This window comes from Borostomias antarcticus (genome assembly GCF_949987555.1).
Source record: "Borostomias antarcticus genome assembly, chromosome: 13".
Taxonomy (NCBI): Eukaryota; Metazoa; Chordata; class Actinopteri; order Stomiiformes; family Stomiidae; genus Borostomias; species Borostomias antarcticus.
In genome coordinates, this window is record NC_140246.1 from 26148698 (window position 1) to 26220786 (window position 72089).

A 72089-nucleotide genomic window follows, 5' to 3' on the forward strand; every position below is an offset into this window, starting at 1 on the left:
AGGGGAGAGAGAGAGAGAGAGAGAGAGTGGGTGGGTGACCCTCTCGTTGGCTGACATGCACACTCCACAGGACCACGTGATTTCTGACACGTTTAGAGGAACAGGGCAACATGTCTACCACCCTTCACCCTCAGTAATTAAATAGATTTTGCAAGACACTACAGTATATTAGTAGTCCACATCATGATTACCTATTATGCAAAATTTGGATTTGTATGTGAGGGAAAACGTATTTCTTTACCGGTTTGACGGCATGAGCAACCATTTCAACAGTTAAGAGTAACATGAAATCACATCCCAAAACCACCAAGATGGCTGCTGTAACCAAAAAAGCCAAGATGGCTGCTATGACAAATCTTGCTAGCTAGCCTAGCTCAGTTGTTGGGGCTTCTAGTATTCTGTTAGCGTTAACTTCGGAAAAATGAATGCCTAAAAACGAATACCTACTAACGGTGTCGTGGGTTAATGCGAAATAAATGAGTAAGCTAATTATCCCATATTATTCCAAGCGATGAAACAGTACGAACGTGCAGGAGCTTGCGCGAGTCTGCTAGACTCGAGAAGAGTCTCCACCATTGCCCGTAATTAGGAAACAATGGCCCACGACAACACTTCACAAAAGTTATAGTGTCCACAACTGAAATATTCTCAAGTTGCCAAGCCAACATTACAATTTAATCTACAATTTACAACAAAAGCGAAAGTTATAACAATCATTGCGACAGAGTAATTTATGTAGGCTACTTAGCTAGCCATGTACAGAAAAAAGCCTGATCACGTTAGCTGGCTAGCTAGTTAGCTAACATTGGAAAGAGAGCATCTGCAGATAGAGAATCATTTACAAAAGGGTAGCTTGCACATAACGTTGGTGTCATTTATCTGGGGCGATACCAAAATACATAGCTAGCTATTGAGATAGAAATTGAGATACTTACAGGATCTGTGTTGTCGCGGGGATAAAGACTGGCGTGTTGGTCTTTCTCAACAGTTTCTGTTTCAAACAAAACGGAAGGATACCCCGTCGTCGTCTTCTTCTTCTTCGCTGGGTTTAGTGGCGGATCGCAAACAACTTTAATGTGCATACAGCCACCTACTGTACCAGCGTGTGTAACTTGTTTGTCTCGTTCTTCAATTGTGTCACCTAAGAAAGTAGCCCAATGCCTTGCATTCTACGTTCACTGCTCAGCGTTCATTGCTCACATTTAGGTTGCAAAATTAGGACTTTATTCATAGGCATATTTTTTATCATTATTTTTATTAGGCCTAGACTGCAAATCTTTAGTGTTTATATTAACTGTAAATTAGAAATTACACACAAAACAGACATGCAGGATTTCTCCTCATTATTACAATTCTGTAACTGTATGACTTAAAAATGTATTTTAAAACCTAAGTAATTTACAAATGTTCTGACCCACTGTGACAAATGTACATTTCCAATAAAGTCAGGGTGGGACTGTAATGTAACAGCATTGTCACGTCATTTAATTACATCGTAGTTACGGATTTAAGCAGCAGTGACGGCTACGTTGCCGTACAGTCTCCTTGAGATCGGTTATTTTGCGACTGTAAAGGCACGTGTCAGCTAGGTGTCAGCTAGGTCCGTCCTTTTGGTACCGTCGCAAATTTACCAAACTACGACAAATGTGTCCCGTCAGCTTTACGTACTGTGTTAGTAGGGAAATACTGTCCAAACCTTTTTGATGACTTTGCTGAACTGCTGTCTATTATCTGTACTGACTTTGACTGTGTGATTATTGTTGGCGATTTTAACATCCATGTTGACAACCCTCAGGACAGAGGGGCTAAAGAACTGTGTTGTGTCCTTGATAACTATGGACTGACTCAGCATGTGACAGAGCCCACACACAAGGGGCACACTCTGGACTTGATCATCACCAAAGTTCTGAATTGAGGTTGAGGTGTCTGATGTTGCGCTCTGATAATTCCTGTGTTTTCGTTGAGAGTACTATCTCCATGCACACAAATGTTCAACTGGAGCTCAGGAACTCAGAGGTAATCACAAAACGTTACATCACTGAAAACACCAATGAAATATTTTCTCAGGCTTTCTCGTCCACACCTGCCCTCTTGGGTCTCAGTCAATGAGCTTGTAGATAACTTCAATTCTAAAATTACAAATATTTTTGATGCCATTGCGCCCACTAAGCTGAAGATCTCTGGTAAGAAACGATCTCCATGGAGAAACGCCACGCTGGTCAGAATAGAAAAAAGACAGTGTCGAAAAGCTGAACGCAGGTGACGAAAAACATATAGACAGAGCTGGGGAGGAATTCTCTGCTCTCACAGCAGGTGGTAAGGTACAGCTCTATTGATCTAGTGCCCCTCCATCACTACCAAGACATCATCTCCCTCTTGCCAGACCCATGAGAGGTCTTTCGCTGATACAGTAACGTAAGACACTAAGAGAGACCCAGTATCAGATGAGGGTCTGGGTTTAGAGTAGTATCAGATGAGGGTCTGGGTTTAGAGTAGTATCAGATGAGGGTCTGGGTTTAGAGTAATATCAGATGAGGGTCTGGGTTTAGAGTAGTATCAGATGAGGGTCTGGGTTTAGAGTAGTATCAGATGAGGGTCTGGGTTTAGAGTAGTATCAGATGAGGGTCTGGGTTTAGAGTAGACTGGCTCAACTAAGGTTTTTGAGAAAAGCCTCTCATTGGCGCTGCTCAATTCCAGCAGTCAATTGGATTTAATCCCCGACACTACCGAAAGGGCACCGTAAAGCTTAGTGCCACCCAATATGATTGTGATTGGTTTAAAGAAATACTGCATTTTTCCGGCATTTATCTCAGAATGATAACCGGGTGCAGCCAGACCCTTCTCCAGCGCTGGCACAACGCCGAAGAAGTGTGGAGAAAGGTCTGACTATGAGAGACTAGATCTAGAGAGACCCAGTAGGAGAGGAGCTTCTGGGTTTCTTGAGGAGATTCACGTCATCTCACCCCTCAAGGTGAATTAAGGCCCAATCCCCTTGGCCCTACTACTGCATTTTCGGCGTTCATGCGTAGGGTAGCTTCTAGGGCTACGGGGCATGTCAAGGGCTAGTGGACAATCAAACAGCCCTCCAAAACCAGGGTTTTCAGATGCTGACTTAAAATTGAGGGGTAGATGAAAACTCACACAATGCTTTGCGAACAGAGGGAGTGATATGAAACATAACTGCCGGTGCCGTGATAACCATGGGAAAGGAGCCCAATATCTTCGCAAATAATCCCAAAAAAAAAATAAAATCTGTGGAAAACCTTAGTTTAATTTAGATGCAAAAGAACATGCCATTTGATCGTCATGACACGCAGAAAAAAGAAAAAAATCACATTCACAATGTCAAAGGCATTTCATTGTTAGCCTAACTTAAAGGAGCAGTAAAGGGAACATGTATGTTTAGCCCTGTTTGAAGGGATAAACATGTTTAACATGTTTTCAAGATGCCCATCCACATCCAAAACGGTGGTAGGTGGAATCAACTTTCTCGAAAATGCTAGCTTTGTCAACGTTTTGATCTGAACCATTGTATATGATCATAAGTAACCTTAAAACAGGGCAAAACATGCATTTTCCCTTTACTACTCCTTTAACAGCATTTTGATGTTCCAGTATGCTACAGTGCAATGTTGAATCTAATTGTTGAAGAGTAGGCTATTCGACCTTTCGATCTCAAAGTGATGGCTTATTTATGTAAATTCCCTGCCACGGCTAATATAACCTTTATTACCAACTCCTTTCTCCCACCGGGTTTTATTGTTATCCGTGGCTCATGAATCTAATATGTTACTGCTTTAAACTACCATCACATGAGTCAAACATTCATAGCCTCTCTTAAAATGCATCTCCCAATTCTCTCTCCCAAATGTGTGTGTGCTCCAATGCGCTCTCTCTGTCAGAGCGGCGCCACTTGATTTAGACCTCTGTTTGTGCTCACAGTTCAAAGGTCAACTCCTCAGTGTCAACTCAGACACACGCATTCCTCTTCAACCTCCCTCTCCGGAGGAAAGGGCCAGGTTAGACCCTCTTTATCCTCTTCAACCTCCCTCTCCGGAGGAAAGGCCCAGGTTAGACCCTCTTCAACCTCCCTCTGCGGAGGAAAGGCCCAGGTTAGACCCTCTTCAGCCTCCCTCTCCGGAGGAAAGGCCCAGGTTAGACCCTCTTCAACCTCCCTCTGCGGAGGAAAGGCCCAGGTTAGACCCTCTTCAACCTCCCTCTCCGGAGGAAAGGCCCAGGTTAGACCCTCTTTATCCTCTTCAACCTCTGTTAATATATTTTCTTAATACTTGGATTAAGAATAAGAGCACGCGAGTGGTCGATTCAAGCTGGTTTAAAAACAATTGACAATACTTTATTCTTCAATACGTTTGCAAGCGGTCTCTCACAACAGGAAGTGAATTCGAGTCAGAGAGCCCCGTCAATGAGAAGGCGGAGCCCTTTTAAAGGGGTAGTGTCGTGACAGGGGGTTGTGCCAGTTGGTCTGGCACAACAGATGGCAGTGAGAATGTAGTTAACGTCTGCTTTCCACAAACATTGTAAAACAATAAACTCAGAGAAAACAGGAACATAAATAGAGTAAGATAACAGAAAAACTATCTTGGAGTGAACACATGGGTGATCAGTTGAAATTCTTTAACAATTCCCCAATCTTGTGGGTAAAACATCCACAACAATAATAATATAATTGAAAGGATCAACCATGTGGAATCAAATTATAAAATATCATAAAAATAGTCAAACAGATTTGGTAAAAACCTAATTCTACACATATGGAAAGGAAGTAATCAATTCTCCACTAGGTGGAGCATAATAAAGATTAATAAACTCAAGGTTATTTAACACACCAAGATTAATTTCTTCCTATATGCAATCACGTACCAAAACTCCTCACTTCAATTTGGCATAAGCAAGGTAAAAAGATAACATGATACTAATCTAATACAGATTTCATATATTCATGGGTGGAAAAAAAAACCTCTTTCTTTTGAGAGGAAAAAAACTTAACTTCAAGTTTCAAAACAATTCAAAATCCTTATTTCCAATGGCACAGACTTGACTAAGTTCTTGAGTTGAATGAAGGTCTAATTCAACTTCTCCTTTGAACATTAATGCAGTAATGGGCATATCTGTAACAGTATTCAAACACTTTCCAATACACTTAAGAACAATGCCAATAATAATAATAATCAAAATAATAATCATAAAAATGATACCTAGAGATCTGAGAATATTTCCAGAACTTGAAAAAGCATTATCGAAAATTCCCCAAGCATTAAACCCATGGACAGTCTTTAAGATCTGAATACCTTTCATGTTTGATTCATGGAACTCTGTTAATGTGGCATTTGGATCTGAGATGAACGAACAGCATTCTGACCCTACAATCGCGCATGTTCCTCCTTTACTAGCAAGAATTATATCTAAGGCAAACCTATTTTGTAGCACAACTTTCTTCATTTCATTCACCTCCTTAGCTAAGGCTGAAATTACTCTGTCCGATGCATTCAAGTGATCTGCCAAGACAGCGGAGAGAGTCATGAGTTCAGTTTGGGTGTTATACATGCCATAGTTAGGGAAAAATACACCAAAAATAAACTGAAAGGGTGATATAGCACGACGATGTCTATAATTTGATTGATGATGAATTACCTTCATTTCAGCGTGATCCACCTTCCTAATCATGGGAATTAAATGAGCAAGATAGCATCTTCCTACACTGTTGCTATTTAGGGTTGAATAAGCTGTATCGCCACAGACTAAAAATACACCTTTTGGAAGGCCTATCGCTGAACCTGGATACAAGAATTCGTAGATAGGAGCAACGCAGGAGCTAGTGCCTAGATCATTAATTTGTGTCCTAATTTGTGTGTTGTATCTGAAAAGATCAATACAGGCTGTAACCTGTTGAAGAGGTACTACTTTGAATTGGTCGACTTGATTTTGATGTTCCATTTCTTGAGGATGCAATTTTGTTTGTGCTTTAATGATGCAATCGATAATTTGACATTTTAATCCAGAAATGGTAATTGAATTTCGCCAATTTACTGTAGTAGATACAGCTGTGCAAGCTAACCTAGTACTCGGTGCATCATTGTCTATTTGGACTAATATAACTTGAATATTGTGAACCAATCCCTGTCCAGCTATTTCAGAAAAGTGTGTAACCTTGAACAGAATAAGGCGGGAGAAATTAGAAGGTCTATGATTCTCATTAACCTCTAGTGTTAATTTGCTTAGAATAACCTCTTCAATCCCTGTATAGGAGTTACCTAGTCTATCTAATCCTACATGAAAATGACAAGCAGAGGATTGTCCAGGAGCAGAGAAAACATGAGTAGCTAAACCCTGCCAGTCATAGTGTGACCATTCTGCTTGGGTTAAAGGAATTGGATAAAATATGGGTGCAGAAGTACTAAGAGGTACATTTTGACAAATCCAACAGTTAGCGTAGTTCATTCTATGTGCAAAGTCTCTGACTATACTAATAGCTTCATTAGGATGCTTCTTTTCCTGTCCAATTGACTTAGCTGATTTGGTTAGGTGCATAGAGCAGTTAAACACAGTACCTTGAGGATAATCTGGAACAGATCTACAAATGTCAACTCCATAATTCTTTGTTCTTGATACTCGCATAACATCTTTAGTTAAAACACACCAATAAGGAGAGTCTTTTTCTACATTAACTTCAGTCACAGTTACAACAGTAGAACCTGGGAATCGTTTGTTACTTTCAAATCTCACATAAGCAGTATGCAGCATCTTCCATCCATCTTCGTCTATCGTATAGATCCAACAGTCAAGTGGAGTGCAACGCTCAACGGGACAAACGAATACTGGAGTGTGTTCTTGTCTTTTCCTTCGTTCAATGGTTTCAGTTTCAGGAGAGAACTGGTCCGAGTTCTCTTTCAAGGGGGGTGCCAGTAGGTGCGTGAGGGGGAGTGTGGTTGGATTATGATTGGGCGTTGCTGGGGCAGTGGTCAAAGTTGTCATCATGACAGCAATGAGGAAAAGATAGGGTGTGTTATCCTTGGTCTGATTCCTCAGATGAGGAGACCAGAGAGTGAGCTTTCGCCCTGGTGGTGACACCGGGTAATGCATCTTGGTTGTTGGAATCTTTTGGCCGGCTGGCCTCGTCTTGGTTTGGAACCAGCCTGCAGTGGGTGGCGTGTACCCAAGACGTCCTCTCAGCTACTTTGATGGCCGTCTGGGTTGTCAGCAAGATCTGGTATGGGCCCAGCCAACGAGCACTATTCCACGCCTTCCGTTTCAGGTCCCGGATCACCACCCATTGGCCTGGCTGGAGGTGATGCAAGAAACCCTCTCTGGCATCCGGGATGGTCGCCTTCACTCTGTTGAAGAGATCTTTTAGAATGTTGTTGAGTGCCAGACAATACTGTACCATGTCTTGTTCACAGGACATCAGAGTCAGCTTGTTCTGGGGAAAAGGTTTGTTAAACATTCTCATAGGTCTACCAGCAATGATTTCATATGGGGAGAGCCCCGTAGTTTGGTGGGGACGGCCCCTCATGAACATCAAAGCTAAAGGTAAAATTTTCATCCATGACAGATTTGTCTCTGCCATCAGTTTGGTGAGCTTAACCTTCAATGTCTGGTTAGCTCTTTCTACAATCCCAGCTGATGCAGCATGGTAACTGCAGTGCGTTCGGAGGTCAATTTGCAAACTCTTACAAATCTCATTAATCACATTATTCACAAAATGGCTTCCTCTATCAGAGGAAAGTTTCAAAGGCAATCCCCATCTGGGGATTATCTCTCGGAGGAGACTCCTGGCCACAGCGATTGCTGAGGCATGCCTGCAAGGGAAAACTTCAGTCCACTTAGAAAAAACATCAGTTAAGACAAGGCAATATGTATACCCTTCGCATGGTGTAAGTTCAATAAAATCCATCATCACATGTTCCCACGGAGACTCTGGTCTCGGGTGAGCTGACATTTTCATTTTAATACCTTTCCCAATATTGTTTTGCATACAGACGATGCATTTGGCACAACTCTGCTCTGCAAACACAGTGAACCCTGGTGCATACCAATACTTGTTCACGTCATCCACAACTCCTATTTTTGAAATATGATCAGGACCATGCGCTAGTTTGAATGCATACTGGAAACAAGAACGAGGTAAGACTGGTTTGTTATTAGGTCCTAGCCATAACCTGCTTTCATCATTGAATGTGCATTTGGTTTTCCACTTCTTCTCATCAGGAGGAGCAGATTCCTGTAGGTCGGCAATGTCGTTCAGAGACATGGGAGGAGAGACCTGTGAATCCACAGATGAGAGAGAGAGCATAGACAACACAGGAGCGCAAGAGGAGAGTGCCGCCGCTTTAGCAGCTGAGTCAGCAGCCGTATTACCTATGGACACAGGATCCGAGTTTTTAGCATGAGCTTTACATTTGCATACTGCTAAACTGGATAGTAACAACATTGCTTGCAATAAATGGTTAATCAAAGTATTATGAGCAATGGGTTTACCACTTGAGGTAAGGAACCCACGATTCCTCCATAGCATCGCAAAATCATGGACTGTGCTAAATGCATATGCACTGTCCGTGTGGATAGTAGCAGACTTACCCTTGGCTAAAATACATGCCCTGGTGAGCGCAAATAATTCGGCAGCCTGTGCAGAGAGATGGTTAGGAAGTCTGGCTGATTCCAGCACTGTATCAGCAGTGGTAACCGCATAGGCAACAACAGGCTCACCAGCTTGTGATCGCTGGGCAGAACCATCCACAAAGAGTTCAAAATCAGGGTTAGACAAAGGAACATCAGTGAGGTCAGGGCGTGGCTTACTGACTAAGTCAATAACAGCCACACAATCATGTGGATCTCCGTCATCTGGTGTTGGCAACAGTGTCGCAGGATTCAGGACAGTACATCTCTGGAGAGTAACATTAGACATGGTTAGTAACACATTCTGATAGTGTAACAGTCTCGCTGGATGTAGGTGTGAGGTCTTTGCCTGTAAAAGTAAAGCAGAGACAGCATGTGGAACATTCACGATTAGTGGTCGCATGGCTACCACGTCGACACATCCCAATACTGCTTCAGTGGCCGTCGCCACTGATCTTAGACATGGGATTAACCCTCTAACTACACTATCAAGCCTTTTAGAGTAGTATTCTACCGGTCTGTACCGGTCCCCATGCTTTTGGGTTAAAACGGCGGACATATAACCGTCCTTTTCATTTGTGAAAAGGTGGAAAGGCTTTTCATAGTCAGGGAGACCTAAACAAGGGGCTGTAGACAGCCTCTGTTTAAGGGCCGTTAGAGTCAGTCGTGCTTCGTCAGTCCAGGTGATTCGGTCAGAGGGAGAAAGGTTGCGTCCGTGGGCCAGATCGGACAAGGGTTGTGTGAGCTCAGCGAAATCCGGGACCCAGGCCCGGCAATAGTTTGCAGTTCCTAACAGAGACATCATTTGTTTTTTGGTTGTAGGCATGGGCAGAGCAAGGATAGCCTCCACACGGCTGCTACCTAAAGATTTTCCATGTTTAGAAATAACGTGACCTAGGTATGTAACCTGTTCACGCACCAGCTGGATTTTGTGTTTGGAAACCTTATGGCCATTCTCTGCTAAATAGAACAACAATGCGTTTGTGTCTTTGATACATGACTCCTTGTCTGAGCTAGCAACAAGCAAATCATCCATATACTGGACAATGATGCTATTCTGTGGTGGAATAAACCCTTCTAGGCTGCGCGCGAGCTCTGCATTGTAGATAGAAGGACTATCAACAAATCCTTGAGGCATAACATTCCACACATATGTTTTGTTCTTGAACTGGAAAGCAAACCAATGTCTGCTATCAGGGTGTACAGGTACAGAAAAAAATGCATTACTGAGATCAATAACACTAAAGAAAGCAGCTGATGAAGGAATGGAGGCAAGGAGGGTTACAGGATTAGGACAAAGAGGAGTCCTAGCAATGACAGCTTCATTAACACAACACAAATCTTGAACAAAACGCCATTCTCCTGAGGCTTTGCGCACAGGGAGGATTGGAGAATTGACAGGAGAGCTGTCAACCTCAGAAATGGCTCCACCCTCTAACAAAGATGCATGTACCTCTGCAATACCTTCTATAGCCTCTAGAGGGAGCGGGTACTGAGCGCGCTTCGGTCGGAATGAACGTTTAGGGGTAACCACAACAGGATTCACGTTTCGAATTTTCCCTATATCAAATTTGTCCTTTGCCCATAATGAATCTGGAAGTCCTCGTAACACAGATAAATCTTGTGTGTCATCAGATTGTGTCTGGAAGAAACATGATCCTTGGATTCCCCTAGTGACTGGAATAGCCCAGGTGTAAGGAAATGCTCTTACCCCCGTCTTGGCGGAATACCTCATTTGATGAGGATTTCCGACCCAGTCCGTTATTGTCATTATGTCCATCAGCCACGCATCAGCATCCCTCCTATTAACAAACTCAGAAACAGCAAGAGACACATGAGGCGCAGAATGACCATCATACAGCTGTTTCTGTGTACCGTTAAGGTCGACAGAAAGAACTGCATGATCCGGTCCAACATACAACACATTACACATCAATGTTTCATCAACTTGAGGCAACATCCAAGTGTCCTCAAACCCATGGTCTTGGCTTAAAAAAGATGTTGATGCGGTACAGAGCAAGTTATCATGAGGGCTGAGCGGAGCATCGTAGCTATAACATGTCCGTACTTTTGAAAACAATTTTTCCAAATGTTGTGATGTATGAGTGTTACAATCAACATACCAATTATAAGACCAATCGGTAGGCGCGTCGTTGTACATGGTTGTCACCTCCGGAGGTGTCATTGTTGATGATCTGAGTATGGTGACACCTTCTGAGGAGCAGGTCATCTGGAAACCTAGCTTACATAACAAGTCACGCCCACAAAGATTCACTGGACAACATTCACTCAAAATGAACTGGTGTGTTAGCTGACAATCATCTACTTCCACTTTCAATGGAACAGTCACTCTTTCAGATTTCACAATGCCTGCAGCACCAACAGTTTTAGCAAGCTCCTCAGTCACTTGAGGACGCTGTGTAACGCTAGCAGTACTAATTACAGAAGAATGAGCACCTGTGTCAGCCAAAAAAAACAATTTTTCCCCATTAACAGTCATAGTTACAGTTGGATTATCAGATGGTTTGGTATGCAGATTAAGGTATTGATGAATATGAATGATTCTCTCCTCACGTACACACTCACTATCCCTAGCTTTCCCTACTGCACTGTCTACCTGTCCTACATCTAGTCAGAAACCACCTCCCTGTGGAGAACTGACAGAGACTCCAGGAGGGGGTGCAGATCCCCATTGGTTAGGAGAAGACCTTTGTACCCTAGCGTATTGTCTACATTCCCTCCGGTAATGCCCTTTTCGGCCACAGTGATGACAGCGCTCATCTGCCTTGTTAAAACTGCTGTTTTGTTGTGAATTACCCTGATTCCCTCTATTCTCCCTTGATTGTTGACGCTGTCCATTTCTCTGCTGTGGCTCTGTGCGAGCATTGGTGTTGAAGTACCTAACCTGTGCAGCCTGCAGCTTAACATAAACAGCTTTAGCAGTGACAGAGTTCTTCCTAGCCTCCCTTTTGTTGCGGGCAGTTTCAGCTCTATCAATTGAGTCATTTGCAGTCGTCTCCCAGGCAAGAAAGTGAGACCAGTTAATGGCATTCTCTGACTTCCTACCTAGCTTAGTTAATTGAAACTCCTTAAGCTGTCCCTTAACTCTTCCTAGCAACTTAACAGACAGAGTACCAGAGACAGGAGGAAAATCACTATTTTTAGCCCATAAAGTAATTTGCTCACACACACTCGGATCATATTTTAATGCCACTATCTTGGCAGCGCCCAGTAAAGGTTCCCGTTTTGGTGTACTAGCAGTAGTTCCCATTTTACAAATACAAACAATGTCAAAAGTACAGTAAAAATCAATAACTGCTGTGTTGAGAGTTTTTTTTTTTTTTTCCTGTTACTTTTTTTTTTTTTTTTTCAAAATGGCAGACTTCAGAAACCAAAATGGTGGATCCTCAAAATGGTTGAGGAAAAACAGGACCTCTCTCTCTTTTTTTTTTTTTTTTTTTCACAAGCAGCAAAACAGGAAGTCAACCACGTGTGCACAAAGTTAGCTAAGCACGTGGGCTAATCAACATGTGGAACCAACACGTGGATGAACTAGCCAGCACAGGGAAGCTTAGCATTGAACCAATAGCACAAAAACCAAAGCTAACAGAAATACAAGATACGTAGCTTGGAGCAGAATTAAAAGAACAAAGGATGAGCACAGAGTGCCGTAGAAATCCCCAAATAACCCCAAACTTAACACAAAACAAAGCCAGCACAACAGACACTTAAATGCAAAACCAAACCGTAGCTAGCATGTACAGAAGTTCAACACTAAACAAAACCCAGAAAACAGGATCTGAAATCCCAAGACAAGACAAACAAAATGAAACAAAACAAGGCCTTCACGACTTACTTAGCAAAAAGCAAATCACCCGGGGTTTAAAAGTTCTCGAAGTGTAACAGCCAACTCCGTGTCATGCCCTTCACAACAGGAGTACAAAACCAAAATAACGAGCCTTAAAACAACAAAAGCCCCGTCGAGTCGCGGCAACCCCCGCAACACGGATCCCAAAACCAAAAATTCAAAAGAGAAGGCTTTTCGAGAGTAATAACGTTGTGTAGCACTCCACCATTTAGTACTGAAACGTTGTAAATGCGTCGCTAACAAAAACCTAACCCTGGTCAAGTTAGAAAGGCTTTTAAGCGGGCATGCGGTTCAACAACCGGCTTTAAGAACAACAACCAGGAAATACATACAACAACCGGTGCGAATAAAACTATGGTCAATGTCTCCAGCTGAAAAACACAACGTACCACTATGAGTAAGATTCACAACGTACCAGTCCTTTAGCGAGCTGCAGAGGTGAAGGGCTTCGAGAAAACTAGCCAACAGTCTACGCTGGCTGCTCGAAGTTGATTCCACAAGAATCAAACTTGCCGCGGATCCACGCTTCGCCTCCGGAGCACGCGAAAAAACTCGTAGTTGTCCCGAAAAAACCCAATTCGGTCTAAAGACACGTCGCCTGTAGTTGCTTAAAAAAGAAAGTATTTGCCAAAGCCTGGGTTCGCTTAAAAAGATGTTCAGTCAGGTTTATTAAGAAACAATACGGTTGCAAACGGACTTCAATAGTAAAAACACAGCGTGATTCTATCAGAGAAGAAGTGAAAGTCAGATCGCCAAACTGCTCCTTATATTGCTTCAAACCAACGAGGTAGTAGGTGTCATTTGATTGGCTGAGTCGGATATCACCCAGTGGGCGGGGGATGAAAACTCACTTTGAATATACTTTGAATATAGACAAAGGTCTGAGTCAGGGCAGGAAGGACAAGGTGTGGCCTTTCTGACTTGAACAAAGAAGGGATGAAGAGCGAGGCAGAGGAGTCTGTTTACAATTACAAAAGGGAGGGTTGGGTGTTTATAATTATAAAGGGAGATTGAAACCTAGGGGTTTTCAGGGGACTTGATGAATAGAAAAGACATGAATCTGAATAGTCTTGAGACTGTGTGTTAAATTCCATGACAACTCCCTCATCTGTGGCTGAAAACAGCCACAAAATATATACATCAGATATAAAATAAGCATAATAAAAAAAATAAAAAAAAATAAAAAATAAACACAAATTTCAAAAACTCTATGCTATACATGTGGAAAAGAAGTAATTTCTCCACTAGGTGGAGCAAGAACAAAAATGCAAATTACGCTTTAAAACTCCTTGTTACAGAAATTTGACAGGAAACAAGGTAAAATAAAAACATGTATAGTCTAAGAGTGGACAACCATTCACCAAAAACCCTTGATTTAAATTTTGAATAAGGCAAAAAGATAAATGGTTAGCAGTGTAAGAAGGGCAAAAAAAACCTCTTGGTCAATTTAGAGGAAAAACCCAAACTTATTTATCAACTCATGTTTCAACCATTGTAACTCTTGTAAACAAATATGATATTTTTCAGATTATTTCAAAGTTCATTCACTCTTGTGAATAATCGCATGTGATGTCCTATGGAACATAGCTTCCATGTGTGCGTCTCTGAATGTTTAATGTAGGTTCCAGTGTGTGCGATCAGAGGTGCAGTCCGATTGCTCATCAGAGGAGAGGAGAGTGTGGCGGTGACTGTCAAGGTCACTCTTGTTCACAGTGTATATCCAACAGTCATTTAGGTGGCACTTCTCTTTTGGGCAATAGAATGTTACTGGGGAATGCAAGGCGTCTTCTCTTCTGGATCGCAACTTCAATGTTGCGTTGTTTGAATCAGTTTTGTTCAATGTTAGTTGCAGTGTGTGCAGGTGTGTGTGCGTGTGTGGTGCATCTTGTGAGGTCAAGGCTGTGGTGTTTCTCCATGTTGCCATCATAACGACCAGTAGAAGGAGGTGACCAGCAAGGTCATTTTTCCTCCGATTTCTCATCAGAGGAGAGGAGAGTGTGGCGGTGACCGTCAAGGTCACTCTCCGATTGCTCATCAGAGGAGAGGACAGTGTGGCGGTGACTGCTTTGCCCTTGAGATCTCTGGTTCGGCTGCATGGACCGTCCTCTCAGCTACTTTTGACAGCTATTCCACACAGGCCAGAATGCCATGGTCCTGATTGTTCCATCTTTGACGGGTAGGTTCACCCCGCTACATCTCTTTGACGGGTAGGTTCACCCCGCTACATCTCTTCTCTTCCATGTTTTCTGGCCTGTTCTCAGGCTGCTCATCTGCTCCTTGGTTTGGGATGCAACGGCGTCGAAGTTCTCTCGTGGGGACGGCCCCAGGTCGCGGATCAGGACCCAACCCCCAGGAGAGATGTGATGCAGGAACCCCTCCTTAGCCTCAGGAAATAGCGGTCCTCACTCTTCATTTCTTTTTCTCCGCAGGTGGAGCAGATGCTTGTAGGTCAGAAATGTAGGCTCTTGAACTGAACCCGGTCCATCCCTGTACTGCTCCACGTAGGGCCGGCCCGGGTCGTGCTGCCGGAGGGCTCACCTCGGCGCTCCCGCTCCCCCAGTACAGGCTGATGAAGTGCTCCATCTGTGGATCCACAGATGAGAGAGACAAACAGAGACAAAACAGAAGAGCAAAAAGAGAGTCCTCTGGTCTGGTCTCCCTGTTCCCTTCTTTGGTCAGGAACGGTTATCAGCAGTCTGTAGGAGATACTCAGAAATATGGTTAAGCGCAAGCTCCTGCTTTGGGGAAAAAATGTTGTTATTCTGTCAGGAAAACTTAAACAGGGTGACTGTTCAAGTGTCATTTAGAGCCAGTCTGCAGTAGCCTACAGTGACATCAAGGGCAGTGTTAGAATGACTTTAACACGCCCAGTCCCCAGTCATGATCAAGGCAATTGGATTTGGCTCTAGCATTTCTCTCGCGATTTTATGAAAATAAAATAACCATATTCTCGTCTCAACAAAACAACACCCCCTAAGGGTGAAAGCAAAAATTTCCTGAAGTCAGGATAAAAATTAGAGATGAGGCAAAGAAAATGATACTAAAATGAACTGGCTTCATTTACAATTAACTAATCAAAAACTCCATCAAAGCTTCATTTGTAGAGCTAAAAATTTGTATATCTAAAACCCTCCCTCTTCTGCATTTGAGGACAGAGTATTTGGGCACTGCTTCGGACAAAATGGTCTCTTCTCCGTTTCATACTTATCTGTCGCTCACAGTGAGTTGGTGACATGGCGTTGGCGTTGCATTTCACGAACCCCAGATCGCCCATCTGTAGGGAAACAGGCCAGTAACCTCCATCTCCACCTCCGGTCTGTGCCCGTCTCCTGGTTCGGCATTCACCCATCACTCCCGGAACGACAGTTGTCTGTAAAAAACCACTCAGAAAAAACACTCAGGCCCGATGAATGTGCCTCAAACTATAAACATGAGATATTTAACATAACCATTTAAAAATATATAATATTGGGTTAGGAGATGCTGTATGCAGATTAAGACACTGACAAATATGAACCTTCTGTTCCTTTTTCACAGCTGTTCTATCTGACGGTCCCTCAGTAAAACTCTCTGTCTGTTCCTGGCCTAGTCATGACTGTTGCTGTGGGTTGTTCAGGGAAATTCCAGCAGGTGGCGCCGAACCCCAGGTTGCAGGATTCTTTCTCTCCTTTCGTCTGCTGTAAATGTGACAGTCTTTGATCCAGTGACCAGTCTTACCACAATGGTAACATGAATCGTCTCTGTCTTCACTTCGATTATACCTTTTTCCTCGCCTAACCCTACCAGAACGCTTCCTATTGTTTCTCTGTCGCCCCTCTGGTCGTTGTTGGTTGGGAGCAGACGGAAAAACAGAGTTGGGAGGCGGGGCGGCAGCTACAACAGCGAGTGAACCAGTCATAGTTTGGGAAAGAGGTGTGAGCTCTGAGTGCCGAGTCGGCGTGATAGAGTTCAAAACGGAATGACTAGGAGGGGGGAGGGACTCTGAATATTCATCTCTCTGATTAACTTCGTCAGCTACGCTTCTTTCTGACTTGAAAAAACACTCGTGTGCGAGTATTTCCCACTTCCTGAATGCATTCCAATCTATCGCATTTCCAGGCTTCCTTCCTAACCTAGTCATTTCAAACGCCTGTAACTGAGCCCTAACAGTTGCTAACTCACTAATATTGAGTGTACCGGACAGGGGGAAATCAGAATGCTTCGCCCAGATCAAATACTGTACACAAGCATCATCCCAAAGCCTTTGCGCAACAATCTTAGCTGGCCCAGACAATTTGAGAATATCAAGTGGCGAGCTAGTAACGCTAGTAACGGCACCCATTTTGCACCAAAAATCGCTTACGGAAAAACAAACCAAAAGACACTCTCCTACACTCCTTCGTAACACGGAGATGAACGTCTCTCAGACTACTCACTAGCAGTTACGATTTACGGCCCTTAAAACCAGTGTCGGCAAAAAAAAATAAACAGTACTGTTACCTGAAAAAAAAAAAATATATATAGCGCTTAAACAACACATACAAGACAGAGCTGAAGTTCAAACAGTAAATACAGCAGACAATCCCGTGCACATACAAGAAAGAAGACAGCAAACTCGCACGGGGACGCAAAAACAAAGACCGACCAAAAGACGACCAAAGATGACGTACATACGACTAACACAAAACAAAGAACGACCAACAGACGACCAAACGACGACTTAACACACGGATCCTACCAAAATACTGTACAGCCCTTGGTCAAAGCTAACGCTCGTTAGGTTTACCAATCTGATCAAAGCTAACTTCTCGTTAGGTTTACCAATGTGATCAAAGCTAACTTCTCGTTAGGTTTACCAATTTGATCAAAGCTAACTTATCGTTAGGTCTACCAAACCACCCGGGATCAAATGGGAAAACGTTTCTCCAAGAAACGCGGATTGGAAACACCAATCACTCCCTGTAGCTACTTTTCTGCGGTTTTAATCTCACCCGCGACCGGCCAAAAAGGAAGCCTGTTCTGTGCCAATTTTGTGGCGTATTTAACTCACGTTTTAACTTGTAACCGATAAACAACCTAAATTGTACATCAAATTACAGGGGAAACAAGCTTCACGAGACCAAAAATCACACTTCTTCTGAACACTGCTTAACCCTCGTAACGAAACAAGGACGAAGTCAAAGGACAATACGATATAAAATATGTATTGCTGTTCACATCTCCTTGGATAGTTACTTACTTATAGTACTAAAATACCCACGCTGGGGTTTTCTGTTTTCAATAATCTAGACCAACAAGCTGAACCGAAACCAAGGCAAATAACAAGCATAAAAGGATTTTTCAACGTACCGTGAGTTTAGCCGAGTGAAACCAACGGCGGGGCTTCTCCAAAAGCAATGCGCATAGACGCAACGAGAGAAGCTTCCCAAAGCGGCTACCGCTTCCGCACGTCTGCGTCCCTCGGTTCCACTCCAGGCGAACCTCACCGCAGTCGATCCCGTCCCGAGTCGCCAATTGTAGTTGCTTAAAAAAGAAAGTATTTGCCAAAGCCTGGGTTCGCTTAAAAAGATGTTCAGTCAGGTTTATTAAGAAACAATACGGTTGCAAACGGACTTCAATAGTAAAAACACAGCGTGATTCTATCAGAGAAGAAGTGAAAGTCAGATCGCCAAACTGCTCCTTATATTGCTTCAAACCAACGAGGTAGTAGGTGTCATTTGATTGGCTGAGTCGGATATCACCCAGTGGGCGGGGGATGAAAACTCACTTTGAATATACTTTGAATATAGACAAAGGTCTGAGTCAGGGCAGGAAGGACAAGGTGTGGCCTTTCTGACTTGAACAAAGAAGGGATGAAGAGCGAGGCAGAGGAGTCTGTTTACAATTATTAAAGGGAGGGTTGGGTGTTTATAATTATAAAGGGAGATTGAAACCTAGGGGTTTTCAGGGGACTTGATGAATAGAAAAGACATGAATCTGAATAGTCTTGAGACTGTGTGTTAAATTCCATGACACGCCATATTGTTAATATATTTTCTTAATACTTGGATTAAGAATAAGAGCACGCGAGTGGTCGATTCAAGCTGGTTTAAAAACAATTGACAATACTTTATTCTTCAATACGTTTGCAAGCGGTCTCTCACAACAGGAAGTGAATTCGAGTCAGAGAGCCCCGTCAATGAGAAGGCGGAGCCCTTTTAAAGGGGTAGTGTCGTGACAGGGGGTTGTGCCAGTTGGTCTGGCACAACAGATGGCAGTGAGAATGTAGTTAACGTCTGCTTTCCACAAACATTGTAAAACAATAAACTCAGAGAAAACAGGAACATAAATAGAGTAAGATAACAGAAAAACTATCTTGGAGTGAACACATGGGTGATCAGTTGAAATTCTTTAACACCTCCCTCTGCGGAGGAAAGGCCCAGGTTAGACCCTCTTTATCCTCTTCAACCTCCCTCTCCGGAGGAAAGGCCCAGGTTAGACCCTCTTCAACCTCCCTCTGCGGAGGAAAGGCCCAGGTTAGACCCTCTTTATCCTCTTCAACCTCCTCTCGGGAGGAAAGGCCCAGGTTAGACCCTCTTTAGTCCACCTGGGCAGACGGGCCTAATCACCCTGCTGTAAGACCTTTAAGATAAATCTCAATCATCAATTCAATGACTCAAGCAAGATATATCAATACTCACCAAACCAATAAAGGTGATGAGAAAATATCTGATGCAAGGGTAAAATCTTTATATAAAATTTGATGTGAAACAGATAATCCAGTTACATGAAAAATACAGTTTACAAAAGAAAAACATGAAAGAGAATAGCTCCCAGGTCTCCAGCCTCTGACTTCTTCCACGCCCCTGTTGGTGGAAAGAAAGGTCTGACTTACTCCATGTCCAGGAGGGCAGGGTGTTGACGTCACGTCTCGTCGGATGAACACAGTCCTTCTCTCCTCCCTGGCAGATTAATAATCCCTGCATTCAACAGCATATCTCTCTCACCCACAGCAGGACATCACAGAATAAATGTCTAATTAACATCCAGGGTTGGGAAGGTTACTTTTAAAAAGCAATCCCTTACAGTTACAAGTTACTTGTGAAAAATTGTAGTCAGTAACGTAATCCGATTACCACAATTTAAAAGTAAAGTAAGGGACTACTTTTAGTTACTTTTGGATTACTTTAAAGGGTTCCACATATGCTAATTTAACCTACCTTCTATCTCTACCTTTGGTCCTGTGAATGAATTTCAAGTCTCAACAAAGTGTTATGTTTTCCCCCTGGACTGTAATTACATTGCCTTGTAGTTCGTTCTCATAGATCAGTCTGTCAGAACTACAAATCCCTCCCTGTGTGACATCACTTCCCTGCATTCCCCCTGAAACTGTCACTTCCTCCTTCACTGTATAAACCCCCGAACCCTACTCCCATGCTTCACTCTTGCCTGGATTCACTTCCGGTGCGAGGGTCCGCTTCTGCAGAATCGTAACATAGAATAAACTATTGTACTTTGTTAAAACCAGCTTGATCGACCACTCAGCGTGTTCTTTGACAATCTAACTATCATAAGGATAAAAATAATATTCACAATATGGCGACGAAAATGCTCTTATGGGAACGACTGCCGGACTTCGGTGTGTTTTGGGCTGCATTCACGGACGCGTGTCGTCCTTTTCTCAAAGGACGGGGGGAATTCAATCTCGGGGACGCATCTAGTTGGTGCGGTTTTCCCCCGAGGCCCGAGTCAGCCTGGAATTTGCTGGAGTCTGGTACGTTGTTAACTGAACCTAGTTAAGAGTGGTCTTTTGTTTGTTCAGCTGTGTGATAAACTTAGACAATAGTGTTTATTCGAGCCGGTGTCGCGCACACGTGTCCTGGGTAGAAAGCCGGTTGTTGAACCGCATGTTCGCTTAAAGGCCAATATACCAGGGTTGGTTTTGTAAGTGTGCATTTCTGAGAACGGGTGTGTTTAGTACTACACGACGTCTCACTTTCGGAAAGCCTACTGTTTTGATTGTTTTTGGGATCCGCGTTGTGGAAGTTGCTGCGGCGCGAGAGAGCTTGTTATCTTGGGCTCATTATTTCTTTTTATTTCTGTTTCTCGTGTTGTGAAGGAGCACGACACGAAGATGGCTGTTTCACTTCGAAAGATTATTTGGAATCCCCGGGGGGGTTAGCTAGGTAGTCGTACCTACGACGTAATCCTTATTGTTTTGTTTGTAGACTTGGATGTCTGTTTGTGCTGCGTTTTGTGTTTCATGTGAAGCTGAGGCTTCTTCAATGTTTGGTCCATTGTATGTTTGAGTCTACGCCAAGGTAGATCTGTTTTTGTCTTGGGATTTGAGGTCCTGTTTAACTGTTGAAACCCATAGTTATGTTGGGTGTTTTGGGGTTATGCTGGGTTTTGGTTTGTGTACATTTGTGATTGATTTTCGTGCTAGCTGCGTTCTAGCTAGGCTACTGTTCTTGTTCTGCTCAAACTAGCTACAAACTAGCTTTCTCCTCTGTTCTATTGTTTCAATGCTAGCTGGTTCGTCCACATGTTGATTTACCCACGTGGTAGTTAGTTCTATCCTCTGTGCCACGTGGTTAACTTCCTGGTTTGCTGCTTGTGTGAAAAAAAAGAAAAAAAAAGAGAGACTTCCTGTTCCTCTTTTCCATTTGAGGGTCGACAATTTTGGCTTCTGATGACTGCCATCTTGGGAAAAAAATATATAACAGGATAAAAAAAACAAAAAAAACAAGTATCTCTCAGCACAGCAGTAATTTGGTTGACTGAACGTGTTTAGTTTTTTTTTCTGTAACTTTTTAATTACATTGTTTGTTCTCATATTTTCTTTTAAAATGGGAGTTATTTTTAGTGCACTGAAGCATGTGTGTGTGAAGTGAAGGGACAGATAGACCCTCTTCCTGTTCTGACCTCTTATCCAAACAAGAGTTTTGTTGTTTCAGGCCATGTCCCTTGTTAAGCACTAACACTAACTTGTTAAACTATTTCAACCAACCCCCAATACTGGCCCCTCCTTGTTGTGACACCTATCCAAACAGTTTTGTTGGTTCAGGCCACGTCTGTTGTTCCTGTCCAAACGTCCCTTCCTGTTGTTCGACCAACTGTCATCTCTACGGCTGCTACATACCCTTACCCCAAACAGGGATGTCTGAAATAACGCCCCCCCTAGGGTATTACTCTTCTGAGACACCTCCCTCTGGTTCCTCTCCCATTCTAGGGAGAGTGAGAGTGTACGTGACATGGGGGGGGGGGGGGGAGGGTAGAGGTAAGAGAAAAAAAGAAAAATCATTCATATTTGCCAATATCTTAGTCTGATACATTTGTCTGACAACCCAATTTTGAGAATTTTGTTTTGTTTAAGATTTCATGTTTTACTGATTTCAGATGCACATTCATTGGTTTTGAGTTTTACAGAGAATTGACGTTCCTGGACTACCGGATAAATGCCAAACCGGTTGGAACCGCAAGTATTTTAATAATTTGAAATGACTGCCACTTAAAGTTGTTAGATGTTGCTAACTTCAAGCTCAATTCACTGTATTGTCATGTTAACTTAATATGCTCAGATACATATTCTTGAAAAAAAAAGAAAAAGAAAAGACATCACTCCAATTTATCAAAACTGCGGTCTATGATTTATTTTGTTATGTTTATGTGCCTCCGCCGCATAATTTCTAAGAATTGGTGTTACCCACAAGAGTGGTGAGAAATTGAAATGTCTTTTATTTTGTCTGTCTTTTATTGTATGTAAACTGCCCATGCAGCTCTGTCTGTGCGTCTGACGGCCCACAGAGATAGCTGCATGGTAAAACAAATGTGTCACGTATCATTTCTGAAGTTTGGTTACAGAGTAGACACAGGCACGGGACGAGAGATGGAGGCTGCCCCAAGAATTGGATACAACCGGGGTAACCGACTTCCCATTTAAGATGGCCTGACACCTTGGTTCGTGGGGACGCTGGTCAACCGCCTCACCCCCACGTTGCCCAACTGACTGTGGGTAAGAGATAGATATGATCTGGGCTAAATTTAAGAATAGTAACCAAGTGGTTGTCAGACCCAAGGAACCATCACGTCCTGAGCGTGCTCATAACCCTCTGTCCTCAAACGCAGAAATGTGGTTATTGAAATTGAGCTCAAATTATAACACCCCTAGTGTTCTTTTGGGAGCGGTTTAGATAAATTATTTGTTCATGGTTTGAGAACCCCATAATGAAGCTATTCATTTATTGTTTTGGTTTGAGTAATGCATTTTTTCCATTTGTTCACCCTGATTTAAGGGAATTTTTGTTTTCACCATTAGAGGGCGCTGTTTTACATAATGTGTTGGTGCTCCCCTTTTTAAATGATTATTTTGAATAACAATTTCTTGTTAGAAACAAGGACTCATGGTTTGATGATACGAATATGTTGTTTTATTTTAGGAAATGGCCATAGAATTTCTAAGACCTAAATCTAATTGGTGCGTGAGCAGGTTAATTACCTTGGTCACTTACTAATGATAAATAAACAAAGGCTGCTTGGTAATAGACTACTGCAGAGTCTATCCCTGATTTAGCAGACAACCCTCATTAGACAAAAGCTAGCTCCACTTGACAAGATTACATGGACTGACGAGCCCGACTGGTTTTAACGATGACTAATGCACTCTGTTTAAGTATTTCTGACTAAAAAGACTTGACTCTGTTAAAAGGACTTGGGTCCTACTTGAAACCAGTGGCTGCTACCACTGACGCTGTTTTAGACCTAGTAGCATTGCGCAAGCGATTTTATCCATGTCCTGCATGTTGTGACTATTCATAATTTACATCGCACCTACACACAGCGTGGCTGCTGCTTTAATAAGAATGAACTGTTGACCGTGCATTTCAAAGATGCACTGTTCTTAACTCTGCTTCCTCCTCCAGAAGGCAGAGAGACATGACTCAACATATTGACCGAGATCAATTAAGCCACGCTCAAACCTCTCAGATATTCTCCTCTCACTCTGTATTTGAATGTGAATGAATGCTCATTTCATAGTTAGCATAACCTATACTGCATATTCCATGCTTTCATTATGTTTTCAAATTAGCACACTGACCAGATCATGTTTCAAAAAAGAGGGGGAGTAAAGGATGTTATCAAGTTAACTGGTTGTTGCTAATGAAACAGACTAGTAGTAGTGAAGAAGGTAATGAAGAAGTTGAATTGAAGGTAGTGAGGAGGTTGTAGTTGAAGGAAATTAGACAGTAGTTGAAAGAACGAGATGCAGAGCTGAAGAAGAAACTTAATGTGTAATATTTTAAGATGGTGGCAAAGGCCAAGCTCCTATTGAAACCTCTGATCCTGTGTCCAGTATGGCTGCTTACTCCGCTGCTAAAAGCTGCGGTCCGGTCCTGTTTTGTCTATGGTGTGTCTCTCATCTGTGGATTCACAGGTCTGCCGACCTGAGAGAGCCGACCTGCATCATTTCCAACCAGGCCAATGGGTTGTGAGCAGAGACCTGAAACCAGAGTGCCCGTTGGCTGGGCCCGTACCAGTTCCTGCTGCTAACTCAGACGTAGCAGAGAGGACTTTGCGGGTACACGCCAGCCACTGCAGGCTGGTTCCAAACCAGGACGAGGCCTGAGAATTCCAAGAACCAGGATGCAATATCCTGTGTCACCACCAGGGCGAAAGCTCACTCTCTGGTCCCAGATGAGGAATCAGACAAAGAATAACGCCTCATTGCTGTCAGGATGACAACTCTGAGTGCCACTTCAGCAAAACACAATCATGGGCCACCACACTGTGGCTTCCTCTGAGGAGGAGCTATTGAAAGAAGTGACCTTGCCTGTCACCTCCTTTTCAGGATCGTTATGGCAACGTGGACAAGCGTTTGTCCTATTTGAATGTTGCACTCCACTTGACTGTTGAGACGAAGATGAATGGAAAATACTACATTCTGCATATATAAGATTTGAAAGTAACAGAGATTTCCAGGTTATACTGTTGAAACTGTGACTGGAGTTTAGTTTAGAGTGGGTATAGAAGTATTGAAAATTCATAATTATAAAGTTGATCTTTGTAGAAGCTGTTCCGGACTATTCTCAGGGGACTGTGTTTAACTGTGTTTAACTGCTATGCACCTAACTACATCAACCAAGTATCAAAATGAAGCCTAACAGAATTGCATCCACAGGGCTGAACTTGAAAAGCGAGTTAAACAATTTGAAGTGACCTCTTCAATACATCACAGCATGTATTAATATTTTCAGATACAACACATAGATAAGAACAAATTAATGTTTTAAGCAGATTTATGAGATGTGAAATTAAGGTTCAGAGAGCCATTCCAAATGGTGTATTTTTGAGCTATAGGGAAATAGCGTATTCAACTTTAAATTGCAACAGTGTCATATGAATGTTATCTTGCTCATGTAATGTCCAGGATTAAGAAGATTGATCACACTCAAATGCAGGGAATTCATCAGCAATCAAACTAGACACCATAGAGCTGTCTCGAATTTTCTATTTAGTTTCAGTATATTATTTCTCTCATGAACGCATGACACATGATCGCACAATACCAAGTAATTTCAGCCTTAGCTACAGAAGTAAATTACATGGAAAAGATTGTGCTACAAAATAGACTTCCCTTAGAGATAATACTGGCTATATCTGCTGTTCGGTTAGTTCAGATCCCAATGCTACATTGAGTTCCATGAAGCAAACGATAAAGGTATTCAGATCTTAGATAATGTTCCTAAATGGAATGCTTTTGCAAGTCCTGGATATTTTCAAATATGTGTGTTTTCAGTTGTATGTTCTTCATCGTTATTATTTTTTAAATATTCTTAAGTGTATGTTTAAATGCTGTTCCAGATATGCCTATGCTGCCTAAATAATGATAGAAAAAGTTAAATTAACTATTAATTCAATTCAAGATCTTGATGATGTCTGTGCCATTGACATTGACTTTGGAATATTTTGATACATAATCTGTTGGTTCTAATTTGAATTTAAGGGTTTTTCCCACTCAGTCATGAATATATGATGTCTTAGATTAATAATCATGGTATCTTTTTACCTTGCTTATGCCAAATTAAGGTGAGGAGTTTTGGTAAGTGATTGCATATGAGAAGAAAATGATCTTGGTGTGTTAAATAACTTGAGTTTGTTAAATCTTTATTATGCTCCACCTAGTGGAGAAATAGATTACTTCCTTTCCATATGTGTAGAATAGGGTTTTGCCAAAGATGTTGGATTATTTTTATGATAGGCCTATTTTATAATTTGATTTCACATTGTTGATTCTTTCATTTCTATTATAGTTGTGGATATTTAATCCACAAAGTGGGGAATTGTGAATGAATTTCAAGTCTCAACAAAGTGTTATGTTTTCCCCCTGGACTGTAATTACATTGCCTTGTAGTTCGTTCTCATAGATCAGTCTGTCAGAACTACAAATCCCTCCCTGTGTGACATCACTTCCCTGCATTCCCCCTGAAACTGTCACTTCCTCCTTCACTGTATAAACCCCCGAACCCTACTCCCATGCTTCACTCTTGCCTGGATTCACTTCCGGTGCGAGGGTCCGCTTCTGCAGAATCGTAACATAGAATAAACTATTGTACTTTGTTAAAACCAGCTTGATCGACCACTCAGCGTGTTCTTTGACAATCTAACTATCATAAGGATAAAAATAATATTCACAGTCCCGAAAATGTGCTCTATAATGTCCTTTGGTCTGAATAAACATGTATTTATTTATCAGGGCTATTTTAGTATCCCCCCCACCCCTCCAGGCTGAATTTACTTGATTCAGAGTATGCTAATTATTTATATAATTCCCGCCAGGTAATGTTACCGCCCACTTTGCTGTTTTGAAAAGATGGCAGCTAATTTGGTTCCTTACGATTTTGACCCGCCTAGCGATCCAGAAAACGACAACCACCAGCCGTTAGGGTTAGGGTTGCCACCAGGTGCATCAATCAAATGCATCGATTCTATTGACAGGTGTCATTACAGCGATGCGTGTGCAATTTCGAAACAGGATGATGACGTTGCACAGAAAAAGGTCTATAGCTTACCAGCAACTTGTTGGCTAATGTACCCGAGCCTTTTTAGTTAAACAAGGAGGCTAAAATAGCAGTCACATAGGCCTAACGTTATTACCAAAATAGCAAATAGGCGAGCCAACTGTAAACAATCTTAGTGCCTGTTAGAATAATACTAACGTTAGCGCGCCGGCTACAACAGCCACCATCCACACACACAAAGCACAACTCGTGGTGTTTGGTATTTTTGTACTTACAGTTTCAGCGTCTTCACGAACAGTTGGTATAGCATCGTTCCTTAGAAGCAGGAACTTTGCAAGTCCTTGTTCAAACTGGCCGAGATTTATGAACGATTTGCGAGTAAAGTGCACAGCACACACTAAGACTGATTTAGGTAGGGTTTCGGGAATATTACAATTATAAATAAAATTCAACCACTTATCCTTTCTTTCATCGCATGGGAGGGAGTGGAGAGGCTTGTTTGTTAGGGAACAGCCAAGGACATGGCACCGTTTACCAAATTTAATGTCCATCCTCGTAGGAGAGACTGGAGCCGCGAGGCTAGGTAAATGATAAGGTGGCCTACGCAACAATCTAAATATGCTAATCAGGGTTGAAGTATGCAAATTCTCAAAAAACGTGACGTCAGGGCCCCCACTTCCGGAAAATGAAGCAATTGATAGGAGGGGGGAGGGGGGGAAAGCGCTCACGGGCAATACAGAGAGAGCAGCGAGTGTTAGGAATTGGGACTGGGCATATCAGTAAGACTCTCAAAAACCGAAATGAGGGTGAAAAATAAATTTTCGATTGAGTTTAGCATATGTGGAACCCTTTAAATAAAATGTACTGTGTATTTCACCAGATATAAAATGTACTGTGTATTTCACCAGAAATCCTACTTTATTTATTCTTTTTCTGTGTTATAGAGCTGACAACATAGCTAAACAGCAGTTGCCCAGCGCCTGCCCAGTTAGAGCAAGTTTTAATGCCAAGAGGTTAGGGTGCCTTCGTTTATTACTGGGAGGTGGCAAATTGCGACTTGCTACTATGAATGATTAAATAAAACGCTGCATGAACTCGCACTTCCTCGTCGCAAATTCGGATATGTTTCTCAGCCCCCAGTTGCCGGCTGACGTCAATATCATATCATATCATCATCATCATATCATTCGCTTTAGCTCGAATGCACACAGGTCGGAGGTGGGTATTTTGCCACTTGCGACTTGACACCTCCGACCACAAACGAACGCACCATTAGATTCACAACAAATATCACCCCATATTCTTTCTTTTCTCTCTTCGTTCTTCACTCTAAAATTGGGAGATTAGTGTGAGAAATTACAATTCAGGAGTACAGTGGGAGAAAAGGTAAAAAATCTGGAGACTTACGGTAAAATCTGTAGTGTTGACAGGTATGACTACTCTCCAAAGAGAATAAAGGTTGAGATCAATAAACCCAGTGTCTGTCTCAGTCTATTGCCTGACATATCAGCCATGTTGTTGCACACACCAGTATGGTAGGTGGCGGTATGCACCTTATGCTGGTCCGCGGTCCGCCAATAAACCGAGGAAGAAGGAGGTTTATGCGCAGATGTCACTTCTCAGTATGTATCCCAGGGATAAACGCCATCCTAGTAACTTCACTCCTCGGTCCAGTTTCGTTAATTAGCCTGATCCCTGTGTCCACGGCTAACCCCTGTGTTGACGTGGATGGTGCTTGTGTACACTGTAAATAGCTAGCTAGCTCTGTTCGCATTAGCTAGCTAGCATCCTAGCGCTAGCTAGCATTATAATACAAGCTAGCTAGCTCTCATTAGCTAGCTATCTCGTATTATAACGCTAGGGCGCTAGCTAGTGTGGTGGCTGGACTCGGTTGACCTATGACCTTCGGACACTCACAAAGTACTATTATAACACTTCAGATTGAATTCACCAGTACCACAGGGTTCTCCTCCCAAGGACCAACACAATCACACAACCTTGTCAAATGAGGACACGAAATATAACAGAGTAGAGTAAAAGAAACTTACTTTATTACCTTACAATTGCAGCAAAGGGACGGTTACACAGAGACACAAATGTCTCTGAGCAAGCGCGCCGACGAATGTCGGGACGTTCTGTATATACTATTCCACACAATACATTGGCGCGTGACTACATGTGTTAGTACCTGATTGGTTGAAACTTTTATCTAATGCTAGTCCTATGAGCTCACTAGTTTCGTTTTCCATTCAGCCGATGTGATTAAGGTGTTCCCTGTTAGTTACATTTTCTGCAACTTTGACAGGCTTTTCATTGTGAGGTTGTGTGTCCTTGGCAGTCAACTTATCTGCTACTGGAACACAGATAATAACAACTTTTCATGCGTACTATGTGTTCTGGAAAAGTACAACGTGTACAGCAGTATTGAAGCATAACTAGGCCTAAATAGACAGGCCTTGTATTAAACAACTATAATAGCACTTTATCAAAAATACCTTTCACACTAGCTAATGCGAATAGTAGCTATAAGAGCAGTAGCTAACGCTAGCTAACAGCAAGAATGTGAGCTAGTTCGCTAGCTAGTAGTGTTGTTTGCTAGTTGCTAGTAAAATTGTGTTGTTTGCTAGTTTTGCAGTCAGTGTTCAGTGTTGCCAGATTGGGCGGGTTCACGCCCAATTGGGCTTCTTTTGATCACGTTTGGCCGGAAAAAATAGCATTGGGCGGTTGGGCTGGAAAAAATAGCATTGGGCGGGCGTTTAAAAAAATTAATACTGGCGGGACAGACGGTTCAATTTTATCCAATTATGTTAATAGGGTGGGAGATGTGCACCTGTCCAATAGGGGCGAGGGAGCTCTCCCTGTTCAATGCATTTGATTCACACGGTCAAGGAGAAGGTCGAGGTCGGAGTCAAATCTAGCTCGCTACCCCCGAAGAAACCTAAAGATGCCAATTTGTGGATGTGGGATCAGCAGGTTTCTGTCATGATCACCGCATCGATGCCTTTTGGCTGGAGGTAGAGGCCTTTAAAGATGCCGGAGGAAATCTGTGATTTCAGGATGTGGCACTTGGCGCAATCATATTGCTCACTCTGCCCATATCTAATGCTCATGTGGAGAGAGAATTTTCCCAAGTGACGCTAAAGATGATGCCAGAAATTGCATGGGATTACCGCTGCTTTCTGCTCGCATGGACGCGCTCGGTCTAACGGAGCGGTTTGACGTCTGTACGTTCCACCCTCCCCGACAGCTTTGACTCAACCATCTATTAATACTTGCTAATTAGCAAGTTCACCACATGTACATAGTTTTACATTGACGAGTTACGTTAGAAGTTGGAATGGACTCCTGGGCTGTTCGGCGTGACGGTAAGACATTTTTACTTAATACTACAGCAGGTGTTTCTGGATGTCGCATCATTGAGTGATGCATTACTTGTGTCTCTGCCTGCTTGCCTGCCTGAGTATCACACTCCTGACTCGGTTATTGTAGGCGAGCAGGCAGGCTATTCATGGGTGGTTATACAGGTGGTTATATAGGCCTACCATTGGAAGTTGAGTAGCCTAGTCCACTTGTCACATTCTGCGGTTTCTTGTCACCACTAAAGCTTGTTATCTAGCTTGTCATCTTGAGTTGCTCTCGTCTATGACCGCAGCACCGCCGTTCCTCTGTTCATGTTATAGCCATGCTTCTCATGTGTTATAATTTGTTGCCTGCATTATCATTTCTTTGACTATTTGATGGGATTACGCAACTTTCTCTCTGTCATAGGGTGTGTGTGTGACATATGTGTAGAGGCGTGTGTTGCAGTTTACCACGAGTTATGATTATTTCGGTATTTCAACTGAAAGGCATTTTTCTTAGCATGCACTGCTATATATTATATACTATAATATTTGGGCGGTTTTTTATCACATTCGGCGGATTTTGAGCACTCATTGGGCTGGAAAACATCACACCAATCTGGCAACCCTGTCAGTGTTGTCTCGCCAAAGTTGTTTGACCCACCCAACACACCCTCTGCAAATGTATACCCTCTTGTATCACGTGTTCCAAGGTGAACAACCAACCACAAACTGATTTGGGCATATGTATTACACACAGAATTGTACTTTGGCGTATGATATGCACGGTGTAAAAGCGTGTTATTGACATGCAGATTGGCGAGAATGGGCTGTGCCAACGGTAGCATAATGGTTAAAGCGGGGCTGAGTCAGGTGTGTTGACAAGTCAGAGGACTGCAGGTCGAATCCAGTGTGGTCAGTCAAAATCATATTTTTATTTAGACAAGTAAGCTTCCTCCTACGAGGAATTCGCCTTGGTGCATAAATATGGTGAGACAGGACAGTGCAAAATACAATGTCAAAGTGATAGAATACAATATAGCCTACAATAGCTGTGCTATAAAAACAGCTGTCAACGCAGCATGCCCAAACGAAAATCTAAAGACCAGTTTCATTCCACCTGACATATTAAGCAACGTCAGTAAGATGCATGGGATGATATTAGCCTACTCGTTCAATGAATGCTGTATCCAGAGAAGGGCACACAGTTGGACCCGCCGCATCATGGATACTATAGGAAAGACGTCCCCGTACAGCACTATCGCTTTGAAAAAATAATGAAAACAATTATTAAAAGATATTATAAATGCAACAAATAGTATTGTGTTGCAATCATATAATGTTATCCAACTGTAGATTTGAAGTAAACATCACAAATGATTATGAACATGTCTTTCGCACGATTATGTCTGTAGCCTACTTGAGACTGCTCTTCGAAGATCCGTGTTCGTTGATTCTGTTCTTATTTTCCACATATAAGAATAATGGTGAATGCCAGATGTCTGCTGGTGCCTCAGTTTAAAGGCCCATCTCCAGCTTTCCTAAGGGAGATATTCTTCAGACCACAGGGTCTAAGGGTGGATTCATAGTCGACACAAACTACATAAGCGCAAGCAACGCAAGCTTCGCAAGGCCACGCAAGGTCTCGTTGCGTCCTTGCGTGTGTCATGCCGAAATTTGTCACTTGACACAAGCAATAGTGCAATTCCTTGTGTTTTCCGACAGTGAAAACACACAACGCAAGCTCTCGAGTCATGTTGGAGCTTGCGTTCACAACGTAGCTTGCGTCGTTACGTCGACTATGAATCAGGCCTAACCCCTCCCTGGGATTCTAATGATTTTTAAAAAAAAATTAAGCTGGGATAAAGGAGATTCGTCTAGCCTCTAACCACAAACATCCTTGTGCCCTCCACGCTTCCGTCTCAAACTACATTTAACCCATGACATGATAGATTTGATCAAATTTAAGACCACACAAGTGAAATGTGGCTCTACTCATGTGAGATGTCTGTCAGTGTGGTTGCTAGAAATAATAATTAATAATTTAACAGTAAGTATACTTTTACTGTAGGGAAATGTTTCTTTAGAGTCTAGGGCAGGGGTCATTAAGTAGCCTACATTTGTCCAAGGGCCAGAATTTTTCTCAGCAGACACGGTGGGGGCCAGACTCAAAACATATAATTTTTTAAAATTGTATTATTACTTTAACTTTCTTGTGAAAGTAAACTGTAGCTAATTACTCTTTTTCAGTAACTTGTCCAACAGTCTTACTGCTCCCTAGGGATTAATTTATACATCAGGAGGTCCCCGTAACACGGTCCACATGCGCGAACTCCGCCAAGTGTGAATCACACACACCATTTCAAAGCACAAATGCCCACTTGCTTACCTGTGGGGATTACAGTAATGTAATAATTATGCCAAAGTTACACCAAAAAGCATCAAACCACTGGCCAGCACACTACTTGTAAATTCCCACATCAAAGACTCACCATCTCCGTAGCCTAGGCTACTCACATCCTCATCTCCACCTCTCTCCCTGATTCCAAGTTCGATTCATCATTCCTTCTCGTTCTAGCAATCTGTTTCTTTTAATCATGCTGGCAATTGCTTTTGCTATCCGTTGTCTCCACCTTGTTCCGCCAAAATGACTTTTGCCTGCTTTAGTGCTTAGAACCCGCTGTGAACCTGTTCTGTTCTAAGGACTCTTGACAGCAACATTTAGCCTACTGTCTCTGTACATGTGAAAAATAAAATGAGACGAAATGTCAAACAAGACCATATAAGTAAAATGAAATGTTAAATGAGAGCTAGGAGTTTGTCCATATTCTTGCATGAAGATGGGCTACTGCACCAGTCATTCTACCGCTATTCACAAACCGTGAAGCAAGCACAGCTTTGTGAGTGAGCCTGCCTTCATTTCTTGCATCGGGTTGTGTTGGCTAGGCTACTGTCTAAGATGACGTATTCTTTAGAACCCACTGTCAAAACCACATATCTGGGGTCGATAAATCATTCCTAATAAAATTATTTCGATTATAACTAACAACTATTTTTGGTGTTGCTTCAATATTGGAAGATTTTTTTTTTTAGATATTCAAAATATTTCTGAGGGCCGGATGGGAAGCTTTGGGGGGCCGGATTTGGCCCGCGGGGGCCGCCAGTTGATGATCCCTGGTCTAGGGTAACCTGTCAGATCCTTAGCATGCATAAAACCAAGAGAGTTAAATACTCCCCTATCTGAGCCCATCTTTCCAGGAAGAGTAAAATGACAATATAACTTAAATTTAAATGCAATAATTTCTTTATTAACTGATTGATTATCAGGGCAATAAGCAAAAGCAAAAAATGATAAATGACTGCCTCAGTTCCTTTGGCATGGGGACTTGATATCGCGTGACACAATCTTTTAAATGGTGTAAGTGGAGTTTAAGAAGAAATGCTTCTTAAGAAATGTCAAACTTCATTCATGAGTGAGGCACAATATCCTTACAACTTTTGGGTTAGGGCAGGAGCAACAATAGTTGAATCTGATGATGTACCTGTTCATTCTGGCTGTGAATCCTTTTATGTCTCACTCACTCCCTCTCGTTCTCTTTCTATCTCTTCCTCTGTTTCTCTCTCAGGGTCCAGGTCAATTTTCCCTTACTTCCTTCATGTTCTTGGGGACTGAGGCGTAGCGGATGATTCTCACCACCGGGGCACCATTCATCCCCATATTCTCATCCCAGACGTACTCGGGGGAGAGGATCTTGGTGGGCTTGTGCAGTAGCATGTAGCGATTCAGGTGGCTCTCATCGTGCCAAATAGCCTCCACATTCATCAGTTTGTCTGCCTCCTGGTTCCTGTGACAGACTGAGATCATTTGGTAGACATCCTTCACCGCCCCTCCGAAGAAGCCCCCTGCGTAGTAATAGTCCCCTTGTCCATACGGGATGTAGGCTGTGGAGATGGGTCGCCGCTCGTAGGGTAAGTCGTCCCGTTTGGTTCTGTGTATCCAGCCATTTAGAGCCCCCACCTGAAAATACGTAGGTTGGACAAGAGGTTGTGTCATTAAAGACAACTGCAGGAAGTAGCATACATAATGAATGTTTTGATGTTATCTGATTCCAAGTTACTGGGAGTCTTGTTTAGTTCCTAGGAACTGATGCACATGACCTTATGATGTAGGCCAGCCCTGTCTTGGACATTTATAGGCAGTGTAGGCTTTTGTATTAGTATTATTATTATTAGGGTCCGCGCACTGGCGGTGCGAGGCCCTATTGAAATTGTAAGGATTATTATTATTCTACCTTCTTCTCCCCAAACAAATGCTTTTTTGGCAGCCTAAACATCGATGAAAACGCATGAAACATTGATGTTTCATGGGTGACGGGAATGGGCGTGGCAAAACGGCTCAAGAGCGCCCCCTGGAAAATTAAAAATGGCGAGCCCCACCTTTCAGTTTGATGTAGGCGAACAATATTCGGTGGGCATATGTAGTTCATCGAGACACACTAAAATGTCTCTTGGAGCTATACCCAACATCCAACAGGAAGTCAGCCATTTTGTTTTTACACGAACTCCTCCTACAGATTTCTGATCGACTTCATATTCGGTCAGCTTCATCTTAAGACCTTTGTGATCAAAAGTTATCCCAAAAATTTAGTTTTCACCAAACACCCTTGCCGTGGCACCCCGCCAAATTTTGACATTTCGCCATTAAACAGGAAGTCCTCATAACTCCTACATGCATTATCTGATTTGTCCGATATATCTCACGCTTCATGACGGTTCTGTCCTGAACACATCTATGTGTCAGTATTGCATCATACTTATAGCGCCACCTACTGGTGAAACAGGAAGTCCTCATAACTCCTACATATGTTATCCGATTTACTCCAAATTGCTCAGGGTTGATGAAGGTTGCATCCTGAACACATCTGTGTGTCAGCATTGAGTCATACTTATAGCGCCACCTACTGCTTACAGGAAGTCCTCATAACTCCTACATATGTTATCCGATTTACTCCAAATTGCTCATGCTTGATGAAGGTCGCGTCCTGAACACATCTGTAGGTCAGTATTGAGTCATACTTATAGCACCGCCTATAGGTCAAGCAGGAAGTTATCATAACTCCTACATACAGTCCGATTTACACAACATTTCTCACGCTTCATCAAGGTACCGTCCTGAACACATCTATGCGTCGGTATTGAGTCACGCTTAGAGCGCCACCTACTGGTGACAGGAAGTTTCTCTGGACTGGACACCGACATAGCACACCCTTTAACAGCGCCGCACCCTGACACGCGTAGGGTGCAAGGGCCCACTCACTGCTGCTTGCAGCCCTAGTTATTATTATTATTGTTATGACGGATTACTAGACAAGAGTATTTGACCCTCACCAGCTTCCCCAGGATCTCAGCCCCCACGCGGCCATGAAACTTCATGTCCACATCCACACAGAAGAGGTAGTTGGCCTCGAGTCGGATCCGCTCCTCAACGGCCGCCTGGATAAACTCCATCCTTCTCATGGAGATCTCTTGCCAGCGGCTGAACTTGGGCACCTTGAGGACGCTGAGCTGTCTGCCCGCCCCCAGGGTGATATTGGGCACCTCCCCCGGTTGGTCGGTGAAGACATAATAGTGGACGGTCAGCCCCACCTAGAACCGTACAGAGAGGGCTGAGTGGTTCAGTGGTCCAAAAAATGATTTGTTTGCTTTAAAGAGTGGGCGTAACCGAGTTGACTTGGATTAACTCACTCCTCCCCTCAATGCAGTGACCCCTACTGTATTACATGAGCAGACAAAGACATACTGAAAACAGATACAAATATGGATAATTTTGTGAGTCAAACAAATACTGATAGTTCCCTGATGGGCAGTCTTAAAGACACACATGTATTTTATTTTTCACATTTGTTGACAAGAGGACAACAAAGAGGGGAGGGACAGGCATTAGCAGAGAAACAGATGGCAGATGTGGAAGTCAAACAAGGTGAGTCACCCCTATGGTGTTACTGTACTGTATATCTCGTGCACACTGATGCGGTTGTGATGTCAACTGCCTGGAAGTGTTAATTTCATAGACGAAAACTATGATGAAAATTATTTGTCACCAACCTTTATTTAGTTTTCGTCCTGAGACGATAACTAAATAAAAACTAATTTATGATGACAAAAACCATGATTAAATGTACTGACATCAACAACAAAAAACTAGATGAAAATGTTAGCGAGGGATGATTTTGATAGAGATCCAATCAGACTGCTGAGACTTCCGTTAAAGGCTCATGCTGAAATAAACTTCAACACAGGCAGCAAGTGCATATAAATGTAGCCTAATTCAGTAGTTTAACTACACCTATTCAATTTTAGTCTACTAAATCTAGTGTAGATTGCTATTTAGTCAAGTAAAACTAGACTAAAACTAAAACAATTCAGATCAAAAGACTGACTTAAATTAAATCAAGATTTATATAAAAAATTATAAAATTAACTTCTGCTAGGGCTACATGGCTGGTGTTTATAGGAATCAAACTAATGAATAAAATGTTTCCTCCTTTTTCAGATCATTCTGATTTCTCACCATGTAGTGCTGCTCTGCTGTCTCCAAGAAGTCCTGCAGAAAACGCATGTATCTGAATAAGAGGATGAAGAGGAAATAAAGATTTAAGTAATATTAAATAAGTGTGCGGCAGTGGCTAGTTTCAGTGCAAACTAGAATGGAGAAGTAAGATCCCTTCTTCCCTCCACTAGTCTGGGGTTCCACCTTGGGCAAGTGGTAGTACCCTCCTATCCCCCTACCTGGAGTTACAGGAAAAAAACCTAGATGAAACAAGATCAGAGAGGAAGAGAGACTTCCTCCGGAGACCTCGTCTAGAGCCAGGCCCAGATGGAGGGCCCACCTGCGAGCGCCTGGTGGCCGGGCCCAGCCCAAAAGAGCAACGTGGAAACACCATCTCATCCTCCATCCTGTGGACCCACCACCCGCGGGAGGAACTGTCAGGGTCGGGTGCGCTGCCAACTAGGTGGCAGTGAAGGCGGAGGGCATCGACGGACCGGACCCGAGCGGCAGAGGACATGGACATGGAACATGGCTCTGGGGACATGGAACGTGACCTCGCTGGGGGGGAAGGAGCCTGAGCTTGTGAGGGAGGTGGAGCGATACCAATTACACCTGGTGGGGCTAAACTCCATGCACAGCACTGGTGCCGGAACCAAACTCCTGGAGAGGGGATGGACCCTATTCTTCTCCGGAGTTGCTCATGGTATGAGGCGTAAGGCAGGTGTGGCTATAAAAGCTAGCCCCCAGCTGACCACCTCTGTGCTGGAGTTCACCCCAGTGGACGAGAGGGTCGCCTCCCTATGCCTTAGGGCTGTGGGGGGGCAAACTCTGACTCTGGGAAAACCCAAGTGTGTAGTGAGGGTGAACTGGGAACATCTGGAGGAAGAGCCTGTACGGAGAGAATTCAACTGCCACCTCCGGCGGAGCTTCTCAGGCATCCCTGTGGAGGTTGGGGACATTGAACATGAGTGGTCGGGGTTCAAAGCCTCCATTGCTGAAGCTGCAGCTCGGAGCTGTGGCCTGAGGGCCATAGGTACCTCAAGGGGCAGTAACCCTCGGACACCGTGGTGGACACCGGTGGTCAAGGAAGCCGTCCGACTGAAGGAGGCCTTCCAGGACATGGCAATTCAAGGTGCTTTACATGAGACATTAAAAGCATTAAAACAAAAAGCAAGACATTATAGACATTTAAAACAAAAGGCAGGACAAATTAAAATATATATATATTGTATACAGCAAGGTATGGGACACTGCTGACCTCAACTGAGGAGGTCGTTGAGTGTTGGAAGGAGCACTTTGAGGAAATCCTGAACCTGACTAACCCACCCTCTACGATCGAGGCAGAGCCGGAAGATAAAGGGGGGGGGGGGGGGGTCAGCGTCAATTTCCCTGGAGGAGGTCACTGAGGTAGTCAAACAACTCCACAGTGGCAAAGCCCCAGGGACTGATGAGATCTGTCCAGAAATGCTGAAGGCGCTGGGTGTTGAGGGGCTGTCTTAGTTGACACGCCTCTTTAACATTGCGTGGAAGTCTGGGTCAGTGCCAAAAGGAGTGGCACACTGGGGTGGTGGTCCCAATATTCAAAAAAAGGGGACCAGAGGGTGTGTGCCAATTACAGAGGCATCACATTACTCAGCCTCCCAGGGAGAGTGTACTCTAAGGTGCTGGAAAGGAGGGTCCGGCCAATAGTCGAACCTCAGATTGAAGAGGAACAATGTGGATTCCGTCCTGGTCGTGGAACCACTGACCAGCTCTTCACTCTCGCAAGTATCTTGGAGGGGGCTTGGGAGTTTGCCCAACCTGTCTACATGTGCTTTGTGAATTTGGAGAAGGCTTATCCCTCGAGAGGTCTTGGAGGGTTATGTGGGAGTATGAGCTGAGGGGCTGCCTACTTAGGGCCATCCAATCCCTGTACACCCAGAGCGAGAGCTGAGTCCGTGTCCTCGGCAGTAAGTCGTTTTCCTTTCCGGTGGGGGTTGGCCTCCGCCAGGGCTGCACTTTGTCACCAATCCTGTTTGTGATTTTCATGCACAGGATATCGAGGCGCAGCCGTGGGGAGGTGGGTTTGCAGTTTGGTGAGCTGGGGATTGCGTCGCTGTTGTTCGCAGATGATGTGGTCCTGATGGCATCATCGGCCTGTGACCTTCAGCACTCTCTGGATTGGTTCGCAACTGAGTGTGAAGCGGCTTGGATGAGAATCAGCACCTCTAAATCTGAGGCCATGGTTCTTAGCAGGAAACCGGTGGTTTGTCCGCTCTGAGTAGGAAATTCATCCTTACCCCAAGTGAAGGAGTTCAAGTATCTGGGGGTCTTGTTCACGAGTGAGGGAACCATGGAGAGGCCGTTTGGCCGGAGAATCGGAGCAGCTTGTGCGGTTCTGCAGTCGCTTTACCGCACTGTTGTGATGAAAAGAGAGCTGAGCCAAAAGGCAAAGCTCTCGATCTACCGGTCTATCTTTGTCCCCACCCTCACCTATGGTCAATAAAGGATGGTTCATGACCGGAAGAATGAGATCACGGATACAAGCGGCCGAAATTAGTTTTCTCTGGAGGGTGGCAGGGGTCTCCCTGAGAGATCGGGTGAGAAGTTCAGTCATCCGGGAGAGACTCAGAGTAGAGCTGCTGCTCCTTTGCTTCGAAAGGAGCCAGTTGATGTGGTTCGGGCATCTAGTGAGGATGCCTCCTGGGCGCCTCCCTAGGGAGGTGTTCCAGGCGTGTCCGGCTGGGAGGAGGCCCAGGACCAGGTGGACCCAGGACCAGGTGGCGGGACTACATCTCCGCACTGGCCTGTGAGCGGCTAAAGATTCCCCATAGAGCTGGTTGATGCTGCTAGAGAAAGGGATGTCTGGGGCCCCCTGCTGGAACTGCTGCCTCCGCGATCCGACCCCAGATAAGCGGATGGCGATGGATGGATGGATAGATTAAATAAGTGAATTTTTCATACGGTGTGTTAACTTGTGGCTGATTCCATCGTTGTAGCTATGCCACCAAGCTAGAAACATTAGTTTGATGTACATGATAAGCATGAAGCATTTTCAAGAAGTGAGAAAACGACAAATTACTGTTGGGGAGAAGTGATTTACAATGCATGGGCAGATATTTTCATTACGTGATATATTGATAAGATCGTGCCCCCACTAGAGAGAGAAATATAACCTATACTTAAGACAAAAAATGATTAAAAAATCTGTGTAAAAACAGAATGAATAGGCTTGTCTCATAACCTCGCATAGGCTTGACTCACTTGCCAACAGCAAACACTGTGGTTGCGATGGTCACATTCAGAGACTTGAAAGCCATATCTATGACAGATGGGTGGAAGGTGCCCTCCCAGACTATGGGTGCCAACCATGGGGTGAGGATCAACACGTCAGGCCGTCTGCAGGTGAAAAAGACACATGGCCCTGTTTAAAATGATTTGTATAATGTTGTATTATGTTATGAAAAGAAAATACAAAACATTTCACAAAATCAAACAAAACCATCCTTCCTTCCTCCCATCTTATAATAAATATCTGATCTGAAAAGCCTGGATTTGTTGCAGATGAGCAGAGAACACACATTCACCTCTCCAGTTTATGTCAGAAAGGGAGGGAGAAAAGCATTTTTGAAAGGAGACCACAATCATGGTGAGAGCACAGGTGGAGTGGTAGTTATCGGACACTTACTGCGGTTCCATTGTCTGGGACGGACTTGTCTCCTGTCTAAAATAAAGGAAATGCTTCATTTTTTATCAATGCAACTGAAGAATGTACCCTTTGATAAAAATCTCACAAAAAAACATCACCTCAGTAATGTTGACCAACTTGCTTACCCCTGCATCAAGACTACCTGCTGTGTGATCTCTCTCCATGTCAGCTCTTCAACAACAGGGGTCGCACTAAGAGATGGAAGAAAATGTCAGAGATCCACATCTTGTTTTTATGTATTTTTTGACTTGCATAGAGATTTTAAGGCATTCCAAGATTTTTGACAGTTAATATCAAACTCATGTTTAGTATAGAAAATGCAAAATATATATTAGATTCAAACTGTTTGAACCACACGTTGACATCTGTAAATTGGCATTTGTCTTACCTTTGAAATATTGAAGACTGTTGCCAACAGAAGCTCCTTTGAAAAGACAACACGGAATGAGATCAGCAGTAGCTTTATCATTACTACAATTACTAGAAAGTAATAGTGGAATAATGAAAGTGATATTAGAAAATATAAATGCACAACTTTTGTCCCTGTCTATTTATTTATTCATTCATTTTGAATAATGGTGTCCTGTACCTTAGGTTAGGCCATAAGAAGGGATCAGCTAAATCAATCAAATTAACCTTCATTCCTCTTCTGATTTGACACAGAGCCCAAAACTAATCAAATCAAACTTTATTTTATCAGCTCATTTCATACACAGAGGCAACACAATGCGCTTTACAGAGAGCAATGGGAGGGTAAGCATAGGTCCCACCCCTACATATTCTAGAGGGAAGCAAAAAAAATAGTTTCATCCGGGGGCCAGAAAAGTGAGTAAAAATTCTTCCCTGACCTCTCTCAACGAGACGATCGAGCAAGGAATGGAAAATGTTTGTCTATTGTCTAAGAACAAAAACAGCGCAGTAAACATGGGCTAGATCAGGGGTGCCCAATACGTCGATCGCGATCGACCGGTCGATCGCAAAGGTAGTGTGGGTAGATCGCATGGCATTGAAAAAAATAAATAAACACCCCCCGCCCCCCCAAAAAAGTTAGCCTATCATCCATCCTCACTATGGCATTTGCCACTTGATTGACGTACAGGTATGCCAGTCTGAGATCTCATCTTTTCAAACACACGGTTCACCACGCATGCTCGCCAGTGAACCAACCCAACCAACTAAATGATGATCAGTGGCTGCTAGACTTGGCATTTTTAACCGATCTGACCAACATGTTGAATGATCTTAATTTAGAGCTGCAAGGAAAAGACAAAACCGTGGTCAATATGATTAGCTCAGTTAATGCTTTCAAACGAAAATTGCAACATGTGTCCTCAAAACTGCAGCGCCATGATTTGGCGAACTTCCAAAACCTTGCGTCAGAGTTGGAGATGCAAAAGAAGGGTTGTGCGCAACTTGACAGTGCGCGTTTCGCAGAGCAGATTGGGACAGAGACAATTGTATCAGAGTTTGACAAACGCTTTCAAGACTTTGCTGTACTCGAGCCAGTCGCTACATTTATGTGCTACCCATTTCAGGAAGATGTTGAGGTTGATTCACTCGCATCAAAAATCGCAACGCTGTTTCACCTGAACCCGTCTGGAGTGGAGGACGAGATGTTGACACTACAAGCTGACATTCAGCTGAAGGCCAGGGCTCATGGACAGTTCTGGAACTTACTCACAGAGGAAAAGTACCCAAACATGAGGAAATGTGCTACCTTCTTGACTGCATTATTTGGCTCCACTTATTTATGTGAGTCAGCCTTTTCCCACATGAAGATTATTAAGTCCAAATACCGTTCCACCATGACTGATGGCTGATTCCATTCAGTGCAAGTCATCAGAGTAAGGTAGGCTAATGACCAAAAATGCTGTGTTGTATTGTGCCATACGGGTTCATGCAGGTATGCAAGGTAGACCAACATAAGATATACTCAGTGTATATATATATATAAAAATATGTTTATCATTTTTAATGTAGGTAGATCATTTGGACTTGGTCATTTTAAAAGTAGCTCCCAAGCTGAAAAGGTGTGGGCACCCCTGGGCTAGATACTTCATAAGAGAGACATGACAAACAGGAGAGTGCACAAATAGTTACAGAGAAGTTGCCTACATGGTAGGCCATTATGTGTTAGCTATCCCTGTAGTCTCTAATATAATATTTGAGTGAATCATATAACAAAGCACAGTTAGCACTTAGCAGAACCGGCTCATAGAGAATGGCGCAAGGCAGAGGTGGGGAAACAGAAAGCAGAGAGCCAAGGGTAAAAAATGGGTATGTCATCCAAAACCGTCAGGTCATGCATTCCCTTGGGTGTCCAGTATGTCGGACAGTCCTGGATGACGTGGTCTGCGGTTTGTTCCTCAGCGCCACACTCGCACGCCGCACAAGGTACCAAGACCCATCTGTACATCGATGGGCAGAAGCATCCGACGCCGGTTCGTATCGATCAAGCCTCACCCATGCCGGTCTGGGTAAGTCCATCCCGGGAGGGGAAGGACCGGCGGCTAGGATGAAATCACAGAGTTTGGAGGTGTTTGCCTCCCACTCCACACGCCAGATGTGGTCCGCCCATCCTGCCTTGCTGATGTTAAGATCTCTGCATTGCTGCATGAGATCCCGTGCGGCAGGCACCAAAGTGTGTCTCGACTTGAGGTGAGGGATTCAAGGTTGGAGTGAAAGGATGATCATGTGGAAGTTTGGAGTGTAGTCCCATAAAGTTATCCCCACCGGGTCTTGAACCCCCGTCTCCCAGGTGGGAGTCCAATGCTCTGACCACTACTCTACTTAAGCAGAGGAGATTGGTGGGTTGATTTTGGTGTCCTTCTTGATTTTGGTATGCTGGGACTACTGCCTCTTGTGGTGCCAACAGAGAGATGCAGGCCAACATTGTCGGGAGGGAGGGAGTGATAGATCGACAAACTATACTAGGTGCACTGGCTTCCAGCCATGCACAAAAACTGTCCTTCGTCACGGTATACCTTAAGAAGCGTTGTAGATTGCCAACGTACATCGTAAGTGGGAAACGCAGTCCAGGACTCGCAGTGGAATCAGCGGTAGACTACAGGACTGTACGCAGTGGAATCAGCGGTAGGCTACAGGACTACGCAGTGGAATCAGCGGTAGGCTACAGGACTCTACGCAGTGGAATCAGCGGTAGGCTACAGGACTCTACGTAGTGGAATCAGCGGTAGGCTACAGGACTACGCAGTGGAATCAGCGGTAGGCTACAGGACTCTACGCAGTGGAATCAGCGGTAGGCTACAGGACTCTACGTAGTGGAATCAGCGGTAGACTACAGGACTCTACGCAGTGGGCAGACAGTGCTCAGGCCAACAGAATTTTTGGAGGAAAACCTCATTGCCCGTATGGTTTAGGTGAACTCCACCCTTTACAACTTCTACACTACAAGTTGGGTGGAGCCTCATTCTACACAACTTTCCCATGTCATTGTTTTGCAGAACCTACAACTCTTTGGTGTTGTTAATTATAAAAGGAAAAAAAATCTTGACCAAGGCCCAATCCCAATACCCCCCCTTAGCCCTAGCCCCTAGTTTTGGAGTGCCCTCGACTGGGTAGTGGCCCTTCAGAACGGAGCCACAAGGGATAGGGGTTGAAATCTTTACCTAAGAAATGGGACACCACTCGCTACGTCTTCAATCGGAATTTTATTAGTTGCCTGATTTTCTGTGGAGTCCCTGGGATGTTACAGTATGATTACTATTATTATAGTGACACATCTGACCAAATTCCAGGACAAAACAAAACAGATTAATCACTTGTACAGCCAGGAAGCATGTTTACACATCGTCTGTTAACGTTAGTCCTGCCCATAAAAATGCACTGATATTAGATGAGCAGGGAAGAGCAGAACAATACTAGCCTACTGGATTATTTTTCGGACTTCATACACTGGACATGGAATCAACTGTCACTCAAAATGTTTTGTTTGCACAACGTTATATTGATTAGATTAGATTCAACATTGCACCGTAGCCTACAAGTAAATTACTGAAACATCAAAACGCAATGAAATGCCGTTGACATCGTACAGCGAATAGCAATTTTTTTCTGAAATGCGTGTCATAACTATCCAATGACATGTTCCTTTGCATCTACATTAAACTAAGCTTTTCTATGGATTTGACAATTTTTGAATGATTATTTGCAAAGATATTGGGCTTTTTCACCATGGTTTTTCACGGCACCGGCAGCCATGTTTCATATCACTGCCTCGGTTCGCAAAGCATTGTGTGAACTTTCATCTACCCCTCGGTTTCAAGTCAGCATCTGAAAACCCTCGTTTTGGAGGGCTGTTTGAACGTCCACTAGCCCTCGATATGCCCCCTTGCCCTCGAAGCTAAAAGGAATGGGACACACTACCCTACGCGTGAACGCGCAAAATGTAGGGGAAGGGCCAAGGGCTAGGGCTAAGGGGGGGTAATGGTTTTGGGCCCAAGCCTCATATCACAATAGCCCCTATGCACAACGCTGCAATACATGGCCTTGGGACAAGTGATTCAATATACAGGTATGTTTGATCAAGTGAAGATGATGTCATTGGGGGAAGTAGGCTGTGTGTGTTAGAATAAATACATGACCAAACTGTATTGGTTACTGTAGGCCTACATCTTTATTGTGACATGGCCAAGGCAAGCCCGCCAGCAGCTTCAGTGCCAATGGTGAATTGTATCAAGTAGGCTCTCCATTTCCCCCTGCTTGGGTGTTTGTATTTCACAGAAGATGGTTTAGTCTTCAAGGTGGTTTATTTGTCATAGTTTATGTACTTTACACAGTGGTGTAGTGGAGGGTATATGGAGGTACACAAAGTATACCCACCTTTTCCATGGACCCACAGTACTGTATACCCACTTCTTTCACCACTAATGTAAAAACTAACATTGATGCTACTGTAGCCTATACCCACTTCTTTAGTCACCTGACCATACATGTACTGGTACCATGTACAATGAAATGTTTACCTGAGAACTTATACTTCCATAGACAACAAAAAGACAAGCAATAAAGTAAAACAAGGCTGGAACAATGTTATGTTTATGTAGGTGTAATGTTTTAAATGCTTACCATTTCAAAAGTATTGCTCCACAAAATGACCCCAGCATGCAACCAAACAGAAATCCTGGAAACCCAAAGTAATACAACTGTCAATTTAACTGGTTATGTTATATCTTATACAAAATACATCTAATCAATGTAAAGGACATTAAAGTAATCAGTCTTAATCCCACAATATTTCCTGAAGTTGTGTAACCGTTGTATAAAAGCAATAACTCACTTGGGGGTCATGAATAAGCCATGGAAATGAACAGGAATAAACAGGAAATGTCTGGGAATTAATGGGAATACATCTGTTTTCCAGTTTAATCCTGTTAATTCCCATTGGAAGTTTGTAAATATTCACGAAATTTTGCCACCCAACACCCATGATTCGTCTTGTGTGCCCCTAGCACACTCAATGCAAACAAATTATTCATTAATTGAGGCCTTTTGCGATTAGGTAATTACATACAGAGGTCATAATTGTGATTATGATTAATGCACAAATAATTGTGCAGCCAGTGGGGCTGCTTTAACACTAGCTAGTTAACAGCAAGGAGAAAGGCCAGGCTGAGTTGGTTTTCTTAAAGGAACAACACAGTGGTTGAATTTTTATCACTTTTCAGATATCTTAAGGCAACAACAAAACAAATGTGCACAATTATTTCATAATTGGTCCATAAACTTCTTTTAAAACAGCACGCTGAGGTAATGCCACCAAAACGCTCAAAAGTATGGTTATACTACACGCCTATGTCGTATGGTAAAAATAAATAAATAAAAATGCGGATTTCCTCCATTACCTAGCTAGCTAGTGCATTGGTTACTTAGTGGTAGTTTTAACTTCTGTAGCAGCAAAATGTGTTCAGGCTATCGTTATTAACTAATGTTATGCTTAATGTTAAGACCCCCCTAGGCCTACTACCACCACAACTGCTACTGCTGATGTTGCCCCAGCAGCAGCCTTGACACACCGTTCACATTAGCTGCAAGGTCACAGACTAAAAATGTGTAGTCACTGTGTCATAGAAATTGTAGTTTCATCACCTCCTTTGTAATTCACCACCTCCCTCAACCTTTCACATAGCTGTGCTAATCTTATTCATGACAGGATGACCTCCAGGAGGTCAACACACCTAGACGTTGTCTACTCCAGAATAACCATCCTTTGTCCCATCGTCCCTGCAAGAATTACCGCCTTTTCTCATGTCACGTGTCTGTATTCTCGACCACTGTTGATGACGCCTGCCATTTAATATGACGTGTAGAATGGGTTAGCCAATCACATCCTGGAAGCGCCATACCTGTGTATTGCTTGAATATAAGGCCGCATAAGACCAGACTGGGGCACTTCACTTGGATAAACCACTCACGTGCGTTGTCCTGAAGTCCTTGCGCTCGTATGTTTTCTCAATAAACCAGACATAACCTGTTTGAGCAAATCTTGGCAAATCCTTTTTGACTAGATCAGTTAAAAATCTTCTACAACTGTCATTAGTTATATTGTAATAAATGCAGTTTGATACTCTTTTAAACACTTTCAAAATGTATTCTTGTAAACATAACCTGAATGTGGGAGGATTGATGGCATTTTACACAACTGAATGCTTCCATTCACATGATGGTTATGGAATGGAAAAAATGCAAAAAAGAAATTCAAAGTATTGATTGAAGTATTCAATTGGTATCGGTATCACTTTAAGGCTATTGGTATTGGTATCGTAATTTTTGAGATGATACCCAGCCCTACCGTTTACCCACCTAGTCACTCAGTGAGCTAGATGGCGGAAATAGCCATACAGCAGCATTAGCCTACAGCTAACATACAGTAGGTGACATGTACAGTAATGTTTTTGGCTATCTAGCTGCTTAATCTAGAGAAAGCACAACACTGTTGTCTTTATGCAAGTAACTATTAGCTAGCTAACTTCATCATGAACGTATGGGCAAAATAAAATTAGCTAATGTTAGCTACTCCACGAATGTTAGCTACAGTATAGCTAACGTTACTATCTAGTATCACCAAACGTCTGATACCCAGAGACGCCAAACGTCCGATACCCACAAAAACGTGATTAATTCATTGCATAGTCAGCCCAACGTGCATATTATGCGGGGTCTAGCATCAATTCAGACTGCAGTTCGCTGCATACATTGGGCGAAATATGCGGGATCATCTAATGCAGGTAATTCATCTAATTAGGTAACTTTACAGTAAATTAATATAGCTAGCTAACCAGAGATAGTCCAGTCCTTTCAAGGCATTATGATGACATACATTTATTTTCATATTCAAGACACTACATAGTAGTGGAGTGGCTCTCAAGCACCACATTGTGGCAATGGAGTAACATTACATTCGGAGAAGGGGTGCCATTGCCAATGCAGTGTTGTCATTTATAGCATAGAACTACGAGTTTACAACTTTAGCTGAGTCACATTGAGATTGTACTGCTGAGTGTCCAAGTTACACACAACGTCCTTCCTGAAAAAAATTAAACAGAGACTGATAAAGCTGTAGTAGTACACATTTGGCTGCATAACAATAGGCGAGGGGGGGGTTCAATATTGTTTACAGTAACAAGTGCTACTACCTCCCAGTGATCAATCAATCAGACAGTCTAGTGAAAAAATGGCACATACTGTATACTCCAAGAGTTTCCACCTAGTTGTTTCACATTGAGATTGCACTGCTGAGCATCCAAGTTAAAACATCACAAGAGTTATTTGGAGATGAATTGCATAGTCTGGTGTTTCCCATGAGCCAAGCAGCGCGTTTCCCAAATTAAAAAGCTAAGGCATGTTGGTAGTTTGAAACAATATTACCTGGGCCCTATTGAAATTGTAAGGATTATTAGGGCCCGAGCACTGGCGGTGCGAGGCCCTATTGAAATTGTAAGGATTATTAGTGTGAATGTTGATTCAGCATTCACACTATTGTTCTCCAGGAGTGGGTTGCACCAACTGGTCTTAAACTGGTTGTAAGTTAAGACGGTCTTAACTTTCCTGGGCGTAATTTAAGACCGTTGCACCAGCTGGTCGTAAGCTAAATTTTCACTATGACCAGGCATAGATTCTACGCCTACCCAAGAGCAGCTTAAGTCTAAGCTTAGAACGTTTATGATCACATTTCCATAGTAACGCTGACGGTTAGGCTACTATTTGAAAATTAAATAGTGACACTTAGCCTATTATTTAAATAGTATTTTAATACGGTAACGGTAGGTAGGTTTAGTGCAATGGCTCGTCTGATCCACCGCATTATTAATGACATGGCATTTAGACGTGAGCGCGTCGTTAGGGATCGGAGCAACCTGTTGGATGTCTATGATGACACTGAATTAATAGAGGTTCCAATTTTGTAGGAGAGACCTATCTACAGTATGGCTAAATCCGTTATAGGACGCGTAACACTGTAATCAGTGACCGTTATAATAGCCTCCTCGCGCGCAGTAACATTGCTTAGCAACTGACGCTGTTTCATTCTTTCACATGGACGCGCAGTTCTAAGACCGGTCGTAGTTGCGCCTAGGCGTAACTTTGGTTGGTGCAACAGGCTTACGTCCATTCTAAAAAATGGTCTTGGCTACGACCTGTTTAGCAGTTACGACCGTCTTAAGTTAAGACCAGTTGGTGCAACCCACTCCAGTTCTTTATTTTATACTTTTTCTGTATGTTTTTTGGCTCTCTCTAGCTCCTTCATATTTTGAGCTACTTAAACCATTCAAGTATCAAAATGTTCAGCTTGTTAAGGACACGATGGGACTTTTCAGATTTTTAATACCTTTTATACTTTTTAAAATATTCAGCTTTTTCAACATTTTTTTTTTATGGAAGTCAATGGGGGAGTTTTGAAACCTTCTTCAGCCTTCAACACCTTCATACAGAAACCATTCAACTGTCAAAATGTTCAGCTCTTTAAGGTCATTGTGGGGTATCTTTCGGATTTTTAATATGTGACAGCGGCTGGTGATTTGGTCCGCAACTCGGCAAACCCCGAAATGCGCTAGAGGGCAAAATAGCTAAAATAACTTTTTTTTTTTTTTTGCGTATTACCAAAGTTGAAGTTGTGAAGAACCTACTTACTATAACAGACAACAGTTTTAGGTTCACGAAATACGTTTAATTAGTCTGCAAACTAAGCTCGTTTTTAGCTGATTTCGAGCCGGGTTTGGGGGCGGGCAGATCGATTAGCATGATTTGTTTTCATTGGCTATTGCTTCCGGGTTCTCCGCCCCCCACCCTGCCCATAAGAACAGCACGCCGTCTTTGTTTACATTCAGTTCCAAGTTTAACCATGGATGCTACAGCTTTTGCGAAAGCTCTGAACAAAGATCTGCTCAACGCCGCTCGACGATTCAACAATGGAGAACTTATGGATTCGTACCTAAAGGACCACATGGATGTTGACGATGGTACAAACTCGGAATGTGGTAGTGAAGAAGAGGACAATGCTTCTGATCTCGAGCTGGAAGTCGACGAAGATGGAGAAGACGGGGATGACATCCAGGACATGGAAAGAGTTTTACGAGCAATCGATATTGTTACCGTGAACATCGACTGTGAAGCAGAAGAAATGGACAGGATCAAAAACTTTGATTGCAAGTGCCAAGTGAGACGAAAGGAGAATTCTGCTGTGGCTCCTACCTCTTGCCTTCGCAAAGTGAACCCTGAAGTGGTTTACCGGTCGAGACTGAACATGGCAGCTAGAACTCCAGGAGAGCAGGACTCGTTCGTACACGCAGTTTTGTATTTGTTGAACTGTGATACAGCAAACGAAAGTTGCGTCGAACGACGTACCAGATTCACACGACGGTTGTCTGCCGCCAAGCTTTCTGCTTTTCTATAGGGTAAGCTATCTTTATACTATCTGTGCTGTTTACATTTACGTTAGTCGTTTAGCAGTAGCTCATTTCTAAACAAGTGACTGAGTCTAGCTAGCATAACAAATCTAGCACTAACTAACAAAGGCTAGCTAGCTAACGTTAGCTAACATGCTAGTTAGCTGAGCTAGCCCTTTGTTCCTAAACTAGCCAGCGAGGCAGCTAATAGCTAGCTAGGTAGCTATTACAGAGAGAAACAGAATGAGAGAGCATGAGAGGTATGTTAGTCTGACACCTTTGTTTTTTGTTTTGGTTACAGCATGAGCAAAAACAAGCTCCAGGCCATAGCCCAAGACTACCAGGAGAATGGTGGACAAGTGCGAGAAAGGAAGAAAGGTCCACGTACAAACCGCTACTTCCTTAAGAAAGAGGACATCGAACGAGTTGTGACGTTCATCGGCAACTACGCTGAAGACCATGCCATTGTCTTGCCTGGCAGACACCCTGGTCACAGGGATTTAACTGCAAAGTTGCTGCCATCCAATGTCTCCAAAGCTTCAGTGTGGCGGCTCTACAAAGATGCTGTGGAAAAGCTTGGTATGTAAAAGTTGGATAAATACATACATATTTACATCCTATGGTTAAAAACATACATATTTAATTCAATATCATACTAATAAAATATTATTTATTTTCAGAACACCGTGTTGTGGCTCTGGACACCTTCAGACGGCTGTGGAAGTCATTGCTCCCTCACATAGCAAGCACCAAACCCCGGACAGATCTCTGCTGGCAGTGTCAGAGCAACAACTATCAAGTTTACCGAAGTGCCAACCTGCCTGACAACGTGAAATCAGCCAAGCTGAAGAAGCAGGAGCAGCATCTCAACCTTGTTCTACAGGAGCGGTCACTCTACAATGACATGAAAGCTACATGTGTCAAGACCTGTGAGGATTTGCAGCTCTCCCTTGGCCCCTCCACACCAGCCAGCAAGAAGATCAGACTGGGGCACTTCAATGGAATGCTTCCATTCACATGATGGTTATGGAATGGAAAAAATGCAAAAAAGAAATTCAAAGTATTGATTGAAGTATTCAATTGGTATCGGTATCACTTTAAGGCTATTGGTATTGGTATCGTAATTTTTGAGATGATACCCAGCCCTACCGTTTACCCACCTAGTCACTCAGTGAGCTAGATGGCGGAAATAGCCATACAGCAGCATTAGCCTACAGCTAACATACAGTAGGTGACATGTACAGTAATGTTTTTGGCTATCTAGCTGCTTAATCTAGAGAAAGCACAACACTGTTGTCTTTATGCAAGTAACTATTAGCTAGCTAACTTCATCATGAACGTATGGGCAAAATAAAATTAGCTAATGTTAGCTACTCCACGAATGTTAGCTACAGTATAGCTAACGTTACTATCTAGTATCACCAAACGTCTGATACCCAGAGACGCCAAACGTCCGATACCCACAAAAACGTGATTAATTCATTGCATAGTCAGCCCAACGTGCATATTATGCGGGGTCTAGCATCAATTCAGACTGCAGTTCGCTGCATACATTGGGCGAAATATGCGGGATCATCTAATGCAGGTAATTCATCTAATTAGGTAACTTTACAGTAAATTAATATAGCTAGCTAACCAGAGATAGTCCAGTCCTTTCAAGGCATTATGATGACATACATTTATTTTCATATTCAAGACACTACATAGTAGTGGAGTGGCTCTCAAGCACCACATTGTGGCAATGGAGTAACATTACATTCGGAGAAGGGGTGCCATTGCCAATGCAGTGTTGTCATTTATAGCATAGAACTACGAGTTTACAACTTTAGCTGAGTCACATTGAGATTGCACTGCTGAGCATCCAAGTTAAAACATCACAAGAGTTATTTGGAGATGAATTGCATAGTCTGGTGTTTCCCATGAGCCAAGCAGCGCGTTTCCCAAATTAAAAAGCTAAGGCATGTTGGTAGTTTGAAACAATATTACCTGGGCCCTATTGAAATTGTAAGGATTATTAGGGCCCGAGCACTGGCGGTGCGAGGCCCTATTGAAATTGTAAGGATTATTAGTGTGAATGTTGATTCAGCATTCACACTATTGTTCTCCAGGAGTGGGTTGCACCAACTGGTCTTAAACTGGTTGTAAGTTAAGACGGTCTTAACTTTCCTGGGCGTAATTTAAGACCGTTGCACCAGCTGGTCGTAAGCTAAATTTTCACTATGACCAGGCATAGATTCTACGCCTACCCAAGAGCAGCTTAAGTCTAAGCTTAGAACGTTTATGATCACATTTCCATAGTAACGCTGACGGTTAGGCTACTATTTGAAAATTAAATAGTGACACTTAGCCTATTATTTAAATAGTATTTTAATACGGTAACGGTAGGTAGGTTTAGTGCAATGGCTCGTCTGATCCACCGCATTATTAATGACATGGCATTTAGACGTGAGCGCGTCGTTAGGGATCGGAGCAACCTGTTGGATGTCTATGATGACACTGAATTAATAGAGGTTCCAATTTTGTAGGAGAGACCTATCTACAGTATGGCTAAATCCGTTATAGGACGCGTAACACTGTAATCAGTGACCGTTATAATAGCCTCCTCGCGCGCAGTAACATTGCTTAGCAACTGACGCTGTTTCATTCTTTCACATGGACGCGCAGTTCTAAGACCGGTCGTAGTTGCGCCTAGGCGTAACTTTGGTTGGTGCAACAGGCTTACGTCCATTCTAAAAAATGGTCTTGGCTACGACCTGTTTAGCAGTTACGACCGTCTTAAGTTAAGACCAGTTGGTGCAACCCACTCCAGTTCTTTATTTTATACTTTTTCTGTATGTTTTTTGGCTCTCTCTAGCTCCTTCATATTTTGAGCTACTTAAACCATTCAAGTATCAAAATGTTCAGCTTGTTAAGGACACGATGGGACTTTTCAGATTTTTAATACCTTTTATACTTTTTAAAATATTCAGCTTTTTCAACATTTTTTTTTATGGAAGTCAATGGGGGAGTTTTGAAACCTTCTTCAGCCTTCAACACCTTCATACAGAAACCATTCAACTGTCAAAATGTTCAGCTCTTTAAGGTCATTGTGGGGTATCTTTCGGATTTTTAATATGTGACAGCGGCTGGTGATTTGGTCCGCAACTCGGCAAACCCCGAAATGCGCTAGAGGGCAAAATAGCTAAAATAACTTTTTTTTTTTTTTTGCGTATTACCAAAGTTGAAGTTGTGAAGAACCTACTTACTATAACAGACAACAGTTTTAGGTTCACGAAATACGTTTAATTAGTCTGCAAACTAAGCTCGTTTTTAGCTGATTTCGAGCCGGGTTTGGGGGCGGGCAGATCGATTAGCATGATTTGTTTTCATTGGCTATTGCTTCCGGGTTCTCCGCCCCCCACCCTGCCCATAAGAACAGCACGCCGTCTTTGTTTACATTCAGTTCCAAGTTTAACCATGGATGCTACAGCTTTTGCGAAAGCTCTGAACAAAGATCTGCTCAACGCCGCTCGACGATTCGACAATGGAGAACTTATGGATTCGTACCTAAAGGACCATGGATGTGGACATGGATGTTGACGATGGTACAAACTCGGAATGTGGTAGTGAAGAAGAGGACAATGCTTCTGATCTCGAGCTGGAAGTCGACGAAGATGGAGAAGACGGGGATGACATCCAGGACATGGAAAGAGTTTTACGAGCAATCGATATTGTTACCGTGAACATCGACTGTGAAGCAGAAGAAATGGACAGGATCAAAAACTTTGATTGCAAGTGCCAAGTGAGACGAAAGGAGAATTCTGCTGTGGCTCCTACCTCTTGCCTTCGCAAAGTGAACCCTGAAGTGGTTTACCGGTCGAGACTGAACATGGCAGCTAGAACTCCAGGAGAGCAGGACTCGTTCGTACACGCAGTTTTGTATTTGTTGAACTGTGATACAGCAAACGAAAGTTGCGTCGAACGACGTACCAGATTCACACGACGGTTGTCTGCCGCCAAGCTTTCTGCTTTTCTATAGGGTAAGCTATCTTTATACTATCTGTGCTGTTTACATTTACGTTAGTCGTTTAGCAGTAGCTCATTTCTAAACAAGTGACTGAGTCTAGCTAGCATAACAAATCTAGCACTAACTAACAAAGGCTAGCTAGCTAACGTTAGCTAACATGCTAGTTAGCTGAGCTAGCCCTTTGTTCCTAAACTAGCCAGCGAGGCAGCTAATAGCTAGCTAGGTAGCTATTACAGAGAGAAACAGAATGAGAGAGCATGAGAGGTATGTTAGTCTGACACCTTTGTTTTTTGTTTTGGTTACAGCATGAGCAAAAACAAGCTCCAGGCCATAGCCCAAGACTACCAGGAGAATGGTGGACAAGTGCGAGAAAGGAAGAAAGGTCCACGTACAAACCGCTACTTCCTTAAGAAAGAGGACATCGAACGAGTTGTGACGTTCATCGGCAACTACGCTGAAGACCATGCCATTGTCTTGCCTGGCAGACACCCTGGTCACAGGGATTTAACTGCAAAGTTGCTGCCATCCAATGTCTCCAAAGCTTCAGTGTGGCGGCTCTACAAAGATGCTGTGGAAAAGCTTGGTATGTAAAAGTTGGATAAATACATACATATTTACATCCTATGGTTAAAAACATACATATTTAATTCAATATCATACTAATAAAATATTATTTATTTTCAGAACACCGTGTTGTGGCTCTGGACACCTTCAGACGGCTGTGGAAGTCATTGCTCCCTCACATAGCAAGCACCAAACCCCGGACAGATCTCTGCTGGCAGTGTCAGAGCAACAACTATCAAGTTTACCGAAGTGCCAACCTGCCTGACAACGTGAAATCAGCCAAGCTGAAGAAGCAGGAGCAGCATCTCAACCTTGTTCTACAGGAGCGGTCACTCTACAATGACATGAAAGCTACATGTGTCAAGACCTGTGAGGATTTGCAGCTCTCCCTTGGCCCCTCCACACCAGCCAGCAAGAAGATCACTATGCACTACAGCTTTGATTTTGCACAACAGGTGAGAATACGTTCATCCTATGATGAGTGTGTTGTGATGTGATGTGGTATGGTTAGGGTTACATGTGTGTTTTTGATTTTCAATGCATCTCATCTTTTCCTTTTCTTCCTATTTTTTCCTTTGTCTCTTAGGTTCACTTCCCTTCTGACCCTTTTCAGCCAGGACCCATGTACTTCTTGACTCCTCGTAAGTGTGGCATTTTTGGTGTCTGCTGTGAGGGAATACCGAAGCAAGTGAACTACCTGATCGACGAAGGGATGGCCTCAAGCAAGGGCAGCAATGCAGTCATCAACTACGTGCATCATTTCTTCAACAACTATGGAGTTGGAGAAACACACGTGGACCTTCATTGCGACAACTGCCGTGGACAAAACAAGAACAATTTTGTGCTGTGGTACTGTGCTTGGCGGACCATGCACAAGCTTCACCTGCAGCTGGACGTCCACTTCCTGATTGCAGGCCACACCAAGTTTGGCCCTGACTGGTGCTTCGGCCTGGTCAAGCAGAGCTTCAGGAAGACCAGAGTGGACACTCTGTCTGCCATTGCTGGAGTCGTCAGGGACAGCTCTCCTGTGAAGCACGTCAACATCCCCCAGCTTGTTGGACTGGAAGACGGCACCGTGCTTGTTGAATGCTACAACTGGCAAGAGCATCTGAAACCCTACTTCCGGGCACTCCCACAGATTTCGAGTTACCAGCACTTCAGGTAATTATCATGCATTAGCTAGTCTATTTAATCAACACTTTCTGGTACTATTTTATGTATATGGAGTGCCAGTACTGTGGGCAATAGTTTAATGTACTTTCTTCCTTCTATTCTATTGCAGTTTTGATGCAGAGAGACCTGGCATGGTTGTGGCCAGAGAACACCGTGATGCACCGGCAGTTGAGTTTCAGCTGCTGCGCAAGCCTGATGTCCTGCCCCCCAGAGAAGGTCTTCCTGTGCAAGCCCCACCCGGACTGGACATGGCCAGACAGACATATCTCTTTAACAAGATCAGAGAGTTCTGTTCTGATGAGGGACGAGACATCACATGTCCCCCGCCAAACTCCACAGCAGCTCAGAACAAGACTGTCCGCTTGTAGATTCACTGCAGATCATCAGGACGGACAGCACTGCAGGAGAAAGGCCACAGCCTTTTCCTGTTTGTATACTGAAGCATTGCTTGTTCTCTTGCACAGACTTGCCCACACTTGCACAGACTGCATTGTTCGAATATTGAATACTGAGCCGAGTACTGTTATTACCTTGAGTATTGAGCTGGGGACTGTTATTACTTTGTTGTACACTTGATCCCAATGAACACTATGCACCTTGTTATTACTTTGTTGTGCACTTGATCACATTGAACACTGCACCTTGTTATTACTTTGCTGTGCACTTGATCACAATGAACACTATGCACCTTGTTATTACTTTGTTGTGCACTTGATCACATTGAACACTATGCACCTTATTACTTTGTTGTGCACTTGATCACAATGAACACTATGCACCTTGTCTATACAACAGACAACTGACTGTACACTTTAACACTTAGACTGTTGCCTTTTTTTGTACACTTTACTACTTATGCTTGTAATGTATATCATGTATTTGACAATAAAGAACGTTAAATTTGAACTTCATCTTATATTGTTCTTAACTGCATTCACAACACAAGATTAATACTGACTCAAAGAGTGTGGGGTCATCAGTGAGAGAGCACCTCACTTGGCAGCCACTCTCAGGTAATACCCCAAGTTGACAGCCACTCTGACAGATAATGACAGATCGTCCAGTGGGGGAGTGGCTGGGGGAGGGGTTACCAGGCCATTGTTCACGCCCATTACCTGGCAGTCAGAGGTGTGAAAATGTTGGAGAACTTTGGAGGGAGATTTCTCAGCTAAGTTGATTTGGCAGTACTAGCATTCAAATAAGCATATCTTCTTCAAATATGTTCAGATTTCAATGTATGAGACCTCATTTGAAAGCTTACAATCTGCACTTTCATAATCTGTAAAAAACTGAAAAATGAAAATGCCTAGTTGAGGACCAAATTACCAGCGGCGGTCACATATACTTTATACTTTTCTAAATATTCAGCTTTTTCAATAAATATATTTTTTTACAATGGAAGTATATGGGCAGACCATGAAATCCTCTTCCGCTTTGAAATCTCCTCCTTCATTTTTTGTGCTAGAAACCTCATTCAAAGTTTAAAATGTCCAGGACCTTTAGCTGAGTAAAACTCTTATTCAGATTTTTAAAATTCCTTATAGTTTTTATGTAAGGGTGTTTTCAAACCTATTTTTCGCTCCGATTCAATGGGAATCGGAACAAAATTAAGCCTATTTAAATTTAATTTAATTAATTTAAATTTTTATTATTTAACCCTCGCCAGACCACGCCCGCGCCGGCGCGGGCAATCACATGACTATTTTCCAGAGTCCATAGAATCGAAACGAATGCACCTAAAGTGCTCCGGGCAACTGTTCCCGAAGCTCCAGGCATGAGTCTCTAACATACTTTTGTGTGATGTCAATAGACCAAGGGAAACAACGATTTTAATTTAGATGCATAAATCATATTATTTGTGTGCCTTTACGCGCAGTTTCTATAGCAGGCGTTGCATGTTTTTGATTATCTCTGGCATATTTCGTCCTATTTTGATGCGGTAAAAAATGCCAGAATCGACTGTGTCCCACCTGAGCCAATGGGAGAACGAATACAGCGTCACGTGACCAAAAACTCAGACACTGTTTGAAAGTTCACGCGCTGAATACATGCCGGCTGAAGAGACACGAAGAGACGAGAGATAGAGATATAGAGAGGAGAAGAGAAAGAGAGAAAGAGATATAGAGAGGAGAAGAGAAAGAGAGAAAGATAATTTTATTCTAGCTAGGTTAGTTTTGATTATATATTTGTGTTTTGGAATCGTTTTGTTTTGTTTGTAGCATTTGGTAACGTTACCACAAAAATGGAATGGAAGGTAAATGTCCGTCCGCGTCGAACACTATGCGTCCCTCGAGCGCTCCAGTTCTGCGTCCAAGAGGCTCAAATTGATTTCTTACTGTCCGAGTCTGAAAGTGAGGATGAACAACATGATCTACCGGTAGATGAAGATGAATCGGATGACCCAGATTTTGATCCTCGTCATAGGTAAGAAAGACAGGTGTTTGTTTACTTGTCTGTTTACCTAGCTAGCTACACTTACAATGCCATGGTCAAGTAGTGCTGAGTTGAGTTGCTTTTTGTTGCTTTTGAATTGGTGATGTATGTCAGAAATATTTCTGTTGTCTGGCTTGTAACCTTGTATTTTCCTGTCTATCTTCACAGTGATTATTCGTTCAACTTCAGTGATCCAGACAATGAGCCTTCTACTAGCACTGGGAGGGGGAGAGGGAGGGGCAAGGGTGCCAAGCCTGCAAGCACTGGCAGTCCTACTGCTACTGTTACTAACAGGAGGTAAGCAAAAACAAGATGTAGCTATTGATAGGTTTTACACATTACATTTATCACTTTCGATCATAGAGTCTCCTACCTACTACTCCAAGCATAGTGTAAAAAAGTGGCTCATTGAGAACCAACAGTGTCAGCACTGATGTGACCTACCTTTGTCAGTAGCAGGTAGACATAGCCTACCCTTGTCAGTAGCAGGTAGACATAGCCTACCCTTGTCAGTAGCAGATAGATATAGCCTACCCTTGTCAGTAGCAGGTAGATATAGCCTACCCTTGTCAGTAGCAGGTAGATATAGCCTACCCTTGTCAGTAGCAGGTAGATATAGTGGTGTCTGAGTGAGGGGTGTGTGTGTGTGTCATGTGCGAATTAGCAAGAGGGTTTGAGAGAATGAGTCAGTTTTACTCCCTTTGCAAATGTTGTAAATTCTTCTTTCTCTTTTTTTGTCATATAGCACACCTTCAACAGCTGCAAAGGGGAAGCGCAAGCGCCAGACAGACAGGGCAGTGTCTCCGCAAGGCCAAGCCGCAGCAGGAGAGCCCTGGAGAACTGAGGAGGATCCCGACATTACCCCACAGCACCCACAATGGAGGCACACAAGGGATCCAGGACCCCAGGTAGACCTTCATGTGGATTTCACTCCAAAGGAACTCTTCCTGTTGTACTTTTCCACTGACTCAATGCTGACCATTGTCCGAAACACCAACAAGTATGCTTCAGAGCAGACCAAGAGCAAGAAGTACGAGTGGGAAAACATTGATCTAGAGACTCTTTGTCACTTTCTTGGTCTCCTCCTGTACACTTCCATTGTGCACCTGCCATGCCTCCAGGACTACTGGAAAACCAATCACATCATGTCAGTGCCCTTTCCCAGAATGATTATGTCCAGGGACAGATTCAGGAGGATATGGTGGAACATTCACCTCAGTGATCCAGAGAAGGATGTCGCAAACGATCGCCTGAAGGGACAACCACGGTATGACAAGCTGTTTCGCATGAAGCCGCTGTATGAAGAGATCCGCACAGCCTGCATGGCACACTATCATCCAGAGCTGAACCTGTCTATTGATGAGAGAATGGTGGCCACAAAGGCAAAAACAGGTATGACTCAATTCATGAAAGACAAGCCAACACGCTGGGGGATGAAACTATTCGTACTGGCTGACTCTTCCAATGGCTACACCATCAACTTTGAGATGTACACAGGCAAGTCGCACATTCCAACCAGCGAGCATGGAGTCTCTTATGATGCAGTGATGAATCTCATATGTCCGCGGTGGCTGGGGAGTGGATACCATATTTATATGGACAACTGGTACACCAGCCCAAAACTGTTCACTGACCTGCACACCATGAACTACGGAGCCTGCGGCACGTACAGAGAGAACAGGAAGGACATTCCCAGAGGCAGAGAGAATGCCATACCGAAGAACGCAGAGAGAGGCAAACTGAGGTGGATCCGGGAGGGGGTCCTGGTCTTCGTGAAGTGGATGGACACGAAGGTTGTGTCTATCTGCTCCACTCTACATCCTGCTTACACTCTTGGTGACACGATCCCGAGAAAGGTGAAGGAAGATAACATCTGGTCGGTGAAAGATGTGCAATGCCCCACCCCCATCAAAGCTTATAATAAGTTTATGGGTGGAGTTGATCTGTCAGATCAGCTCACAGGGTACTACTCAACCCACCGTAGAGCCGGCCGGTTCTATCGCACAATGTTCCTGCACTTTGTAGATATTGCTACAACGAATGCCTACATCATGCACTGTGAAATCTGTGAGAGAAGAACGCCCAAAGAAACCCCCATGTCCCACAAGGACTTCATCACTGAGCTTGTGGCCGGACTGTGTGGGGTGGAGGTCACAGGAGTTCCCACTCCCACCAACAGGAACGCTCAGCATATTCCTGTGCCCACTGCCACGCCTGAAGAGCTCGCAGAAAACCCGAGCAAGAAGAACACCATCGGGCGCAAGGTGTGCAGGCTCTGCGCAAAAAATGGCGAGAGGAAAGACACTTCCTGGAAGTGCAACGCATGCGATGTGGCCCTCTGCCTCAGTGTTGACAGGAACTGTTTCTTTGAATTCCTTTGAACTCCGGTTGACTGTCCTTCTGTCCTACTGACTCTGTTATGGTTCGGGCCGGGTCAGCCCCGGCTCACCCCCTGCTCCCTGTCTGGACCCCCATTTCTGCCCCGGACCCCCGATTCGCCCCGGACCCCTGGTTCGCCCCGGACCCCTGGTCCACTCTGCTTGCTCCTGGTCCAGACCCTCGCCCCTGCCCCGGACCCCCGATTCGCCCCGGACCCCCGATTCGCCCCGGACCCCTGGTTCGCCCCGGACCCCTGGTCCACTCTGCTTGCTCCTGGTCCAGACCCTCGCCCCTGCCCCGGACCCCCGATTCGCCCCGGACCCCCGATTCGCCCCGGACCCCTGGTTCGCCCCGGACCCCTGGTCCACTCTGCTTGCTCCTGGTCCAGACCCTCGCCCCTGCCCCGGACCCCTGGTTCGCCCTGCTCACCCCCTGATCCTGGCCTGGATTCCTGACCCTGAGCTCCTGTGCCCCATGGACCTTCCTGGACCCTGAGCACCTCTCCCAGTGACTGCCCCTGCACTACCCCCAGAGACTATTGTACACTTTGTCACTTGGTTTTTGTTCTACCTCCGTGTGTTTGGTCTTGTGTTCGTTGTCTTGTCTTCCATGTTGGTTTGTGTCCTCCCAGCCCCAGCTCTAGACACCTGTCCCCTCACTAGTCTCACGTCACTCAAGTCCCTCCTCTCCTGGCCCCTCAAACCCTAACAGAAGGGTCGGTTCATTCTGTTAGGGTTTGAGGCAGGACCCAAAAGCAGACGGCAGGCAAGCAGCTCAGGTTCAAAATATGGGTTTTAATTTCCAAATAATACCGTGAGGAAACGCAGGGGAAACACGCACTAACATTGACAATGAACCGACAGAGAACAAAGGAAACAGGAGGGCATATATACTCAGGGAGAACAATCAAGGAACAATGTACAGGTGTGCAACAAGACATAACGAGACACAGGTGCAGACAATCACCCAGACAAGGACATGGAGGGATTCCAACAAGACACCAACACAAGGACACAGGAACAAGGACACAATGGAAGGGAACGGGGAACGAGGCTGGGACAGGGAAAGGGACCGGGCAGAAGCAGAGGGGGGAACTAAAGGGCCAGGAGAGGAGGGACTTGAGTGACGTGAGACTAGTGAGGGGACAGGTGTCTAGAGCTGGGGCTGGGAGGACACAAACCAACATGGAAGACAAGACAACGAACACAAGACCAAACACACGGAGGTAGAACAAAAACCAAGTGACAAAGTGTACAATAGTCTCTGGGGGTAGTGCAGGGGCAGTCACTGGGAGAGGTGCTCAGGGTCCAGGAAGGTCCATGGGGCACAGGAGCTCAGGGTCAGGAATCCAGGCCAGGATCAGGGGGTGAGCAGGGCGAACCAGGGGTCCGGGGCAGGGGCGAGGGTCTGGACCAGGAGCAAGCAGAGTGGACCAGGGGTCCGGGGCGAACCAGGGGTCCGGGGCGAATCGGGGGTCCGGGGCGAATCGGGGGTCCGGGGCAGGGGCGAGGGTCTGGACCAGGAGCAAGCAGAGTGGACCAGGGGTCCGGGGCGAACCAGGGGTCCGGGGCGAATCGGGGGTCCGGGGCGAATCGGGGGTCCGGGGCAGAAACGGGGGTCCAGACAGGGAGCAGGGGGTGAGCCGGGGCTGACCCGGCCCGAACCATAACAGACTCCCCATACGGAAATGAAATATATTGCAATATAATAATATATTTTGAATACATTTGTAATATATTCTGTATGGGTCACTCTGTCCAGTCCAGCTGTATCTGAGAGACACTGCACCTGCTTTACAGTTTGTAGACTATAAATAAAATACCATTTTGCTAATCTGATTTTGTTTATTTCTTGGGAATACAGTATGCAGAGTCCAGTGTACAGCATGTACAATTGAAATATTGTCAGGTCACATATAGCAGTCACTAATTGTCAGGTCAAATACAGCAAGTCCTCACACCCAGAGAATGCAAATCTTATCTAGATCTCTAATTGTAGACATGGTCTGTTGTTGAACAAGTGTTGAAGAAAGGCACAGCTAAAAAGAGGTAAAAACGCCTATGATTATTACATGTTACATGTCAAAATAAGATGGTATATAGCTTGATTTATCTTTATTTGACATCTGTATGTTCATACATACAACCTGTGGGTGCATTTGCACCCTTCCATAGGCTAGAATATCACATTCACATTTTTCAAGTACAAAAAACACACAAAATTCTAATCCGATTTTGAAATTCTTATAGTATAATATACAATATGGTGACAATACAGTAAGTCATAATCAAAAACTGAATGTCAGATCAGGTAGCTGAACATGTCAGGAAAAAATGGTACCAAGCATGGCATGGTACCATGTTGTTAATGTGGTATATGAGGTCAAAATCCTAAGTATGACAAAAACGGCTCAAATAGCCCCAGCCCTCTGAGGGTTAAAGGAGTAGTAAAGGGAAAATGCATGTTTAGCCCTGTTTTAAGGTTACTTTTGATCATATACAATGGTTCAGATCAAAACGTTGACAAAACTAGCACTTTTGAGAAAGTCTGATAATTGCTGTACCACCGTTTTGGTCATACAATGGATGTGGGTGGGCATCTTGAAAAATCTTTCAAAAATATGTTAAACTCTCGATTTCAAAGAAAAGAAACTCACCAAGGTGTTGTGACATATAATTCGCCATAAAGTAAGATTCTAGTTCATCTGGAAAGGCTTTTTTAAATATTTAGCATAGAACTATTTAGTCGCAGCACATACATGTGTAAACTTCCACAAACTAGGTAGCCTAGCAACATAAACAATAACTAAAGCTACCGTAAGTAGTTCCGCTTCCTGAATCCCCTCTGCGGATTGATCTACACATCTACAATGGTCGCGTCAATACAAGTTAATGGATTTCATAAAATTATCAAGAAAACCCTACAGGATTCATACTTTGCGGCAAATTTGATGTCAGAACACCAACGGACACCAATTACCCCCTCGGTGAGCTTCTTGTCTTTGAAATCGAGAGTTTAACATGTTTTTGAAAGATTTTTCAAGGTGCCCATCCACATCCATTGTATGACCAAAACGGTGGTAGAGCAATTATCAGACTTTCTAAAAAGTGCTAGTTTTGTCAACGTTTTGATCTGAACCATTGTATATGATCATAAGTAACGTTAAAACAGGGCTAAACACGCTTTTTTTTTTTTACTACTTTACTTCTCCTTTAAGGCTATACATTCGTCATGGGTAGGTTATGGTACTTTCGGGTGTAGGCCTACATACTGTAGCCTACATGCAAAATACAGAGTTGTTTTAGCAGGGGCAGGAATCTATGTGCGGTTTCGGTAGGAAAATAATATGTGACGGACGCGGATATATTTTCGAATGGCGAATAAAACCTACATAAGTATAAGTGCGTATTATGCAGTGTGCATAAATCTAGCCCTTCTCAGTCCCGTTGTCGCATTCCGCTCGCTCATGCCAGACAACAGTCCTTTGCTGCTCCATTCACTTTGCCGTCAAAATAAATCGGTGTCGGCCTAGTTAGGAGAGGCGCTCATATTTACAAGTGTCAGATAAACATGAAACTTCACTTACTTGCAAAAGGGTCTATTTTCACAAATCCTGGGTTTTGACAGGGTCTATTTTAACAAATGCTGGGTTCTGGGTGCACCGCCAACACCACAGAAGAAGACTACCTCGGAAAAATAATTTAACTCAGACAGAACGCGTCTAAATAAATTATTTAATGGTAGCGCCGAGGCTTCAAAACCCAGCATTTGTTAAAATAGACCCTGGGACTGAGAAGGGCTAGCAGTAATCTAGACAGGAGACGTACGACGACGACATTCTTCTCGGCCAGTGTTGTGGTTGCGACAGTATTGAGTCCTCATGTAGGCTACGGCAATATTTGCAATAGCGTAGGAGTTGGCTTCCGGCTAGCTTTCGTTTTGAGGGCCAGATGCTTTCAGACCACAACTGAATCATAAAGGAGAACACTTGAATCGAGACGAGACCACCCTCTCCAGTCGCTCGTCGCGGTTGGTTTGTTGCGGAACCGGTCGCAGTTTCTATGTTCAGACATGCCAAAATGAATCGAAATACGAGGGGAATGCGATCAATTTCGGAATAAAACCCCTGGTGTGAAAGCACCCTAATTTAAGTTTGTTTTGGACCTTTTTAAACATTGAAGTGGATGTGTGGAATGTTCAGTTTTTAGAGTGTGGCAGCCTGTTTTTTGAAAACATCTACACGTTTTGTAAACTGCTGTCGCTCCTACAGTTTTAACAGCTCATACACATATTATAAAGTAAAACGTTCACATAACTGTGCTGATTCGTACAATGTAAGTATCTAATCCGTATGACTTATAGTTTTCGCTGTATGACGATTTGTTAGGCAACTGCGCTCTCCATTGAAACGTATGGGCCCACACTAACATTTGAGCTGCTAATTTAGCATTTTAACCCTTTTTCTAACTCGTCGCCATGCCTACAGTTTTTAAGCTACACAGACATATAAAATGTTCAGCAAGTTCTCAGGATTCCTCCGGTGTCAATATCTAGGCTGTGACCTTTATACTTTTTGAGAGAGAGCTGTCTGAAGTCGGCATGCCTTGCAGGCTCTCTGTACAGGCACCCTTTTATGACTACTGTGGTAGCATTCATATTCCTTGCTTCCATCCTTCTTTCCTACCTTCCTTATATTCAGAATATTCAGAATGACACTCTTTTTCAGGCTGTAAACTCATATTAATACCTTTTCTCCTCTTTCAGAGAACTCAATAAAACTGAGTTACGATGAATGGTCTAATCTATTTTTGAGTGTAGTACTAGCAGTACTTATAACAAACACCTACTGCTTCTCACTGCTACTGCTTCTCACCTCAACTTCCATACAACACCTCCACAGCTACTGCTCGGCCCCGGGGTGGGCTATAGACACACGGTCTCCAATGAGGGGTGCATTGGGATGGCCTGGCAAACACTGACCTGCCCCCCACAACCTTTGACCTGAGGGGGCGGAGTCTTGCCACTATCCACGCCACGGTCCCCACATCTCAGCCCCTGAGTTGGCTAAAGACACAGTTTTCACGGTTGGGTGCATGCGGGTGGCCCGGGGAGCAGTACACTGTCCTCAACCGGCTCTGACCCGAGGGGGCGGAGTCTCATCACCACGCCACTATCCACGCCATGGACCTCACAACACAGCCTCTGAGATGGCTAGAGACACATGGTCTTCACTGGTGAAGGCAGGTGGGTAGCCCGGCACAGCCTACACTGTCCATGACCGGCTCTGACCCAAGGGGGCGGAGTCTCGCCACCACACCACTGAACACGTCACTGACACCACAACTCAGAGTGGGCTAGAGACACATGGTCTTCATGGGTGGGTGCATGGAGATTAGCCAGAGGTCAATGCACTGCCCCCGACCAGCAGTGACACAAGGGGACGGAGTCTTTCCACCACGCCACTATCCACGCCATGGACTACAGAACTTTGCCCAAGTAGGCTAAAGATACATGGGCCCAGTCCCAATGTCCCCCCTAAACCCTCAAGCCCTGAGCCCTCACAGACTTATTGACGTCACCTGGTGAAGTGATCGAGTGTGAGAGGCTGCAAGGGCTCGAATTGGTATAACAAGGAATGGGACAGCACTTGTGACATCACATTACGTTGACGTGAAAACATATTTCTTACTATTGTGGGCGTGGGGCTTTTTTTAAATCAATTTGTAAATTGTACATGTTTTTCTTGTAGGCCTTCGTGTAAATTAATTTTGGCTGAGTCAAATCCCCTTTACATTATCAGAACTGTCTGTGTTACCCTCAAAACATTTGTTCAACTTGAAATCATTTCATTTTGTGGTCATATGCGATCGCATCTGCGATCAAATATCAACCCAACCCAGTATTTGTTAGTAGGATCGCATCGATCCTACATTACTGCCTGTGATTCTTGTTTGTGATGAATCCAAAAGTATTAACTTAAGAATGATAATATATTATGTATACACATTCCTGCACCTCACAACTCTTTCCATATTCATGTTGGAAATCTCAATTCAAAGAACACTGCACCGAAATGGGTAATTAATGTCATACTGCTTTTAACTGGGCAATCATATGATTTAGAGCAACAGAAATCGATGTAAATTATAACCATAGCCTACATATTTTTAAACAAATCACATTATACAAACCCATGGGGTTAATAACCCATACTTAAAATAATGAAACCAAATTAATTATAAGGCTACTTGTGCAGATAAGCAAGTCCAGCTGAAAACATGAAAACATTTTGTTCTGTAACGTGAACGTTACGGTTGGTTGATCTGTCCGTGCTTGTTTATTGGCTGTTCTTCAGGTAACCCCGTGTTTCACGTCACGACGCTATGAACTGTGGGTAATTCCCTTGGGCTAAGTCTGCAGAAATGCAGACTTACGGGAAGGGGCCATAAAGGGCTCAAAATGGCTGCCGGAGAGCCCTCGCGCACTTGCCGAGTTGACATTGGGACACCCCTAAGCCCTCGCGGACTTTGCGGGAGCGCGCCCTTAAGTCTGCGAGTCTGCAAGGGTGGACATTGGGACTGGGCCATGGTCTTCACAGGTGGGTGCATGGAGATTACCGAGAGGTCACTGTACTGTCCCCGACGGGTTGTGACCCAAGGAGGCGGAGTCTCGCCACCACGTCACTATCCAGGCCACAGATCCCACAACTCAGCCCCTGAGTGAGCTAGAGACACAAGGTCTTCACCAGTGGGTGCAAGGAGACTGCCTGGAGGTCAATGCACTGCCCCCGACCAGCTCTGACCCAAGGGGGCGGAGTCTTTCCACCACGCCACTTTCCACACCATGGACCACAGAACTCAGCCCATGTGGGCTAGAGACACACGGTCTTCACCATCTGGTGCATAGAGATTGCCCACAGGTCACTGTAATGTCCCCGACAGGCTTCCAAGCTTTTAAGCTATACATTCCATCATTTATTCCATCTTTCCGCTTTGACAGTATAACTCTATTGCTCATCTTTCAAGCTAATGGCTCAGTTCAAGGCTTAAACTACTCAGGTTTAAAAGTTTAAAAGTATTTAAGTTCTTAGCTTCTTTAGTAATGCAGTTCCAATTCTGCCAGTTTCACATTTCAGCTAAGCTTCCAGGTTTTCCAGCTTACAAGCTTTTTAGCAATACATTCCATCATTTATTCCATGTTTCAGCTTTGACAGTATTACAGTTTATCTTCCAGCTTTTGTAGCAATGTATTTAAGTTTTTAGCTTCTTTAGGCAATGCAGTTCAGCTTCCAATTCTGCCAGTTTCACATCTCAGCTTCCAGGATTTTCAGCTTCCAGGATTTTCAGCTGTTCAGGTGTGATGCATTTGAGCTTTCAGATTTTTCACATTCATGCATTTTCAGCAATGCTTTTGCTATTCCATTCAGCTGCTCAGCATTCACACACATTTTCTGCAGGAAATGCAATTTTCTAGTTAGGGCCCAAGCACTGGCGATGCGAGGCCCTATTGAAATTGTAAGGATTAATTCTTCTACCTTCTTCTTCTTCTCCCCAAACAAATGCCTTTTTGGCGGCCTAAACATAGATGAAAACGCATGAAACTTTGCAGATACGTCAGTCCCAGTGAAAAAAATGATATTTCATGGGTGACGGAAATGGGCTTGGCAAAACGGTTCAAGAGTGCCCCCTGGAAAATTTTGAATGGCGAGCCCCACCTTTCAGTTTGATGTAGGCGAACGAAATTCGGTGGGCATATGTAGTTCATCGAGACACACTAAAATGTCTCTAAAATGTCTCGGAGTCCAACATCCAACAGGAAGTCAGCCATTTTGCTCTTAAGGTGCCATTTTTTCCTTGTTTTTACCATTTCCATGCCTCGTACTTTAACAAACTCCGCCTACAGATTTCATCCGATCAACTTCATATAAGGTCAGCTTCATCTTAAGACCTTTGTGATCAAAGGTTATCCAAAAATTGAGTTTTCACCAAACACCCTTGCCGTGGTGCCCCGCCAAATGTTGACATTTTGCCATAAAACAGGAAGTTCTCATAACTCCTCCATACATTATCTTATTTCTCACACTTCATGAAGGTTCTGTCCTGAACACATCTATTTATCAGTATTGCGTCATACTTATAGCGCCACCTATTGGTGAAACAGGAAGTCCTCAAAACTTCTACATACATTATCCGATTTGCACCAAATTGCTGACACTTCATGAAGGTCGCATTCTGAGCACATCTATGCGTCGGTATTGAGTCACACTTACAGCGCCACCTACTGGTGAAACAGGAAGTACTCATAACTCTTACATACATTATCCGATTTACTCCAAATTGCTCACGATTGATGAAGGTCGCATCTTGAACACATCTGTAAGTCAGTATTGTGTCATACCTACAGCGCCACCTACTGGTGAAACAGGAAGTCCTCATAACTCCTACATACAATATCCGATTTACACCAAATTACTCACGCTTGATGAAGGTCGCATCCCGAACACATCTGTGCATCTGTGAGTCATACTTATAGCGCCACCTACTGCTTACAGGAAGTCCTCATAACTCCTACATACATTATCCAGTTTACCCCAAATTGCTCACGCTTGATGAAGATCACGTCCTGAACACATCTGTAGGTCAGTATTGAGTCATACTTATAGCGCCGCTTACAGGTCAAGCAGGAAGTCATCATAACTCCTACATACATTGTCCGATTTACACAACATTTCTCATGCTTCATCAAGATACCATCCTGAACACATCTATGCGTCGGTATTAAGTCACGCTTAGAGCGCCACCTACTGGTGACAGGAAGTTTCTCTCAGTACTTGACACCGAAATAGCACACCCTTTAACGGCGCTGCACCCCGACACGCGTGGGGTGCAAGGCCCTGCTCACTGCTGCTCGCAGCCCTACTTTTATCATTATTTTTTATTAAGCCTAGACTGTAAATCTTAGAGGTGCTCCAGTCAAAATGGGATTTTCTGGGGTTTTGCATGGTATTTGTACTTGGAGGTATTGTGTGAACACTCTGGAAGTGTTGAATTTTGTTGAGTTTTTGTTGAGTCTGACGTCAGACTTACAAAATTGGCACTCCCCCTCGCCTCAAACTGTCTCAAGAACCCGCCCCCATGCCCGCCCGCTAGAAAAAGTGATATTGGAATTTTGCGCCCTAACCTCTTCATCCATCGGTAAGTTCAGATCCTGACTGTTTAAGTAACCATTTTATAAGATAATCGTAATCTTATGACACAAGGATAATGCTGAATTGAATTAGGCTATGTTAACCTTATTGCTCTGTATGCAGTAGCTTGCTAGAAACATATCATTCAGAGATAGTAATAGTATACTAGAACTAATTTGTACATACGTTTTATAATTGTATAGCTGTGTTAGTTATCCTAGCATGCTAATGTTAGCTCTCAATGCATTTGCTTTTGGTAACGTTAGCCCTCCTGTGCAATGGCAGAAACACAGCGCACCATACTGTACCCTTCCCTGGCATTAAACAAAATTAATCAGGTGCAAACTGTGCTGTAAGGTTTCTGAAGCAATAGCCTACCAGAACTGTTGTGAGCATGCTGTGTTGTATAGGTCAATAGGCAATGTTACGAAGTCAAAGTTGGTTAGAAGTCAGTTTGTCTCCCTAAGAATCTCCCGATTATCTCTCGCTCAAACTAGATTCGACATCTTAGTTTTACCAGTTTCATTATAGCGGAGCAGGTTATATTTGCTCGTATGTGGTATTTATTCTGTTCACAAGTTCGCGATCGTACAGCCAGGCTACAGAACTCCAGAAACCGTAGCCATAGCAGAGGAGCGGCCGGAACAGAATGCTCCTGTTGCGGTACAGGAACGCGGCTAATAGGGGAGTTTGTGGTGCTATTTTCCATTCGCCCTTGATGAATCCTAACACAAACCCATATCTATAACATATTTATTCTTCTTCTTCTTAATATTATTATTATTATCATAACCATACTCAGCGAATGGAAAATAGCACCACAAACTGAGCTATTAGCCCTGTGCTTGTACCCGCAACAGGAGCTCTCTGGACCGGCCACAATGTGATGCAGCTTGGCTTGGCATAGGGGTTTCTGGAGCTCTGTAGCCTGGCTGTACGATCGCAAAGTTGTGAACACAAAAAATACCACATACGAGCAAATATAACCTGCTCCGCTATAATGAAACTGGTAAAACTAAGATGCCTGGATAAAGGAATAATTTTTCTAAACGATATATTTGACAGAATCAGTATTTTACGCAAGCTAGTTCTAAATGCTAATTCAGACACACTGGCCCTTTTCGAATCCAGCTCCTCTTCCCTCGCCCTATGCACTCCCCCTCGGTTTGCGCGTTCACGCGGAGGCCGCGCCATATTAAGTGCCATCTGAAACCAATTTGCGCCGAGTGGAAGTGGCTTATAACACCCTCGGTAGCGAGTCTGCATCGATGCAGGCTCGATTGGCATGTGCAGCACTGTTAAGGCTCCGAAATGGAAGACACGCCATACAAATGTAAGTTCCTCACCAATCATACAATATTTGCATTGTACTTCTAATCAAATAGCCTACCGTTCTAAAAAACGGTAGATTGTGTTCATTTGATTGAAGTGGTGGATATTTACAGGGACTGTTGCGCAGACCAGACAGTTAATCCAACTCAGAACACAACACGAGAAGCTGTTTACCCAAAAAAGAAACGGTACCAAAGAAGCTTGGGAGTAAGTATTATTTATTTCCATAGGCTAAAGTATTATTTATTCCCCTAGTCCGTGAACCTGGCACCCACCACAAAACGCTCCTCACTGAAATGTAATTAGGTGATTGTATCCCATTACTAGGTCTTGCCAAATGATGTGTAGGCCTGATGTGGTGTGATTGCAGGGGCCACACAGTATTCATGTATATTGTGAGATTATTCTGAGCAAAGCATTTTAACTATATCTTCCCTGACATTTCTCAACAGCTTCATCATCAAACAAATGGACCTGGAGGGCCAGGCAACCTCAAAGCAGGCCTCCAAAAAATGGGAAAACCTAAAGAAGAAGTACAAGGTAATTTACTTTTTCATATGGACCTGTGTGCATACAGAGTGTTATTATTATTATTATTAGACATAACATGCATATAGCCTTCTAGATGCTGCAGACATCTCATGCCTCTTTTTGTTTTAGGAGCTTAGATTGCCACCCACCGGCTCTGGGACTGACCAGGGGGAGGAAACACCTGGAGCTTCTATGACGACCCACCCACCGGCCCTGGGACTGACCAGGGGGAGGAAACACCAGCCACCTGGAGCTTCTATGACGACATGCATGAGGCAGTGGGGTCAAAACCGTCTTTGACTCCACCTGTCCTCATTGCCTCATGCATGTCAAAGGCAAGTCCAGAGCCGTCGTCCCTCCCAGACCCGGGCACATCCTCATCTGTTCCACCCTCCCTCCCTGGCACCCCTGTTCCACCCTCCCTCCCTGGCACACCTGTTCCACCCTCCCTCCCTGGCACATCCGTGTCCTCACTTGCCCCCCCACCTGCCAAAAAGAGACGGATGTCCTATGATGGGGTGATGG

At 43.7% G+C, this 72089-nt stretch overlaps 2 protein-coding genes across 2 annotated transcripts; one reads left to right on the forward strand and one right to left on the reverse strand.

Annotated features, from left to right (window-relative positions):
- Positions 1 to 33453: 33453 nt before the first annotated feature.
- On the reverse strand, positions 33454 to 40047 carry LOC311317063 (histo-blood group ABO system transferase-like; the record flags this gene model as incomplete). The annotated part of the gene is made up of 5 exons (XM_084448061.1): positions 33454 to 33837; positions 35208 to 35465; positions 36391 to 36442; positions 39613 to 39747; positions 40037 to 40047. The coding sequence occupies 5 exons, from the start codon at positions 40045 to 40047 to the stop codon at positions 33454 to 33456; spliced, it is 840 nt and encodes a 279-aa protein (XP_084304187.1).
- A 2283-nt stretch (positions 40048 to 42330) lies between these two features.
- Positions 42331 to 60516, forward strand: LOC311317064 (piggyBac transposable element-derived protein 4-like; the record flags this gene model as incomplete). The annotated part of the gene is made up of 4 exons (XM_084448062.1): positions 42331 to 42334; positions 42428 to 42534; positions 58005 to 58126; positions 58881 to 60516. The coding sequence occupies 4 exons, from the start codon at positions 42331 to 42333 to the stop codon at positions 60514 to 60516; spliced, it is 1869 nt and encodes a 622-aa protein (XP_084304188.1).
- Between the last annotated feature and the right edge of the window lie 11573 nt (positions 60517 to 72089).